Source organism: Anguilla anguilla, chromosome 9, assembly GCF_013347855.1.
Source record: "Anguilla anguilla isolate fAngAng1 chromosome 9, fAngAng1.pri, whole genome shotgun sequence".
NCBI lineage: Eukaryota > Metazoa > Chordata > Actinopteri > Anguilliformes > Anguillidae > Anguilla > Anguilla anguilla.
In genome coordinates, this window is record NC_049209.1 from 45173406 (window position 1) to 45238717 (window position 65312).

Below are 65312 nucleotides of genomic sequence, written 5' to 3' on the forward strand. Positions count from 1 at the left end.
ATACAGTACATATCTGTAAATAAATCAAGGGAATATTTTTATACATATTATGTATCTTTTGCGTTGACTTTGCAAGAATTCTGCATCAAGGCCTAAATGTACCGGAGCAGTCACCAAAAGTTCAGTGCAGTGCTTAAAAGAGTGTTAGAATTATTGTTACTAATGAATGTTTATTACTTTTGCATGATAAAAATCACGGTTCTCCACATTTTTATATATTGTATATGGATTACTTACTTGATGGGAGAATATAGCAGGCTTCATGGGTTTTATAATGTGATATAATCACACCAGCTTTCAGAACAGCTGTAAGGTTTTTTATATGAAAATAGCAATCACGATGAATTTCAAATCATTCAAATTGCACGTTCCAGCTCGTAAAAGGATATGCGATAGTAAAATGCAACAATGAACCAAATCTATACCAATAAAACACTGAGATAGCTGTATATTACATTTTGTGCCACAGAAGTCCTGAAGATATAGCTCTGGCTCCCTCTCCTGGTTGTAGTTTGGAAGCTCAGTGTTATGTTTTATTATATTGTATTTTGTTAGCGCACCAGAAGATGCAGCTTTGGCTCCCTCTCCTGGCTGTAGTATGGATTCTCACCTCAAGTCTCGGTGCGTCTATATCTGGTGTTTTAACGGTTCAGCTGGTCTGGGCCAACGTCAGCAGTTTAAAGATGAGTATATGAGACATCAAAAAAATATTTATTTCTTCAGCAGTCATATCAAAGTTTTTAAATGATCCCATTGATTAATCAAACGCGGCTTTAAAAAGAAGCTGCTCTACAAAGGTGTCCTACTCTCTTTTTATGCTAAGGGTAATAATGATGTCAGTAGGTTTTGACGACTGAAGCGTAGTTATTAAAATACAAGCCTACAAAGTCCTCAGGAGTGGTGACTGCTGCACTAATGCCTGACTGCAATATTTCATGAAGACATTTTTGGCAGACAGCCTTTGCCCCGGGGGAGGCGGTTAATTAAACACGGACAGATAACGTATGTCTTTCAGAACCGATAAGAAGAGTAGAAGAGAGGTGCAGGTCGGTTTCTTTACTCGTTAATGGATGCATGAAAGCTCTTTTATCCCGGCCTTTAAAGAGACATAATGGCAGAATAATGACACACTACTGAAAGCATTCAACGGTCTGAGACAGTCACACACCAGAAGACCTGCTTCAACCTCCCTTCTTGACAGTACATTGAGGATGTAAATCTATGCGAGATCCACTGGGCCACTTTTGAGGCAGTACTACATCATCATATTTCGTTTATTTTTTCAGACAGCAATCCAATATTACATGCAGCTGTAAGTTCTCGCGCTGACTTATTGAGGATAGTGGTTATGAATATGGAAGCGTGCGCGTGTGTGTTACCCACCACCTGGCTAAGATGGCAGAAGCATTTTGATTGATCACCTTAAGCAAATTCAGATGTCCTACTTTGCCGGAGAACTCTCATTCGAGCTGAGAATAGCTTTTTATATAAATATCCGCGTGACTTTGTGCCGTTACACCCCCGCTTCCATTTTTCATCCAAGGCGGTTTTTCTGCAGCGCTGGATGCGTTTTACACAGACGCTGCACGAACTTGATGTGACTCCTAACACCTCTCGTCTGTGGTGCTGTGCACAGCTTGAACTGAGAGACGAATGACGACTGAGGATTTAATACGGCTCTTCCACGTGCAGTCCACGTACTCACGTCAGATACCATTAAGCAGTGGAACATACACTTTGTGTGTCCATTCTAGCGTTCGACACCACGCGGAGGTGTAACAAGCACAACATCAGTGGATTTACTTCATGTATATTTTCACCTGCAATGCACTCCTGTGGGGACCAATGCTGAACATACCAACTAATAGCCTACTAATTCAGCAAGTGTGAAATACTGCTTATTGGAAATAGAAGGTGGACATAGGTGGTCTAAGTATTTATGAACACAGAAACGTGTGTTTGCCCTGCCTAGCAGTTGAGAAACTGGAAAGGTTTCACAATTTCTGTAACATGCGCACGGGCCTTCCAGAGCTCCTCTTTGTCCCCAAACGACCCGGGATAGTTGCGACACTCGTGCGATCCGCTGTTCTCCGAGCTGGGAGACGACAGCTGCACTCAGACGCGAGCTGCTTCCAGCTTTCCCACCTCTGTTTCCGGAGTAGGAAGTGACAAATGCAGAAGGGGAGGGCATAACCGCGGTGTCCCAGAGACCGGAGGATTTTATGGTTTATTATCCATGGAAGACAGGTTAGGAGGAGGACAGTTCATCTGACCGCATCACGTCAACCTCCCACAGCAATAAGGATATTTTTCTGAGGATGGCAGTGCACTGGAACATGTAGAAAGCACGTGGTGAAAGACCCACAGCTGGAAAACCCAAGTTCAGAAAATCAAAGCCCACCCTAGTATGTTGTTCCCAGGATCAACCAGGATTCTTCAACCAGGAGGACTCTTCTACCAGGAGGTAGAACTATTTAGTGAAATCAGCTGGCTGAGGTCATGGGGGGGAAGAAACACATGGCAGGACTTCTACTTTCTGACCCCTGGACTCTCCACCTCTGGTAAGAACCATCTTCACGCAGGCCCTGTGTTGGGAGAAGTGTCTGATCTGTCTGTATAACCCACACATAAGAGCCAGGGAATATTCTGGGTAATAGGGCTGACCCTGGTGGAAGTAAACTGGTGTAATGCCATAATCATGTGGGGTGAAGTAACAACAGACTGATGTAGTACAGCAGAGTCTTGTTCCAGGCACCTGGGTCTTATTGGTACAGCACCCAAACTGTAGTAATGAAGCCACTTCCTGCAGATGGTAGACTCCACACTGTAGGTAGTGCCAGAGCGACGGACTATGCCATCTCAGAGACAAGGACCAATACAGATACTGGGCCGGCTCTAAAACTGCCTCTGGGGCAAGAGGCATTACAATTTTGTATGAGAAACTGGCTCTATGTAGTCATCATTTTTAAAATACATGGCCTCATATGTTTCACTTTGAGCTCCCGATTGTGGACCAAGCTTGTGCTGCAATGGTGGAAGAATCATGTCATATGCACTCAGAGACACACTTTAATCAGAAACAAACAAACCACACACGCCAAAATTTGTGTTTGTATAAAAGATATTTACTTCAATTATCACACCTAGGGTGCTAGTGAATAATAATAATAATAATAATAATAATAATAATACAATGTGAGTTTCATACAGTGATATTGCTTCTCCATATTGAATAGGGACTGTTTTACAGTGCTGAGAACAGACTACACGATTTTAATGTTGGAAAAAAAAAAAAAAACGAAACAAAAAAACAAAAAAAAAACAAAAAAGGGGGAGGGGAAAAAGGACAACAATCATGCAGCCTCTTACCGTGTTGTACAAAAATAGAGTGGCTAAACGGGATCTGGCATAGTAAGGGTGTTTGTGCCGGGTGGATGGGAGGGTGATCTCTCTCTCTCTCTCTCTCTCTAATCAGTGGCAAGAGAGCAGGAGCGTGATGTCACCGTGAGTGTGGGACGGACTCAGAGCTTCTGCTAAAGAGTCATTTCCACCTGAGCTAAGAGAGACAAACGGCTGCATCAGCTGGTGACGACGGGAGTGAGGTTTCCACACGAAAAGCTGCGATGCAAGACAGAACACCGAAAATAAGAAAAAAAAAATAAGAAAAAAAATTAAAATAACGATAAAAACGACGCAGCCCCAACATGACAGGTGCTGTGCAAGGTTTCACACACACACACACACACACACACACACAAATTCAAATGGGACACAGCCTGACATGGGGTGGGGTGGGGTGGGGTGGGGGGCGGTCCAGCCCCCCATACAAATACACAACTATTCCAGGATGGAGTGACTGAGAAAAAAGAGAACTGCGATGTAACGGCTGCTTTCGCTGAGAAAGACACTTTTTGGTTGACTGGATTTTTTTTTTTTTCCTTTTCTTTTTTTTTCTGTAACATCAGGGTAACAAAACTTCAATGTGAAGTCTGGGAAAAGTATCACAATACCTTCACACACATACACACACACACGAAAAAAGACACCAAAAAAAAAAGAAAAAAAAAAAAAAGAAAAATTTAAATCCTATAGAAGCCACATCTGTACAACTGAGGTCTCCAGCCACACAAGCATGGCTGAACAATGGCAGTTCATTTAATAGGAGTTATTAGGAAAACAATGTAAAACAGTTCAAAGCTCTACAACAGTGGAATAAAAATTAAATATCATTATTATTTGGTATAAAATCGTGTTTTACCCCCTTCCGTTAAAAAACAAAATTAAAAAAGATTTACAAACGGGCGATAACGGTTTTTGGTTGGGGAGGGTTCCGATTTAATCAGAGGAGTGGACGAAACTGAAGATCTTTCTGTAATGTAACACGCATCGTACAAACCGTACAAAATGGCGGCAAAGTCTTTGATCGAGATTTTGTGTGCGCCCCCCATTCGTGATCAGTAACTTTTTGGAATATCACGTACAACGTTTTGTGACCATCGTAAAGTCTGCCTGTTCCAACACTGGATGGTTGGAGACCTCTGGCACTTAAAAAGTCGTGAGTGGGCGTGGCCAAATCCCCGCCCCACCCACAAAACTTTACCATAGATATCCCCCCCCACTGTTGATAAAATTAGTGTCCCTGTTTCCAAGACATCAGCAGAAAAATATTCTGGTAGAAAAAGACGGCTTATAAATCTGGTTAAGTAGTAAAGTGATAAACTGTATAGGGCCACGAAACTGGCAGCGAGTAAAGCTAGCTCTCTCTCTCTCTCTCTCTCTTTTTTTAAATACAATTTGTCAACGCGAATCTCTATACAACAGCCTCTTCCGGAGGTCTAAGACTCTGCAGCAGGATACGGCCTGACAAAAATAAATCAGATAACGACAGCGAGGACAAGAGAAAAAAAAAAAAGATAATTTATTGACAAACAGAGACACTTGCAGGGACAAGATGAACGGTAAATTCCCCAGCCTGGTGTAGCCTAGCCCTGGCCTCAGATAACAGCCTGAACGAGCAGCAAAGATTTGAAAGACAGGATCTTATTCGAGAACCGTTATTAAAAGGGCCACTGTGGAACCTCAGGCATGTGAAGGGAAGTCTCTGATTGCTACACTCGGAGAGGTGAAACGAATGCATATTATCTTACGACGTCGAGAGGGCTCTCCGCGGACTACAAAACAGCACCTCAGGTGACACTAGGTTAAAGCGGTAGCAAGGCACTGTGGGAAATGTAGTTTTTATTAAGCATCAACCCTAACTCATCCGTTCTGGGCAAAAGCTCAAAAATATCGAACGGTGCCTGGCTGGTACCTCAAATCCTCTCTTAGCCCAAGGCCCCCCCCCCCCCCAAAATGGGGTCAGAAAAAAATGTTCTGTGCATATTGTCCCTCATTTTCCGCGGGTGGGTACAGAAACAGAAAATGCTACTGTATGTATGGATGGAAAAGCGTTTTAGATCACAAAGTTAAACCCTCTCGCTGATGCTCCATTTCCCACAGAAGCTGGACAGAACTGTGCCTGCCTGAGGAGAGCTCCCACAGTGCGGACCGCACTGGCACGGACGTGGCCTCCCTGCCACAGACACAAACACAGGAATACGAGGTAAACAGCTTTGCCAAAACTGCGAGCTGTGACTCACGCTGTGACACGCTCCTGTGACACGCTCCTGCGAGGCGTTCCTCCACACACCCGAGGGGCTTAGCTACCTTTTTTCCCTGACCTTAATTTCTCGTTTCTCGGCCACACAATTAGCAAAAAAAAATCTCTGATGGAGTACTTAAAAATTAAGAAGGAAATACTTAATATATATATATATTTTTTAAAACCTTTCTTAACACAATAGAAGGCCTGGTCTCTGTTACTGTAAATGGCTAGCTTTACAGCGCTACTCTGGCTCCTACTCCAACGCAGCTAAATTACTGCTCACTGGCCCTTCCTCACTAACAAACAGATCTTAACCCTTTCAGCACCAGAGTGCACAGACCAGATCAAGCCAAACGTGTATGAATATAATAAATACAATTTGGACCACGGCTTAAAAAACTGAAAGACATACATCCTGGAAGGGACTTCGTATTGAATAAACCCACTCCGCTCTTTGAGAATTTCGGAACACCCCTACAAATGGCTCTGGTTATTGCCCAGGGCTTCGTACCAGGAGCCAGGGGAGGGCAGGGTAGGGGGGGAAAACCCCCTTCTGGAGTGTAAATACAATGGATGTGAATTCTGACTGCAGCTGGCCTTCCGTGATGGCAGGACTGCAACAGCAGTTATACTACGATAAAACCGTTTCCCTTCCATATGCCACTTCTCATTTCAATCAAGAAAATTAATTCAGATGCACAATATTTGCATACAAATTGGGGGGGGGGGGATTGTGGTGGTGGTCTGTTCATAAAATTATTTATACTGTGCAGAGGAACTCAATTAGAAAACCCTACTGGAAATTAACAGAGGTCAACAAATGGCGGCCTCAAGCCAGCATCTGTCTCATGTTCAACATCTTTTCCCGTTAATTATTTAACAGCTGCAGGAATCCGCTTCTTAAGATTTCACTGAAACAAATGAGCACAGACACATAAGACAAAGGAAAAAAGAGGAAAAATAAAATACGTCTGACGTTTCTTTGTCCTGATATGGAGACAGGAGTGGATAACGCAGTTTCTGCATTAGTCACTCACAAAAACTATTAATACTTCAAACAATGAAAACAAAAAACCAGCTACAGAAATGCGATACAGCTCGAGGAAACACTCTAAGGATATATATTCATTTATATGTACAATGTTATATGACAGTGTATAGAATATCTCTAACAATCTCAATTAGTTGTGTAGAAAAATATTTCCAAATGGCAAAATCCTGAATTTTGTCCAAAGGAATCGTGCCGATTCCACATAGTAACTGGTACAAAGAGACCGTGTACGAGAGCAGATGGTACTGAGGATTCAAATTCATCGTCGTGCGTATTCGCCGTGTCAAAATGGTGACCTACAGAGAATACTGTAATGACAAAATGCCCTTTGTATAAACCAGTGTTGCTTTGGGTCTGTGCTCCTGAATGCTACAGCCACCTCACTTTAGTGTGGGTATGGGTGTGGTGCCCCCTCCCCCCCTCCCAACCCCGCCACCACCCCCTAGAACTACATTTCCCAGCCGTAGCCTGTAGTCCAACCCTGACCCTGCTTCATGGCCACACTGTCTGTGTCTGAAATGAAACTTTACCCTCCCTATATTCTTCATAAGACTAAAAATCTGACCCGTTCTCTTGCAGGAAACCGTAGACGAGCGAACGACAGACAAACCCGGACGAGGACGCCTTCCCTGCTATTGGAGGAAATGCACAAAGTGACACACGAACACGCGGGAGGCTCCGCCCCCCGGTACAGCATTCAGACTGCGTGCGCGCGATGCTAACGGTAGCCCCGCCTCTCGCCGGGGCTTCAGAACGCTCTGCTCGCTCCTGTGAAATACTGGCACCGACTCGAAAAAAACGTTTGAACGGAGAGGAACAAAACCGCTGTTCCCGAGGCCCAGGACGGCTCAGGACCCAGACGCAGGCCATTCCTCATATTGCTTGTATGTTATATACGACCTGCTGTGTTTTTCTGTCCTCCTCTATCGCATCTCCGGTCTGCGTAGTTCAGGCCTCTCCGTACCAACACGGCCACACGTTCCTCCTGTGCGTCAGCAGCTTCTCTGTAGCCACGCCGGGCTCTCAATTTCACCCAAACTCTGGGGGATGCGTCTCGCTAATAAACCAACGGTCCAGCGCCTCTTCTGACCAACCGTGACCTTTTACAGGTTGGGGCTCGAGCTGAAGCCGCCACAACCACTGACCTATGACCTATAAGTACCGCTGGCTAAAACTGGACAGAGCGGCTGGTGAGGCTGTAACAGGAAGCGAAACTCGCAAGCTTTCCTTCCCACACCATGCAGGCAGAGAGAGGCCATCCGGGCTCCAGACCAGAGCCAGTAACAGACCTTAGAGTATACAGAGAGAGCCAGTCTGAACTGGGCCACAACGTGAACCCATACACAGCTCTCCGTTATCACGCTTGTCACCGGCAACTAACAAAGACAGACAACAAACCAGGGCTCTAAAGACAAGGAGAAACAGACCGAGTACGGACACAGGACACCGACGCAGGACCACGAAACGCTGCTTTATTCCGCCGGAGGTGAAGGGGCTGCTGTCGCTGATCTTGAGGGGTACGCCGGCCCAGCAGGCAGTGGGGAGAAGAGGGGGGTCCCCCCCCCCCAGCTTATGTCTCAAAAACACTACATAAAATTCGAAACTTGTAACAAATTACTGACCTTCAGAGACTTTAAAAAACGCAGACACACAAAATAAACCCGTTTGACCGCCGTTATTTGGTTTCCACTAGATCGCGTGAGGAGTTCATTTTCTTTTGTTTTCTGTTGTGCCCAGAGTGCACCGAAACGACAGAACATCAAACCGAAAACTGCTAATTCCCCGCGACGGACACAAAAAATGGAACGGCAGTTTGATAAAACTGTCGGGATGAACCCATGTGACGCGCTAATCGATGCGCGCTGCCTCGCATGAATCTTTTCCTCTCGTAAAAACGAGGCTGTTTTCACGCATCAAAAGGAAATGGCAGTTTCCAGCGGGTGAAGGAGACGACAGATCTGCTTTTAGAATGAGTTATGGGTGGAGCGGCTCTCTCTGGGGGAAAACACTATTCCCTGCAGAAGGTTCCGTCTATTTAAAATAAAAAGGACATTAGGGGGTTACTTCATTTTTTTTCCCCAAAATAATATATTCACAAATGATGGTGTTCAAAACCGTAAAACAGAAGACAAGTCCTGATGTGGTTAAATCAAAAATGACAGCTGAAGCTTCTGCGGATCTCAGTAATAACGCTCGGTCTGTGGAGATATTTCATCACTAGACCAGGACACCGTTCCTCCTGAGCTCAGTGCTTTTTAGGTCCGATCCATAAGAGCTGACAGTTTAACTGGCCCGTACCCAGCGGCCATAGTGATGAACAATGTGGACAGAGGCAGCAGTATGGGTATGGGTGTGGGTGTGGTGCCAAACCCTCTCCCCCAACCCCCCTACCACCCCCGAGATCCCACAGCCAAATGAAAAATGCGACGTGTAAAACTACATTTCCCAGCCGCAGCCTGTAGTCCAACCCAGGCCCTGCTTCATGGCCACACTGATAGAAATGACCCTTTGCTGCCCTCTTTTCTTTATGGACATGAGGCTCCGCTACTGACGTTCTCATGGAGACTGTGAATCCCCCCCTCCCCCCCAGCGCCACTGCTGTTACCCCACCCCACTGCAGCAGCTCTGCTATTCTGATGAAGGCCTGAGCGCTGAGCTCTGCTCTAACTGACACCTCGAACCCGCTAACGCTTCACAAACCCGCTAACGCTCCAACAAACCCGCTAACGCTTCACAAACCGCTCTAGCGCTCCCGGAGGCTTCAGGTTCACTCACCACGGCGGTACACAAACTGGAAGACGGGTAGCAGATTTTTTTTGGCCTCTGTCCGGCGGCCCGCCCGGGGTTCCACTGACCCGCCGCACCCGCCCGAGCGCTGCCGTATCTAACGACGACGACGACGACGCGGCGATGAGCGATTCAGCTTAAGGAAATTCCCCCGCCCGACGTCCCTGGAACACACAGGTCCTGCCTATAACGACGCTTTCCTCGTGAACAAATGAGCAAGACTGCTGCTCAAATGGGTGGGTGCTCACGGCCTTGTGATGACATCACACAGCCTGTGCTTTTGTCATTTCAGGTACAAAAAACAAAGAATTCAAAGAAGCGCACTGCAATGAATGAACTAGGAATACATACACAGCCAGCACACAATTCTCAAAACAAGATTTTTGAGTGTGCCTCAGAGTAAATAAAAAGCGTTATAATTTACGGGAGCGAAGACAGAAATACTACGCCTACATAAATAATGTCTACGCCCATTTTATTTCAGTAACCAAGGCGTAAATACTGATGGGACGTTAAGAAGACCGTGCTCCCTAACGAGGAGTGAGTATTCAGAAACACCGGCTCAAACAAAGACGCAGGAGTTCGGGTTGCCGTGGAGACGGTCCCACTTAACCTCAGCTGGAGCAGAAACACGACCATGGTGGGGTGCGAGTGGGGGGGGCGATGGGTGGGAGTGTTCACGATGGGGGGGTGGGGCGGGGTCAGTGGAAACCGCAGCAGGCACGTTGCTTGCGTGTAAAATATAAACGCTGAGGCAGTAACGATGTACAAGGGCAATGAAACGGACTCGGGTTTTCCTTTTGGAAAGGCAGCTGCACAAGGCTTGGCACAGAGCGAGATTCTAAGTGTTACTACGCGAGGTCTCTGACCCCTCAGAGCCCCTCTTACTGCATTAAAGAGCAATCCAGGAAATGTTAACACACTGCGCTGCGTCCGGATCGCTGGCAAGGCACGACGACATCACAACAGTTCGATGCTTGACGACAGTATTCCTCAGTGCGGTTTAGAAACCAAGGCTACTAGACTCAAAGAACATTTAGGCATCAAGAACAACACCAGAGCATCAGATGTAACCGTGATGACCCCAACCCTGAAATTTTATTGTGCTTTTTAAAGGAGAACTCAGCTGAACCGTTCTCCGGATATTTAAATGGCGTCGTAAATGCAGAGGACCGTACCCATGACCTACTCTCTCTCCGCCCGCTCGCCAAAAGGACGCGGAACAGAGGCCAATGGCGGCGGCGTCTCCACGGAAACGCGGCTTTGGGAGAGACCGCAGCCCAGCCCTCAGCAGGACTCGGTTTGGAACCGAGGGGGGAGAAGCGATGACTGCAAACGGAGGGGAGGGCTTCGTTTTGACGAGGCCGACGGGTAATTGCATTACTCCTTTCCCTCGCAGGTGGAGGTAAAAAAGATATAGCTGGTGAGGAGGGGGAAGGGGGGGGTCAGGCATTTATAACCACAAAGGGTTAAAGGCAGGAGCTGCTTTTGTAGGCTGGGCTGCAACAGGTCTCAAGTGTGTTCCAAGCATACATTTCCCATCATCCTCTATGTGCAGGGCCCAACTATTGCAGTGCTGAGGTTTAAAAAGACCACCTGTTATAGGATGAGATGCTTCTAAGTGCTTGGAAGTTGCTGCTACTGTCAGATATACATGCATACAAAAGGAACTTAGGGTTGCCCTACAAAAGATGTAAAAACCCAGGAAAAGAGATTGGTTGGACATAAAAAGAGCTCATAACCATGGCTTGTAAGGACAATTTAATTGGTCCGTGCTTATGTCCAGCAAAACTCTTTCCGTAGGGCATATTTTCAAAATACGGACACAAATTTAAACAGCAGATATGAAATTTAAACGATACAGAAAACTAGTGATACATCTTCAAAGAACAACCCTAGATGGCCCCATAATGTAGCCCTGCAAATGCAAAGACATAAAAGTTACTCACAACTAGCTAGAGTAAAAAAACGTGAACGGTATAATAATTCTTGAGATGAAACGTGAAATTTTGAATTCAAACTTTTGAAAAGTTAATTATGAGCTTAAGAAAATGTTTAGATACTTTAGAAACACATGAACTAAAATTTATAATGGATTTAAACTCTTTTTTAAGAGTGTCCTAGTGAGCAGCCCTTGTGCTTTATACACCATTAGCTGCAAGTGTTAAGGCTAACGTCTTGTAATTTTTAAATTGTTTAATCTCAATTTTCATTCGGCTAATATAAACATCAGAGACAATTCACAACATTAAGTACATAAAAATAAAGTAGAATAGTATATTACAAGGGCTATCCCAATATGTGCTGTATTAGGAGTACACACGTGTTCGTTTTTTTAAATTTTTTACAGTGACTAATATCTTAACGTGAACTAACCATAAGTCACTAATATACTGCATTTAAAATGGCAGTACGTCTACAAATAAAAACTGCCACTGCATTCAAAATTCTTATTTCGCTGTGCATGCTTATTTAGGCACGCTCAACAGGCTCATACTTCTAAAATACCAGACCAAAGGTTCCGCTATACGTCAACGTAGAGTCAAAACTCACCCCGATTAATTTGATTATTTAATCAATCTCATAAGTGCTTTACAGTATTGTACAAGTGCCGGTGTACCTGTGACTCTGGGTAAAAGCCTTGTGCAGTGCCACACACGTTAGCCAAACCGATGACATTGCCCCTGTACGCCCCTTACAGCCACAGCAGTACCAAAGGAAGAGGAGCTCAAAGCCGGTCCAGCTCTCTCACTGCAGAGACACCGCTCGCATTCTGTGATTCCTCACAGGCCTACACAGATGCTTCCCCCCCCCCCCCCCCTCTCCCCTCTCCCCACGGGACGTTATTCCCATAATTTGCCAGGACAGCCCCAAAATCACAGAAGAAAATGTGATTCGCTGACGCCGAACAGAAGGTGGTGACAACCTGAAGCCCCGAGGTGCTGCTCGAAAGTCCACTTAAGTACTGCCCCTCCACGGTTCTGAAGCCCAGAGACACTTCTGTCTAAGGCTCTGAAGCCCAAAGCCCTGCCCTCTATGGCTCTGAAGCCCAGTGATACTGCTCTCTAAGGCTCTGAAGCCCCAAGCTCCGGCTCCAAAAACCCTTTTGTCTCTCTCCTTGGCTTTGAAGCCGCTCCGTTGAGTTCGGTCCGGGTCTTGGCTTAGAAGCCGCTTAGAAGCCCCCCCCCCCCCCGCTCTGAAATCCTGTCCGCCGCCCTCCTCAGCCCACAAGCCGCTCGGCGCTGCTCTAGACCGACCGAAGACGATTAAGAAAACGTATAAATACACAAAATCAAAATGTCAAATGGATTTCATTCAAGTGCGCTGAGGTGTTCCGTACTCTGCTCACGCCCTCTCGAAACATCGCTTAAATGAACGGTGAAGATAAAATGCACTAAGAGGTGTAACATGAAATCATGAACTGCGAAAGCACCATACAATGCAATCACCTTAATCATAATTATTGGTTGCGTACTTATTTCTTTAAAAACAATATAAATGACACTCAAAATAATCTTCAGTTCATTAATATACATGTATGACAACTACATCTTGTAAGTATTACCCAATACTGCCGGCAGTCTATCAGTCTAAAAAATAAAACAAAAAATGTAACGTGCCCCCTTATAATCCCTTCGATAAAATACAAAACAATTCCATAAACTAACAAAAATCAAATCAAATAAGACATCAAAATGAAAAATACAGCACCTATAAATAAGCAGAACCAAGAAACCAAAAAAAAAAAAAAGAAAAAAACTTCTATATTGAAGTAATCTAAAAGTCTAAAGATATGGCAATAAGTGGAACCTAAAGGTGAGCTACATCATAAGTCATATAACTGATAAAACAGCTTATAAGGAAAGCAGGGGTGGCAGTTGTGCACTCTACGTGTGTGCAGGTATGTACAAATAAAAGCAACGCACACGGTTATAAAACACACTGGAGTGACGCGCACGAGCGTGCGCACACACACACACACACACACGCAAGGGCGGGACACGGCAGAACGGCCAGGCCGCAGCCATAACCCTACCCTCACACACACACAGACACACATACACACACACACACGAGGGGGAGGCAGTGGGCTGGCAGGCACTGGGAGCTTGTGGCATTGGGGGCGGGGGGGGGGGATGGGGGGGCGTGGGTAGAGGACTCGGGAGTAAGCTGAAATCGGACCTCCCGCACGCCGAGGGGGGGGGGGGGGAGGCGAGGTGCCTCCTTCCCCCAGCGCTGTTTGGGTAACCGAAGCCCGCTGGCGCCGCTGAACGTATTCACAAAGGGCGGCCGGAGTGTGGTGAGCGAGAAACGGAAGCCTGGAGCGCCGGCGGCAGAGACCGCGGAGACGGCTCCACATTCCTCAGAGCTGATCTAGAGCACACAGTCACATCACTCGCTCGGGCACGGGATCAGGCGTTATCTAGAACATTCTAGGAAGGGAAGTAGGCGGGGGGGGGGGGGGGGGGTGAAAACTCTGACTGGGTAATCTGTCAGAACTGCATTCTGTGCATGTGGAAAGGCCAGGGAGGGAGGGAGGTGGTGGTGGTGGTGGTGGGGGGGTATTTGAGAGGGGGTGTGTTTGGCAGTGAGACTCTGGCGAACCCTCTTTCGAGGACTCGGGCGGAGCGCGGGCCTGCACCTCTTCACGTGACCGGCTGCTTTGGTATCAAAGAAAACGCTCCTTCTGCGCCCCTCGCGGAACGGAAAGAGCAGAGGCTCAGACGGCCTTCCCAAGGTCGATTCTTTGAGTTTTCAGCTCCACGTTATTATTACTATCTGTACTACCCGAGAGGGAAACAGGAGCCAAAATGGCGCCCTTTGTGAATACGTATCAGAGGGAGAAACCGCCAGGAGGAACCGGTCGTACGGGTCAGTTACACGGGTCTCTCCCCTCTCCCTAAGACGCACCGTGCGCTGCGTGTGAAGGTAACACGTGACGTGGGGGGGGGGGGGGGGGTTTGGGGGGTTTACATGACACACACACGTACACAAACGGTGAGTTCAAAAAGGGGGGGGGGGGCACCGCGTCCTCCGCGCGTCCCCCTCCGAGCTCCGCGGGCACGTTGCGGGGGGGTTGCGAGTTCGCGGCCCGAGAGCTCGGGGGGGCACGTGGTAAAGCCAGCCGGGCGCTGCTCTCCTCGCGCCCGCCGGACGGAGGAGGAGAACGCGATCGATCCGCTTCGCCACGGCGCGGGCGAAACCCGCTTAGTGCTGCAGCCCCCAGGTCCAACTGCCTGCCCAAGTATGAGGTCTCAGGGGTGTGGTTTTGTGGTTATAGATTTAAAAAGCAGGTTCTTTTTTTTTTTGTCTTAAAAATATCTAGACTGAAATATTTCTCCATGTGTACATACGTTTTTTTTTCTTTTCTATTTAAGCTTTCCTGATATTTTTTTGGCCTAAAACGGAGTGTATTAAACAGACTCTCCTGATGGCCCGTGTACAGATCCAGATGTCAGTTAAAGCTATGAAATAAATGTGCACTACTTATCAAAGAGCTCTAGATCACTTACGAGAAATAACACTAAGTCAGCTACCACAAGATTTTTTCGGATTTTTTGTTTGTCCTGACATGACCTTTTTGTTTTTTAAGTTAAAAAATATGTGAATTAAAGTGATTCGTTCATTATTCCTTTTCAAAGTTTTAAAACAGCAAGTGTTCATTATTATTTTTTTGTCTTTTTTTTTTTGTTTGTTTCGCCTCCCATTATATCTAGGAATCCCAAACTAGGATCGTTTAGAGTCGGCAGACTGTGCAATCTCTTAGTGGCAACCAAATTGCTATAAAAAGGTGTTTTTTTCTTTCTTTCTTTCTTCCTCCTAGGAGAAAAAGAATTTGAAAAAAATGCTGATTCCTTCTAAAAGTAGTCCATAGTGTACTGGAGGTCCACGGCCATTATATGGCCAGCTTAATGGAGAGTACTGCAGAGACGAGCAGAAGGATGGACTCGGTCCTTCTCCCGTATTTCTAAGTGCTTGGCTTTTGTTCGCGATTTTTCTTCGTTTTACTCTTCTTGATGTGTAGCCAAACAAATGCACTGGAGAAATAAAAAAAAAACAAACAAAACAAAAAACGAAGAAACAAAAAAAACCGAAACGGAACCTCTAAGGAAAACACACAGAACAAAGAGGGAAAAAGGCGAACGCTGTAACAGTTATTCAGCTCGACAGTGCGAAAAAATATCGCTGAGAAGATGCCTTTGCCCAAACACTCCGAGGCGGCCAACGAACCTCTCCGAGGAAAAAAAAACAAAAACAAACGAATAAATTGCTTTTTTTTCCTGACAGTTTTCATCTCTGAAACTGCGAAAGAAAAAGAAAAAAATATATACGGGAATTAATGCTCCATAGTTCAGAGTCCGGTATCGTTTGTTTTTTTTCGCACCGATGGCCGATGGTGTTTGGGGCCCTGTGGCCAGCAGGGCTTTTAAGTGCTTTTTTTAAAGAAACTTTTCTTTATTTTCTTCTCTTTTTCAACTTTCCCCGTTTCTCCCTCTTAAGAAAAGACGATGTGAGAGAGGCCGGATGGCCTGGCCACAGCTGCGCAGCCCCGGTTGCCCCGGCGGGGGCAGGGGGAGGGGCTAAGGGAGTGGGGGGGGGGGGGGGGGGGGGGGGGGGTGTGTCATCAGAACTCCCACTCGGACGGCTCCTCGCGGCTGGCCGCCTTCTCCAGCCGGTGGATGATGTTGTTGAGGTTGGCGGCTTTCTTCTTGCGCAGGCTGCTGTCCCTGGGGTTCCTGGCGGCCGCGGGCGCCGCCTCGGGGAAGCTGAACAGGCCCCCGATGGCGCCGCCCTGGTGGCCGCTGGTGCCCGGCGCGCTGGAGGCCGAGGCGCCGGCGGCGGGGTCGTGCTGGGCCGGGGAGCGGGCCGCCGGCGTCCCCGGGCCCCCCTCCTCCTTGTGGTCGGCGGGCCCCTCGGACTCCGAGGCCGCCCCGTACTCCTCGGGCCCCGGGCCCCCGCCGGCGGACCGGCCCTCCACCGTGCCGTCCGACTCGGTGCCGTCGCAGCTGTCGCCCTCGCCCGCCTTGCCCACCCGCGCCGACGGGGAGCCGCCCTCCCCCGCCGCCGCCTGGATCTCCTCGATGAAGAGCTCGCGGCGGATCCTCGACCTGGGACGACATCCACCGCCATCAGCGTCACCATGACTACAGAGCATCAACACAGACTCAGGCTACGCTAACCTCACCGCAGCAGGGCTGATTTAGCACAGCGCAACACAGACAGAATGGGGACAGAAAGCCTGCTGAAGGGGAAAGAAAAGAAGAAGGAGAAAAACACACATAAGAATAATCCCCACACCTGTAATTGTGGAACCAGTTGATGACGGTGCTGGTCTTGAGGTTGAGCTGGCTGGCCAGCTCCTCGATGGTTTTGGGGGAGGGGTAGGGCTTCTGCTGGTAGGCGCGCTTCAGGGCCTCCTTCTCCTCGGGGGCCAGCACCACGCGGGGCTTCTTCAGGTGGTGCTGGTGGTGCTGCGGGCTGCTGCCCTGGCTGAAGTCCGAGCCGGTCGGGCCGCTCTCCGCCGGCTGGCTGTCGCTCACCGAGCTGTGGCGCCGCTTCATGTAGGCTGGAAAGAGACGCGCAAGGGAGCGTCAGACATGTGCGCACCGCAAACATACACGTAAGGGACCGTCAGACATGTGTTTTACCAGATTTCACCTTCTAGCTGGTCACCCTTCCCTTGAGAATAGAAGACAGTCTCTTAATGCATTTATCAATTACAATATCATAAAATACTGTTCAACTACTACCTAAAAAATCTCAGGTAGTAGTTGAACAGTCTCAAAAGATCGCATCAGGTGAAATGACTGGGCAATTATACAGAAGCTTTTTATTATAGGGGTGACATAGCTCAGGAGGTAACAGCGGCTGTCTGTCAGTCGGAGGGCTGCTGACTCGATCCCCCGCCCTGGGCGTGTCGAAGTGTCCCTGACATACAAGCAAGACACCTAACCCCCAATTGCTCCCAACGAGCTGATTGGTACCTTGCATGGCAGCCTTTCACCGTTGGTGTGTGAGTGTGAATGGGTGAATGAGAGGCATCAATTGTAAAGTGCTTTGGACAAAAGCGCTATATAAATGCAGTCCATTTACCATTTATTAGCCAGCTATCGCTCTTGATTAGAATTGAAAGTTCATTGCTACTGACAATGCTATCTTAATGTGGCAATTCAAATTGTCAATCATTTTTACCTAACCGACAGTAATTCAAAAAAGAACTACTAAAAAAGCTAATGCTGTTCCACCAAAGAATAATCACTCAAAACCCCAGTAATTCCTCAAATGTATATTTAAAATCTTCATAGGAACCATAGACCATTACATGAAAGGTAAGTAAACAAGACATTTCCACACTCGCTCCAAGCTGAAATTAAATGTATCACGGGCAGCCAAACTTGGTTTTCTATTTTAAACACATTCTAATGAGTGACCATAGCTGTAACTCAACCGCATGCACTGCTGTGCAGTTAAGGCTAGCGTGCAGGACCAGGTACTGACACCAGGGGGCAGCATCATCCTGCGTCTGGCTCACAGACACACCAGTTTTCGCTTCTCAGTGCGTTCCTAGTACATAATTTAACACCACTGAACCTAAATCTGCGCATTTTATCGTGTCATGGCATTCATTTTGATACATATCAAGTCTTGCAAGGCGTGGGTGTGTGTGGGCGTGTGGATGTGTGTGTGTGCCCACATACCCATAAGATAGATAGGAGGAATAATTATAAAGTAATTTAGACATGTAGAGGCATTTATTTCTTAATATTCAGGAAAATATTAATGACCTAATGTTTTAAATTTTTCTAAGAGATCTTTCCCAGACAATGAGATGCAGCAAATTAAATCGTGAGATTCTCAGTAAGTCAGGAGACGGGAGTGCAATTTGGGGAAAAAAAAAAAAAAAAAAACACAAGCCAATGCAGAAAAAAGTAATGAGTAAGTAAGTAAAGTGATTAAGTAGGTTAAATTAAATTACTCGCGGATTTTACCCCACAGAGAACAAAGATCACATGTTCAGACGTGCAGTGTTCTAACGGCTGTGTCTGCATTATGTGAAGATCAAAGACCTGGGTGGCCAACCGCAAAAAGACAACATTTGGGTCTTTATGTTTCATATTTAAGCTGCATAGAGAGACATTTTTCCTGACTGGCGTTCCTTGTAGTGACTTGAAAGGGACGCGCCACAATGGGTTCCATTTCACACAGAATTTCCGTGGAACTGTTTCCATGGGCGCATCACCGGTGTCTGGAAATGTATGTGTCATTTCAAAATTTTTGTTGTTGTTGCTTGTCCGTGTTTCACCTGCAATAGTTGCATTTTAAACACATTTGAGAGCCTTAAAAATTCAGGGGAGGATTTTGTGTGCATGTACCAAATGCGGAAAAACGGATTTAAAAATTTTGTTTAAAAATTAAATGTATTTCTTGTTGTGACTGCACAGTAAGTTATTCTGATGAAATCGGATGGTTTTTACGGAGGTCACGCAGGTCTGCCTCTCTTCAGGGGAAAAACCCGAAGGCAGAATCAGACCCGCGGGGCTGCGTGTAATTTCAGCGTCTCGCCCCCCACCCACCGAAGGGCCCGACAGCCAAACCGAACCCAGTCCCCTTCAATTCGCACCGTCGTCACGGCGATTTTCGTCCGGGTTTTATGGAAAGAGCAGCCGGCTGGTCCTGCGTGACCGGAGGTCCCAACCGCCAAAATCCGGCTGGAAAAGTGCATTCCAGGCCTCGGCGTCCTCCGTAAATAAATAAAAAATAAATAGAAATGAAGACACAGCCGCCGGGTGCAGCCCGTTTGACTCATAATGAGCAAACAGTGGTCTCCACCCGAAAGGACCAGTAATGTCATTCCTACCCCCGAGAGAAGTGTTAAACAGGCCTAATCACTCCAGGAATGTGCACTTAGCTTACCGCGGAGAGGGGGAGAGAGAGAGAGAGAGAGAGAGAGAGGGGGAGAGAGAGAGAGAGACAGAGAGAGACAGAGAGAGAGAGAGAGAGAGAGAGAGAGGGGGAAAACACGGCGGACGCACTGGACTTTAAATAAGCAGGCCCCGGAGACGCACCGGCCTGTCATATCTGATGAGAGCGCTGACATCTATCTCCCCGATCAATCCCGACAGCGGAGGGGGAGGGGGGGGGAACGGCGGGGAGCCCCGAGAAGAAGGCTCAGGTTTTTATTCGCCGCCCGGGGGACACGTCTGGACCATTAAGAGTAAAAAAAAAAAAAAAAGGAGCAATCAAAAGAGGGCCTGGTGTGATCCCTTCTGAGGCGGTGTGTGTGTGTGTGTGTGTGTGTGCGCCACTCGCGGTGGGGCTGGCCGACTGGAACGGGGCGCGCGGTCAGGGCGCAGTGTTTTCGGGAAGCAGGAGGACGACTACAGACACACGCACGCACATGCATGCTTGCCCACACGCAAGCATGCACAAACACACACACAGACGCATGAACTCATACGCGCGCACATACATGTACGCAGACATACACACACTCCCAGAATCAAGATGAGGAAAATTAAATGCGTAGAACACAAAAAATGTGGATATTGATTTGTTACTGAGGAGGCGTATATATATTTGCCACAATGGTTTCTTCGAAAAACCACACAAGTGGCATTAATTAAGCTATAAATCGCAGACTGGGAGGTACCACAGTGTCGAAATGCCCAGACATGTATATTAGCTGTCCCAGCCTTCTAACTTTTATACCCGCCATTGTTGTACAGTAGGCCTTTGTGTTCTGTTTTTATAATGTAGGTCCCGATTCAGCCACATGTATTAGTCATCTGTCATAATGCATACCAAGCGAAAATAACGTGTGTGTGTGTGTGTGTGTGCTGAACCTGTATGTGTGTCCATCTGTACATGTGCCTGTGTGTATATGCGTGCGTGTGTGTGTGCATGAGCATGTGTGCATGTGTGTGTACTGTATGTATATGTGTGTGTATACGTGTGCGTGCGTGCGTGTGTACGTGTGTGTGTGGGTGCGTGCGTATGTGTATGTGTGTGTGTGTGTATATGTGTGTGTGTGTATATGTGTTGAATGGGGCAGCAGGTACTAAGCCTGCTCTCATTACCCTTCTTCTCCATGCGCTTCATGTCCATCAGCTTGTCCACGTTGCGCGGGTCGCTGAGCCACAGCTGCATGCGCACGAACGGCTCCCGGCCCTTCAGGCTCAGCTTGTGCCAGGGCTTGGGCCGGGCCAGCAGGTCCGACACCGAGCCCTGCGTCAGGCCCAGGATGGTCTCCCCGAACAGCCGCTGCCCTGCAGGACGCAAGCACAAAGAGCCGCCACGTTAGCGCTCAAACAGCTAGCAAGTTAGCTCACAAACAGCTAGCACGTTAGCGCACCGAGCCCTGCATCAGGCCCAGGATGGTCTCCCCGAACAGCCGCTGCCCTGCAGGACGCAAGCACAAAGAGCCGCCACGTTAGCGCTCAAACAGCTAGCACGTTAGCTCACAAACAGCTAGCACGTTAGCGCACCGAGCCCTGCGTCAGGCCCAGGATGGTCTCCCCGAACAGCCGCTGCCCTGCAGGACACAGGCCTGGAGAAACCGCTAATGGTTAGCCAGCCTGACCCCTATACACAATCGCCAACACACAAACGGCCAAAACTGCACCACTGATCCTATAGTTTTTTAGCTGTTTTTTTTTTTTAGAAATTAAGTTTAATACAGATTTGTTTTAGGAGGAACACAGGCCCATTGCAGGGCTCTACACTAACATTTTTTCCAGAGAGCACCAGCTATTAAGATGAAAAATTTAGGAGCGCCACTAACGCAGCCCAATTAGGAGATGCGCTCCTAATTTATTCTTCCAGTTGGCACACATCAATTTTCAGGAGCAAGTGCTCCTAAAACAGGAGCTCTGTATTGCGTGTAATGTTTGCCTGCTGAATTCCTCACGCGATACTGGCCTTGCTGCAGGTGCCCTCGATTTGTCACAGCACTGCTGAGACTCGCCCGCGCGCAGATTTCACACCTCCGACGCATGTTTACGCTCCCATAAAAAACCCGTGTGCACCGACTAGCTGCTAACGCTACGCTCCCATAAAAAACCCTGTGTGCACGGACTAGCTGCTAACGCTACGCTCCCATAAAAAACCCTGTGTGCACCGACTAGCTGCTAACGCTACGCTCCCATAAAAAACCCTGTGTGCACGAACTAGCAGCTAACGCTACGCTCCCATAAAAACCCTGTGTGCACGGACTAGCTGCTAACGCTACGCTCCCATAAAAAGCCTGTGTGCACGGACTAGCTGCTAACGCTACGCTCCCATAAAAACCCTGTGTGCACGGACTAGCTGCTAACGCTACGCTCCCATAAAAACCCTGTGTGCACTGACTAGCTGCTAACGCTACGCTCCCATAAAAACCCTGTGTGCACCGACTAGCTGCTAACGCTACGCTCCCATAAAAAACCCTGTGTGCACTGACTAGCTGCTAACGCTACGCTCCCATAAAAACCCTGTGTGCACGGACTAGCTGCTAACGCTACGCTCCCATAAAAACCCTGTGTGCACGGACTAGCTGCTAACACCACAGATCAGTTCAGCGCGCTCGGCTTCTGAAACCGCGGCCTGGCTGCTGATGGTGCTAACGGTAAACGCTGGCAACCAGAGTGGGTAAAGCAAGGCAGGCTCTCTGGGACATGAGAAACTGCTGTCTGGAACCTAGGCCAGCCTCTTTTGGTTGTGTGGTGAAGAGGAACAGAGGAAAACACCCCACTTTTGGTTGAACACACATTGAAAGTACTAAATCTTAAATAAGTGCTTAATACTTAAACATTTAAAGAGTAAATGAATAATATTCTTGGCCAGCATTTAAAAAAAATGCCTTAAGTTAATGCTGATGGATTAATAGTTGGATGCAAATTTAAAGAAATGCATCAAGTGAAATGGCAAAAACAGACTCAAAGGTTCACATGCTAAAATATCTCCAGGTGTTAATCTGCAAAAGCACTGGAAGGGAAATCTTATTTAGGTGATTAAAAGTTAAGCTCACAAAAGGCACTTCTTTAAAACGGATGAACAGATATTAAAACCGCAATTACAGGTACCCCAGTTGGTTCCAACACTGGGAACCACAAGTGAAAATTTCATGAAATGCCTGAAAGCACTGCCCGTGCACTGAAGCCACACACACACACTGTGCGACGGCCATTTTCTCTTTAATCTGCACCGTTTCCCTGGAGAACTGCACGCACGGTTCAGAAATGGCCGCCCAGTCGGCGCTGCGCAGGTCAGCTTAACAGAGGAACCAGACAGGAGAGCAGAAAGGAATGAGACAGAGGTGAGAGCGGGGGGCGGGGCCTGGGGGAGGAACTGAGTCCGCCTGTGAAATGGCGATGGGCGGGGCCTCAGGAAAAGGGTCACACTCCTGCATACTGCAGCTGAGACCAGGCCCTGAGTCAGCACACTTGCCTACTACTGAGTATAGAGTTTACATACATACAGTTTACATACTTGCATGCAGAGTGTGCACTCAATAGTAGGCAAGTGTGCCGATTCAGACCGAGACCCGCTCTCAGCCTGATCGATTCGCTCATTATGCAGAGGCGGTCCCAGGACAGGCCAGTCCCCTTTTGGGCAGGGCAGCCACGGTGAAGGGCTGCAGATTGACAGCCTGGGCTCCCCTGCCTCTGATCTGGTCTTATAGGAAGGCCACGCTGCTTTTGGGAAGATTAAGCACGTCTCAATGCAGACGGCTGTTTTCCCCCAAAGCAAGCACAAGCACTAAAGAAACCTAACGGCTGGATATCGCGTTAAAGTGACTTTCACAGCCCCGACTCCTCCCCTTTCCCCTGGCTCTGATGTCACTGGTCAGAAGCGGCCGTGCTCGGTACCCGCGCTGCACTTTTTATCGCCGCTTGCAGACGCTGTATTTCCGAGACGAGCCAAAGCCTTTTTCCGCACCGCTCTTTGAACACTGTTCAAGAAGCGCAGCGCTTGCCAATCTGCCGGAAAGCCAATGAAATCAGTCCGGCCGGCCCTGCGGCGTGCGGAACGGGGGTGGGGGGGGGGGGGGGGGGGGGGGGGGGGGGGGGGGGGGGGGGGGGGGGGGGGGGGGGGGGGGGGGGGGGGGGGGGGGGGGGGGGGGGGGGGGGGGGGGGGGGGGGGGGGGGGGGGGGGGGGGGGGGGGGGGGGGGGGGGGTGAGGGGAGGGGGGTGATAAATCGAGGCCGAGCCCCTCGCTCTAACGCGAGCTTCGGCGCCGGCAGCGGGCGAGCGAGAGAGGAGGCGGCGGCGGCGGCTCCGTTCCGCATGAGAGTCGCCGCGGCGATGCCCGGTCAAAGCGCTTAAATGACAACATCCATCTTTGTGGCGGGAGAGGGGGCGGGGCGGAGCGGACGAGGGGGCCGCGATCGGCGGGCCGTGCCGGCGGCGTAATGCCGCTGCCGCGGCTCCCCGCTCCCTCTCGGCGGGACGGGCGAGCCCGGGAGGAGGAGGAGGAGGAGGAGGAGGAGGAAGAGGAAGGAGGCGCGAGGGGAAGTCTCATTACAGAGAGGCAGTGACGGAGTGGAGGGGCCGCAGTAATAGGAGATGCCTGCGGGGGCACTGGAGTGCACTGCCCATTACGGCTGAATGGGGCCCACCCCGCCGCCGCTGCCGCCGCGCGCCCAGGGAACCCATTAATCATTGCCGCCGCCGTCGCCACGGCGATCTCAGAGCCGCGGACGCACCCCGCCCGGGCGCTGTCTCCCGCTGCGCGCAGCCGCGGGTTACTCCAGTTCAGTCCTCTGGGGCCGACACCCCTCTCTCTACACGCAGGACAGGCCGACACCGCTGCCCTCTGCTGGAGAAAACGCTCCCTGCAGGCTTAGCGGTTTACAGCAGAGCTACTCAACTCCAGGTCCTGCAGGCCGCAAACCATGTGATCAAACCATGGGCTACACCACCTGATTTCACTAATAACTTCACCTCATTGGGTTGGGAAGTAAGCTCATTAATTAAATCAGGTGGTGTAGTGCATGGTTGGAGCAAGTACCCGCAGACTTGAGTAGTGCTGGTTTACAGAGTAGCCAAAGAACCAATCAGAGTTTACGGTCCTTAATACACTTAGAATACCTTCCTAAATACTGGCAGGTTCAAGAAAATTGTGTATAAAGGCACTGGACTGGATATTTAATGGCCACTTGCATCTGCTAGTGGAGACAGAGAGCTGTATTATTCATACTATTAATCTTTTATTATTTTTGATGGTCGATTAGTGAAAGCAATGACAGCTTTGAACTTTCTCTACGGGTACGCATATTATAGCATAATTTTATTAGCGGCACGATTGGTTATTGCTTTACCTCACAACCAAATGACTGTGACCTTATAGGTGCCAACCACATAATAGAGGGGTGCTGGGGGGGGGGGGGTGGATTTTTAGGGAGGCACAGAGGGCGGTTTGGTGGTCCCGCACTCACCGAGGTTGTTGTCGGTCAGCACCTCCTTGACCTTCTTGGTGATGACGTAGGTGTCCAGCTCGGGGGACATGGCCACCATCTCCTGAATGCTGAGGCTGGGGTGTCCCGGGACGGGCAGGGGCGTGCCGGGCTGCGACTCGGACGGCTCGCTGGGGTCCGGGGCGGGCGGCTGGCTGGCCGACTCCCCCAGGCTCTTGACCGACTCCTCTGCCGAGCTGAGGGGCGACTCGGGGGCCGGGCTGCAGCTGGCCGAGGTCTTGGGGGTGTTCTCTGCGGGCGGGACGGGCGAGACGAGAGCGGGGTCAGAACCGGGGGGGGGGGTCCCGCGGCGGGACGGCCAGCGCTGTGCGCCGCGGCTCCAAACAGCCTCGGCGCATTCAGACTGAGGCTTCGCTCCCATTCCTCCAATTACACACTAATACGTTCAGCATGGCAGACGTCTGGCCAGCTCTCCAGTAATGCGGCAGCGGCAGCTGTTTCTGCAAGCATGTGGGGAACAGCGCCGAGCTCAAATCGTCTGAGTCTGCGTTCTAGAGTTCCGCTGCGTTCAAACCAGCGGCGACTGTGACATCAGCACTGGAACGTTCAGTAAAGAACATCCTAACGACACGTTTGTGACCTCACACCTTTAAGGAAGTGAGAACCAATTTGCTGATGCAGGGAGTCCTCCCGAGCGCAGCTCTGAAATAAAGAGGTAAAACCATTTCCGTGCAGGTGCTGTTTCAACAGCCGTCGCGGCGAAGGAGAAGTCTTCCTGCGGTAAAAATGTGGGGATAGCTTCAAAATGAGGAGCCAGGAAGGGGGGAAGAGGGGAGAGGAGAGAGGGGATGGGGGAAGGGGGGAAGAGGGGAGAGGAGAGAGGGGACGGGGGAAGGGGGGAAGAGGGGAGAGGGGAAGGGGGGAAGACGCGAGGCGTTCGAAGCGGCTCGGAGTTGGCGGGAGAGAGGCGGAGGGAGCCGGAGAGAGGGGTGATGGATAGGGCGGACGAGCGCATGCGGCCGCGTTTACCACTCAAACACCGCCGCTGTCGTGTAATGGCGGTAAACCCCCCACCTAATGCGCAGAGATAAATATTCCTGCTGCGGGGGGGGGGGGGGGGGGGGCGGCCGTGAGGCAGAGAGCCCCCCGGCGCGGAGCCTGACAGTGACGAATATGCGGCCATTACGCTCCAGCGCATGTCTGCTCGCGCTTAAAGTCGCCCCCTCGCCCCGCGCGGGCGTGGCGGGACGGCCTGGTCTCTGAGGCGGGGTTCGGCGCTCGCACACGCAGGGCTCAAAGGGCCCGGCGATGGCGGCTCGCCTTCTCCCGCGAACCACCACATCGCGATTACCGCCGCGAATGAGCATTCCTGAAGAGACGCGTCGGTCGCTGCGAACACAACGCGAGGCTTCGCTCTGGTCTCCTCCGTCAGATAGCAAGCATTCTGACAGACGGGTGCTCTGGTACCGCAGAATTTCGAGGCAGGTTTCCGAGGTTTATTCCCACCACTCCCCCCTCACTCCTGTGCCGTCTGGGGAGAGAGCAGCGGGAGTGATCCGAATCATCGCCTCGTTCAGCGAATTGGTCATTTTCCCCGGCTCCCTCCGCATGGCTGCGTGATGCCCCATCGCACGCCCAATCAACTCCCCTTCAAGCTGGACCCCAGTCAGTCAGGGAGGGCCTGGGAGAGGGGGGCTGCCCGCGCACCAGCCGAAATAAGAGTCCAATCATACACCAAACCAGAGAGGGAGAGGGCCTGGGGAAGGCAGCCTGATCAGCTACAAATAACAGCAGGGTCAACCCCGAATACGTCGGCCATTTCACACCGAGGGACAAATTTCAGACCCGCTATTTAACGGAGAGAGGAGAGAACGGCCGTCTGGAACCCGTGACAGACCGAATCTGTGAGCGTTGAAAAAGCCGGCTGCAGCACTCTCCCCTATCTACACCCTCAGCTACACCCTCGTAGCGCTACGGCACGCAGCTCTCAGAAGAATCACGCTCTGTCTGACCGCAAGCCCAGCGTTTCAGAGGCTGTTTACTCCCGAAGCGTTCGCGACCGCTCTGAGCCACCGGCCGCGTTCGCACGCGAGCAGAGAGAATCGAGAACGCCTTTTAAAAACGAGTTCCGACTTCACACTCGCACGGAGCCGATCGCACGCACGCGAACTCAGTGTCCCGCGAGCACGGTTTTACGAGCAGCCCGAAGCGCGTAGCGCGCTACGACGCTAGCGCCCGCGTTCGGGCTCAATGAGCCTGCAGCTGCTGAGACGGATAGCGGGAAGAGCTAGCGCACGCATTCGGGGAGAGAACAGAGGCCGGGAAGGCGTCCAAGGCAGATGCCTGCGCCGTTACCCGCAAACCCTATTTTAAAAAAAAAAAGCCCTCGCTATTATCCGCCAAATCTGCTGGCTTGTTACCGGGACAAAGGATAGCGAGATGCGCTTGTGTACGCGGCTGCAAACACGGCGGCGACGAACTGAACGGATTCAGAATAACTCAGGCGCTGTTTACACAGCTAATAATTTGTTACAATTAGGAAAATCACCGGGATAATCATTCGCACCACCTTATTTGGAATACAATGTGAATATGATTTGTCGCAGGAGTTTCTGGTGCTACACGACAGCAGTGAATGTCGATTGGCACAGTACTGCATTTGGGTCATGCTTCTGTTGAATTTACAAAACATGCAAATTGGGCAATTTCAATAATATAAAGCAAAGAATCTGGTTGTTCTATAGAACTCTCTTAATATTGTGAGGTCATAAAAGGAATTCTTGAAAACCTGACTATTAACATTTTAGAAGGGTAACAGATGTGATTAGAATGTTCTTAACTGAACATTCTAATGCTGATGCAACAAATCACAAATGGTAACTGAAAGCAATGTTCTAGAACATACAACTTTGAAAGAACATTCCAGAAAATCTACTCTTCCAAGGGTCTACAGAGTCTCAGGGTCCATGTAAACATGGCCAGTGAAGAGACTCCGTCAGAGACTCCAGTGAGCGGTGAGAACAGCAGCGCAGTGGTCTCTGGTGGCAAACCGGTGTCGGAGGAAGGTGCCTGGGGGTCAGTGCGGCAGGAATTTGGCTGCTTTTCTTTCCTGATATATCTTACAGGATTAAGCAGGCCCCACAAAATAAAATAAAAAAAGTAAAAATTTGATGTCTAGCAATGCACGTGACAGAAATGTCTATTTCCTTTTTGACGTCTGGTTGTTAAGAAGTAACAACCTGCTTTCAGGAAAATATTTGAAATTTTAATCAGTGCCTCACAAAGTGGGCTCTCTCTCCCTCCCTCATTCCTTCCACCCCCCTCTCCCTCTCCCTCCCTCCCTCCCTCCCTCAGCCCGAGCACTCCGCTCTGCTCCGCTCGGCTTGGCGAGGCGAGGCTGGCTGGCTGGCTGGGGCTGGCCGCGGCCCTGAAGTGAGCAGCCAGGGGAGCAGTCAGATGCGATCATCTTCGCGGCGCGCCGGGGGACGCGGCTGGGAGGGAGCCAGTCAGCTTGCATCTCCAGCTGGGCCCGCTCGCCGGCTGGTGACATTTTAACTGGCGGCGCGAGGAGCGAGCGGGGAGGGGGGGGGGGGGGGGCGAGCGGGGAGGGGGGGGGGGGGGGGCGTACAGAGGGGACCAGGGAGGACGGGTCGTCCTGTGACACTGCCAGCAACGCACGGCGAAGCAAAGCGCAACACCCAGGGGGCGGAGCCACAGGGAGTGGGGGTGGGGGGGGGTTACACTGGTGGAGAAAGAGAGAGTTGGTGGAAGACGCTGAGAGGAAAAACAGAAAGAGAGGGAGATGGATAGAGAAAGAAAAGAGGGACACAGAGACACTGGGAGAGAGAGGGTTGGGGGGACAAAGGAAGAGAAAGAGTGGGGGGGGGGTAGACAGAGAAAACAAGACAGAAAAAGTAGGAGAGCAGTTGGGCTCTGGGCCACAGAAGTTACAGAAGTTGTTTTTTAGAATTTTTTAGAAATTAGTTTCTTCTCAAGAATCTGAACAAGCCACTCCCTAAAATTCTAAGCTCATGGAGACACAGAACTGCACGTCCTTCAGGAGAGCCGGAGGCCGCCGTCGCTCCGCCAACCCTCAACCGTGCCGCATCGCTGGGGAGATTCGGCGAAGCGGCCGCAGACACCGGGCCGGAGGGGGGCCGGGGGAATGTGCTGTACGAGCACGCCCTCACCGGGGAACGCCGGGGAGGGAACGGGCCGCAGCGTCCCAAATTAGAGCCGGTATCTCACGCGAAGCAACACCTCCAATCCGGAAGGGCAAACGGGCATTCAGGGGAGAGGATGCGTTGTGACAGATGTGGAGGCAGAGCGTGCGGTACCTGCGGCAGCGGGGGAGTTCGGTGGGGTGGGGGGCGGGGGGGGCAGCAGCTCTGTGCGCTAACCCCAGGGAGGGATGCTTTTAGCCTGGTTAACCATCGCCATCTAATGAGGGTCACAGAGGACGGACACCGGCCGGGCGCTCGCCGCCCGAGCCAATCACCGGAGGGGAGGGGGGCGGAGCCTGTGCGAGACGCTCAGCAGGATGTGGGAAAGAGAAACTTTAGTGGCAAGAGCGCAGGAAAAGCCCCCGATACACTGCACTTAAAATGGCACGCGACTCACAATCCCCATCGCACCCCCCCCCCCGGACCCCACCCCTGTCAATCCCCCATCTGTGCCACCGCATTTCCTGTGTATCGGCTGGAGCGTTAGCGTAGCGCAGGCTAAGAGAGAGAGAGAGGCATTACCCAGCCTCCTAAAGCCGTCCCCATTACCTCAGCCCCTCAGATAATCTGCCAATCGGGTCACGCCCCGCCCCGTTACTCTAAACAACAGCCCGCGCTGGCGTGAGGGCGCGCTAATGTGCCTTTTGCTTAATTTTTTTTTTTTTTTAAATGGGACGCTCTTCAAAAAGCCGTTCCCGGGAAGACCCGGCCGCTATCCGCCGAGTCCTCTAACAAGTGGCACATTAAAACCATCACGGTAACATAATGTCCTTTTAAATTCCCCCTCTCTCCCCCACGGCCCGGGCTTAAGCCGAAGAGGCCAGCTGACATTTACGTTTCTTTTTAAGCTACGGGCCCATTTTAAAAGCCATTAATTTCCTATCCTCTTTTTTTTCCCCTCTCTCTCTCTCTCTTTTTCTTTTTTTTTTTCGGTTAAAGTCATCACTGTAATCTATATATTGCCCTGCCTAATTTGCGGTAAAAATGATTGAGAAAGGGTGCTTAATGTGGGACAGGCAGTAAATGCGATTCATCATGCTCGCGCTTCGCGGCTCCCGCTGAAGCCCCCTCCTCCAAACCCCCCCCCCCCATCCCTCCACCCCCCCATCGCCCCCTCGCTCCTATTCATCATGCGATCGGCTGATTATTTGCATATTAATCAGCCGCTGGAGCGTGAGCGCGGAGTGATGTGGCTGAACGCGCCGCTGTCTAAGGGGGAGGGGGGGTGGGGGGGGGGGGGGCAGTAATTATCATACATCAGCGTTCTGATGGGGTAATTGATTACTACAGCTTTGGGAGGCCCTGGGGGGGCCCCCCGTTCTGTACGTACCCCAGACTCCGCCCCCTAGCCTCCCTCCTTCATAACACAGGCCAAGCCTGAAAACATCACAGCCTGCCGCCATTACTCAGAGACCACACGCACTGCGCTACACCCAAAACCCACTCTACACACGCACTGCGCTACACCCAAACCCACTCCACACACGCACCGCGCTACACCCAAACCCACTCCACACACGCACCGCGCTACAGCAAAACCCACTCTACACACGCACTGCGCTACACCCAAACCCACTCCACACACGCACTGTGCTACACCCAAACCCACTCCACACACGCACTGCGCTACACCCAAACCCACTCCACACACGCACCGCGCTACACCCAAACCCACTCCACACACGCACCGCGCTACACCCAAACCCACTCTACACATGCACTGCGCTACACCCAAACCCACTCCACACACGCACCGCGCTACACCCAAACCCACTCTACACACGCACTGCGCTACACCCAAACCCACTCCACACACGCACCGCGCTACACCCAAACCCACTCCACACACGCACTGCGCTACACCCAAACCCACTCCACACACGCACTGCGCCACACCCAAACCCACTCTACACACGCACCGCGCTACACCCAAACCCACTCCACACACGCACCGGGCTACACCCAAACCCACTCCACACACGCACTGCGCTACACCCAAACCCACTCCACACACGCACTGCGCCACACCCAAACCCACTCTACACACGCACCGCGCTACACCCAAACCCACTCCACACACGCACCGCGCTACACCCAAACCCACTCCACACGCACTGCGCTACACCCAAACCCACTCCACACCCGCACTGCGCTACACCCAAACCCACTCTACACACGCACCGCGCTACACCCAAACCCACTCTACACATGCTACACCCAAACCCACTCCACACACGCACTGCGCTACACCCAAACCCACTCCACACATGCACCGCGCTACACCCAAACCCATTCTACACACACACTGCGCTACACCCAAACCGACTCTACACACGCACCGCGCTACACCCAAACCCACTCTACACACACTGCGCTACACCCAAACCCACTCTACACATGCTACACCCAAACCCACTCCACACATGCACTGCGCTACACCCAAACCCACTCCACACAAGCACTGCGCTACACCCAAACCCACTCCACACATGCACCGCGCTACACCCAAACCCACTCTACACACGCACCGCGCTACACCCAAACCCACTCTACACACGCACTGCGCTACACCCAAACCCACTCTACACACGCACCGCGCTACACCCAAACCCACTCTACACACGCACTGCGCTACACCCAAACCCACGCCACACACGCACTGCGCTACACCCAAACCCACTCTACACACGCACCGCGCTACACCCAAACCCACTCTACACACGCACTGCGCTACACCCAAACCCACTCCACACACGCACTGCGCTACACCCAAACCCACTCTACACACGCACTGCGGTACACCCAAACCCACTCCACACATGCACCGCGCTACACCCAAACCCACTCTACACACGCACTGCGCTACACCCAAACCCACTCTACACACGCACCACGCTACACCCAAACCCACTCTACACACGCACCGCGCTACACCCAAACCCACTGTACACATGCACTGCGCTACACCCAAACCCACTCCACACACGCACTGCGCTACACCCAAACCCACTCTACACATGCTACACCCAAACCCACTCTACACACGCAGTGCACTACACCCAAACCCACTCTACACACGCACTGCGCTACACCCAAACCCACTCCACACACGCACTGCGCTACACCCAAACCCACTCCACACACGCACTGCGCTACACCCAAACCCACTCCACACACGCACCGCGCTACACCCAAACCCACTCTACACACGCACTGCGCTACACCCAAACCCACCCTATCAGCGTCTCCGATACCAGCGCTGAAATACTGAGATTTAAATCTGTAATATTCTAGAGAGCTGAAAGCACAGCTGCACCCTCAGTGTTGTGGGGAAAGGTACGGGGCGTCCTCTGGCGATAGGTCAGGTTTCATTGTGAGCAATCAAGAGATCTCCAACACGGTCCAAAAAACATCCAGTGCTGCAGTGTTCACAGACTGTACCAGACAGATATGCCCTGTCATTCTTTGTGTTATACCGCCCTATCGCATTTCACCATTCAGGGAGGCGAAATAGAAGTTGTTGCACGTCCCACTGATTCATCAGTGCACTTTGAGGTTCATCTCGAGCGACGATAATTAAATCTCATCGGCCTTCGCTGCCCAGTAAGGAGACTGCTCGTGTGGCCGTGAGGCACATGACAGCAGGGCAGGAGCGACTCCGTTTCATGGAGTTTTTTGGGTGCCCCTCCAAGCCTGAACGGATCTATTATTCGGCTCCATCCACTACCATTGCTAATGCTAAACCTCAAATGCCTTATTTATAGTTTTAGAGTCTTTTTAGATGCCTGGATAAGCTCAAACTTTCTAAATGCTTTGAGTCTTATGGAAATCACAGAGTGCTCCATGTCTGACTTTTCATACTGCAACATTCAGCTGCTGTATTTTGTTGTTTTTATGAGGTTCCCCCTTCAGGGACAAAATGACACCAACATTTTTAAAAAGCAATATATGGACAGAATACTCATTTTCTTCCAAGATTTGAACTCATTTGAAGAGTAGAAAGAACGTGCTGTTATGGTTACGTTTGAATATCAGATCAAACGCAAAGATGGTCTAAAAATGCACAAAGCTCCCTCGCGCTCTGTTTAAGTAAAAGGCACGGGAAGGGCCGCTTCCTTTAAAGTCTGTTTGACAAGACTGTCGCTACACTTTCAAAGAAATGTTACTCAGAAGCCTTGCTTACCGGTCCTGCAGTGGCACGGAAGGTGTCTTTCCAAAATGTCTAAGAGGGAGTGATTTTAGCTGCTTAATCCTCTGGTGCACCAGCTGTTTATTTTCCGTGTGAGAATCGATTTCGTGTTTTCGGACGATGTGGGACGCACGCCTCGCGAACCCCATCTGTCAGCGGAACGCGTCGACAGCGTCAGAGACCGCGCAGAATCGTGCCGGCGCTCGGACTGTAGGCCCGACTAACGGCTCTGCTTTGATTGGGCGCCAAGCAATTAAAATGCCCGCGCCTTGCGCCAGGGCGAGGTCCGGCCCATGGGGGGTCTGCATCTGGCTCGGGTTCCAGCGCGACCCGTGAAGACCCAGGGGTTCCACGTGACCCGCCGAAACAAACGCCGAGCTGGACGTGGCTGCAATGAGCTCGGTTGCCCGGGAAACACTTGCTGTACCCAAACGCTCCCATTCCAAACGCTCCTTCACATCTCCACCCGTCCAGTGGACCGTTGCCACGGGAACACTGGTCGGGTTCCGCTCCTTCACCCCGTGAGCCCTGGATGGCCCTCCCTGCTTTTAGCATGGTGCTATAGTTAGCGTCCGGGCCAGGGGCGGCCGGCAGCAGGTCTAACCCGGGCCAGCCGGGACAGGACGACGCAAAGGAACAGGAGGGTCCAAGCGCACCAAGATCTACTGCAGAGCTACCGCACACCTTAACAGAACCCTCCCACGCCACCCCACATCCAACCGTCCTGAAAACCACCCTGCTCTAACCGGCACAGGTTCAACCCCAGAACATCCTTTTAAGCAGTAATCAGAAGAATGAGAATCAGGTAAGGAAGAGGAGGAGGAGGAAGAGGAGGGAGGAATACAGGCCAACCGCAGCCCCCGGGGAGTTGGTGATGATGCGAGCGGCCCCAAAACAGCAGGAGGAAGGCTTGCCGCCAAACCGCTTCTCTCCTGGGGCAGGGCGGGAACACCTGGCACCTGCACACCAGCTGAACCCCGTATCAAACGAACCTTACCGAGAGTTTAGCCTCATCAGCCTCGCTGCTCTCCACTAGGAGTGGGAGTTTCTGTGGTGTAGGACACCTTATAAATACTTAAATAAATAAATAAAAACACGGTTCACTGCGACAAACAGGGACGTGTCTGTGGCTGTTCATATAAGGTGGCTCTGGTTGTGGCGTTGGGTGTGAGAGGGCGGTTGGCAGCAGTTGAGAATGGTTGAGATGTGGTGTGTTTGAGGTGATTTTTTTTTTTGCTTGAAGTGCGCATTTGGTTGAGATGCAGAGAATGAAGAGGATGTGGGTGACAGCTGGGCATGTCTGAGGTGTGGTTCAAGGGGGATGTCGGTTGAACAGGGCTGAGGTGCGGTTTGACTGAGGTGTGGTTTAAGAGGACGTTGGAGGTTGAGCACAGTTGTTTGCTGATGAGGTGTTCTGCGGTCGAGGTTAGAATGGTTGAGGTGTGGTGCGGGGGCAGGCGTGGCACGGGTGTGGGGGCACGGCAGCAGGCGTGGCACGGCGGGCGCGGCCGGGCGGGTACCTTGCGGCTGGCCCTGCAGCGGCAGCACGCTCTGCCCCAGCTCCCCGTTCAGCCACAGCTGCATGCGGATGAAGGGCTCCCGGCCCTTCTGGGTCAGCTTGCTCCAGGGCTTGGGCCGGGACAGCATGTCACTCACACTCCCCTGAGACAGGCCCAGCACCTGCAACAAAGCACACAGAACCCGGCCGGTTATTCACACAGAACCAGGCCGGTTATTCACACAGAACCAAGCAGGTCATCCACACAGAACCAGGCCAGTCAGTCACAGAGTAACCAGGCCCGTCAGTCACACAGAACCAGGCCAGTCAGTCACACAGAACCAGGCAGATCAGTCACACAGAACCAGGCAGATCAGTCACACAGAACCAGGAATATCAGTCACACAGAACCAGGCAGATCAGTCACACAGAACCAGGAATATCAGTCACACAGAACCAGGAAGATCAGTCGCACAGAACCAGGCAGGTCATTCACACACAACCTAGCAGGTCAGTCATTCAATAAGCAGAAAGGTAAACACTGTGGCAACATGTGTAGTGATGGAACATGCACATCTTCAAGGTTCCCAACGGCATACAAATTAATGGGAAGACTCTCTCTCTCTCCCTGACACAAAATCACACACACAAACACACAGCTGCTTTAAAGCCACTGAGATTTGAAACTCCATATAGTCAAGCCAGCAAAAGAACGCCTTGGCAGTTCTTTCAAATATGGGCAAAGAGAGCAGATCAGTCTCTTAGAGAAATCTCCAGGGGGGGGTATAAATAAAAGATTGACCAATTAGATCATTTACCAATAGAATAAAAGGCCAGTTTGTACATAATTTCACTCGATTCTCTCCAAAAAAACGAGTATCCTGCTTTTTCTCCTCCCCGCCTAATGTGTTTATGCGGCTGGCAAATCTTTACAAAAACGATTTGCTCGAGCGCTCACAGAATTTTTTTTAAAAAGAGGCTGTTTGTGGTTGAAATCGTATTCCCGCTGCCCGAACGCTACGCAAGGCGTGATGGAATTAACCAGCACGGCACTGACAGGAGACTGCTCTTATTTGGCCGACGTGAAAGATTCGAACTGACAACGGAAAGCCCGTAAAACCGAAGTTGGGGGGGCGACGCAGGCCCGTCGATCTGATTTTACTGGGGTTGAGGACGGACGCCTAATGGGGGAGGGGCGGCGAAACATTTGGGGCAGGGGCCGCAGAGATGGGCACCCAGTCCTCCAGCGGCCCTGTGCAGATGGGACTGAGGCGCTCATCTTGCCAAGAGACCAGAAGAAGAAGACGGGTACCTCATCTGAGAGGGGCTAGAGGGGTGGGAAACTGCTTTGGCGTCTCCCCAAAAGCCCAGGGTGGAACGTCCCAGAAAAAAAAGGAACAAGAAAACAGCCAAGCCGAAAAAAACCACCCCCCCCCCACCAAAAAAAAAATCAAGGAGACAAAATGCCTCTCGAGGGTCTAACGGAAGCGGCACACAAACGCTTATTTGTTTGACACTGACGGCTTATGCTGCAGCGCCATCTACACAAGAGCCTGAGCCTGATTTCTGTTTTTTTGGGAGTGGCGGAGAAGGGATAAGGGCGGAGTCTAGAACGGTGCGGTGTGTGGGGGGGGGGACTTTGAAAGCGGGGTTTGGGGGGTTTGGGGGGGGGTGAAGCCGCACACCTTTTCTCCGAAGACGCGCTGGCAGATGCCGTTTTTGGCCAGCTTGTCCTTGACCTGCTGGGTGAGCTCGACCGTGTCCACGTCCTGGTACATGTAGACCTCGTACTGCTCGGGCGTGAGCGGGGCCACCGCCGCCTTGGCGGGCTTGCCCAGGGGCAGCAGCAGGGCGGGCGAGGAGGGCAGGGGGCTGCTGTGGGGGGTCTCGCCGCCCCCGCCGGGGGGGCCGGGCAGGCTCAGCTCCGAGCCCTGAGAGCAGGGCGACTCGGCGCTGGGCCAGTCCTTCCAGTAGTCCAGCGAGGAGGAGGAGGAGGAAGGGCCGGCCGCCGAGCCGGACAGCCGGGCGGGCTTCTAAGCAGAGACACAGAGAGGCACAGTCAGTCAGGGCCGGCCAGACGGCCCGCCGTGGGACGGGGTGCGAGCGCACTCCCGCGGGGGGATGGGGGGGGTGGGGGGGTGACCCTACACGACCCGAGCCGGGCGTGACAGAACGGGACGCGACGGGAGCCAAGGACGCGGTGTTCGCGGTCGCCATGCCGATGGCGTTCGCTGGCTCCGCGCGCTGATAAGCTCAGGTATGCGCTGGCCAGGTTATCTGATGCAGACGCGAGCGCGGGTCGTCTCCGCCGCCGGTGTCTGAGGCGGCAGGCATTCCGACCTCGCGCGGCGGGCGCGCCGTCGCTTCGGAAATCTGATCTGGCGGCCGGAGAAACCAGAACGGTTTCTGCACGTTAAAAAAAAAAACAACCCAACAAAAAAAAAAAACCTCTGAGTGAGAGGTGAGCAGGTTCTTCAGCGTAGCGACGCCCGCAGAATTACCCCCACTCCTTTTTGAAAAACAAACTTTTGCTACCAAATACACACTCAATATCAAATTCGATATCAAGTTACCCAACCATTCATCATTTTGAGTTAGGGATCTGAAAGAGATGTGTGTGCTCACTATATGAATAGTGACAAAAACTCCTGTACAGGAATTCAAATCTCAGTACTTTAAACTGCAATACAGACTCACAGAAAAATTCAATAAAAATAACATTGGCATGCAAGCACCCAGAGGGCAATTACAGTCTTGTGTGCAACCCTCCACATATTTTGGTGAAATCATTTTTTTTTTTAAACATTAACATCAACAGCCTAATGTGCCCCACCCAAACAACCCCCCCATATCAACCCAAGCCATCCGAACTCCACCCCAATGCCCCCTACCCACACCACTGGGATTCTAACACACTGACGGGGCACCAGGGCCCTAGAAATGGGGGGAGAGTGAGAGGGAGGGGGGGTAGAGCTGTACCTCCTTGGTGTCCTCCAGGCTGCGGCTCTCCTCGGCCATGGGCTGCGGGACGGGGCGCCGGTCCGGGTGCGAGTGCACGGTGCTCCACCACTGGTCCCTCCAGGAGCTCGCCGCGCGGGCCCCGTCGGCGTTTCGGCCCTGCTTGTGGCCCCCGCCCCCGCCCTCGGCCTCGCGGACGGGCGACTCCCCGGCCTCCTTCTTGACGGCGGCCTGGTGGAAGTCCAGGAGGGGCGAGGCGGAGGAGGCGGAGGAGGGGGTCAGGGGCAGCTTCTTCAGGGACAGGGCCAGCGGGGAGTAGGCCGGGGAGCCCAGCAGCTTGGGCGACAGCAGCGGCAGGTCGGCCGCGGACATGGAGGAGGCCTTCAGCATGGGCTCCAGCGCCGCCTGCTGCGCCTCCATCTCCCGCCGCGCCTGCTCCAGGATGGAGCGGATGGTGTCGTCCGAGCTGCTGCCGCCGCCGCCGCCACCCCCGCCCCCGCTGGAGGTGGGAGGGGCCTGGGGGGGCTCCGCTGCAGGGGGAAGGAGAGAAGCACCACACCCTCAGATTCTGTTAAAAACCCTGGGTGTGTGTCAGACCTGGGTCAGTTCCTTCATTTGAGATACTCAAGACCCCCGTAAACTCCAGGAGTAAACTACTGACCATTTCAAAAGGAACATTCACATTGATATTCAGAAATAATACGATTTCAAACGATTGTACGGTTTTTGTGAGTAGTAGCTGAATTACGAATTCTCAGGCATCTCCACAGGGGTGTTATCAACTGTGACCGACTCAGATGCTCGCAAGACCAAAAGAACACGCAATGGCCAGTTGCTACGGTCTACGGTCTAATTCTCCCTGGGTGTGCTGCACCACTGCGTGAACACGTGCAACTCCTCGCTATCGCTGTGCTGTTCTTTTTTCAGCTTAGCACAGCTTATCATGCTCAGGAATGATAGATGATTTGGGGATAAAATTTTTTTAGATTTTTCTCAGAAAAATGACAACCCCTAGATTCCAGTACTGTATTTGCAGAATAATGGGTTCGAGAAACCTAGACTTAAAAATTCCGTGGGCAACACATTTTACCACTAAGCAAAAGCTCCCCACTACATTCAGAGATGCAGGGACACTAGTCTGAGCTGCTTCGCATATTTCCTGTTTTGAACTCCTGTGTTTTTGCAAATTGAAAATTTATATTGTCCGAAACCTCACCTGCATGGTTCAAAAGCATTATTTATGGCTAGTTCACTCCCTGTGGGTTAGGACAATGTCTCCACTTCACACACCAACATCTCCCTTGTCTCTAGGCTGTATGAATACCATCTCCTTCATGCAAACGATGTCAGCACAACAGCTTTTACGTCCTTCAGTGGCCGTTGTGCAAAAATCTGTACTGATTAATGATGCCATTGGTTACCAAAACCTTATTTTTCTTTCAAGTCCAGTCATTAAAAATACTCATGAACCTTGGACCGGAGACAAACAAGGCTATAACAAGGTTGCACGAACCCCAGTACTGTAACAATACTAGGTACTTATGTAATACACAGTAAATGGACAATAGTCAATTCGCAGTAAGCAGTCTGAAATAGAAACAAAACAAAAACCTGCCTGCGTTGCACTGTTTCTGGTACTAAAGCGGGTTGTCATGGCGCGCGCTACAACGTGCGCGGCTGTGCTCCAGCATCGCCGCGGCAGTACGAAACCGCACAGCACCACAGAACTGTCACGTTTCTTTATTGTAATGCGGCTCAACAGCCGTTAAGACAAAAGGAAAATAAAAAAAGCACATCAAAGAACCCTATTTTCCTTTGAATTGTAATTCACTTGGCTCGGTATAGGCTTTCAGGTACCAAAGCTTAACACTTGGGTATCAGTGCTTTCCCCGGGGAAAGATGTCCAAGTCTCCTGTCTTCATGTGATCTGTGAAACAGTCAATTCCTGTCAAATCCCTTCTTTTTTTCTAAAGATTTTATCTGCACGTAGGTAAATAGCAGTACAGTATATATATTCCTTTCTTCTTCTGTGATCTGTGATACACTTTTGAAAACGCTGAACTGAACCTGGACCGGTGGAGCGATAAGCGATAAGTTTTATCAGCAGTGGGAGGGACAGGTCTGGTGAAGTCCCCAATCACCAGCAGTCCACTGCCACCTGCCCCAGAACATAATCACAGTTAACAATAATGGCCACAATTACAATCACCATTGCCTTAAAAAAAACCTCATCATAGTCAACAGAGAACACACACTGGCGTGTATATGAGTTCGCTGAGGACTGTGTTAGTCATAAACTGTTCATCAGACATGAACATTCTTCCCCAAAAGCGACATCCTGTAGTGTTATCAGGCACAAAGGAGAGAGTCCTTATCCAGTGTTAATGAACCTGGCTTCACTTCACTGAACATTTCTTATTATCCTCAGTTAATACTGTACGAAGAAGCAGCTGTACACAGCTGGTTTTATCCCGTCAGGGAGAGGTGAGAAGGGATCCATCAGGTCACTGATGCGACAGCCACACACTACCAATCAGGTGCCAACAGGGGACCAGTTGTCACCAGCGAGAAACGAGTCTCCCAGTCAATGCGCACTAGCTCTCCTGTAGTACACTGCATAGCTTCAAGTGTGGAACATATAGCCACTGGCCAGTGAGTGAGTGTATCAGAGCAACGATATGCATCTCTAATGATAGCCCAGTACTAATAATGACTTCAGAAAGGAGATAACACATAAAAAACTGACTTGCATATGATAAGAGAATCAGTATCTTAACACATTCATTTTACAGTGATGAAAATGACATTTCAGTTGTAGGAAGCCTCCACAGAGGGAGCTGGAAGGTCCATGACTGAACTCTATGGTGTAGACAGGAGGGCAGGAGTACCATAGAGTGCTTTGCTACTCACCGGCTTTCTGAACCTGCAGCTCCCTCTTGGCCTGCTCCAGGATGGACTTAATGGCCTCGTCCGAGCCGCTCTCAGGAGTGCGGATTCGGGTGGTGATGTTACCTGCAGATGGGGGTGGGGGTAAGGGCAGGGGTTTAGGGTGAGGGTGGGGATGAGAGCTGGTGTGGGTGGCTGAGCCCCTCCACACTAGACTGATAAAAACGGCGTCACACATTTCAAAAACTGTCAAATGTTGGATCTTCGGAGCACCCAGAACACAGAAAATGCCAGCCAATAGATTCCCGCTCATACACTGCTTTTCTTACACATAAAAATCACTGACAGCTGCTTCCTGTCCTTTGTGCAGGCATATTGATTTTGCTTTACTTAATCTTTGCAGTGGTAAAATATTTAGCAGCTGAGGGCTGAGGGCAGCTAGGGGCTTTAATGTGGTCTTCTTTCAGTGCCAGCGATTCACAGGTTTAAAGCCACAACCTGAACTTCCGCCTTTCTGAACAGACGCTAATAGGAAGCACTGTAGCTGAACTGCACTTGAACCAAAGCAGGCTTTGCTATTTCGAGCCGAGCCGAGACGCACGGAATGACGACTGCTTACAACAGCGAAGGCAAAACCACAACAAGTAACGTAATTTACAACACAATCCGTCGCAGCTGATCCCTTTGAGATTTGAGAGAGAGGGAGAGATGGCTGCCGATGTATCTCAATACGAAATACATAAACATACTCTCATGAACAACAGGAAACTATAAATGATGAATAAAAACGGACGTCCATTAAACAGAAAAAATGTATGTGTATTCTGAGTAAAACAGCAACTCTACCTGCAGCTCCATACAGGACCCCACTGTACCAGCAGCACCATACAGGACCCCACTCTACCTGCAGCTCCATACAGGACCCCACTCTACCTGCAGCTCCATACAGGAGCCCACTCTACCTGCAGCTCCATACAGGACCCCACTCTACCTGCAGCTCCATACAGGACCCCACTCTACCTGCAGCACCATAAAGGACCATACTCTACCTGCAGCTCCATACAGGACCCCACTCTACCAGCAGCTCCATACAGGACCCCACTCTACCTGCAGCTCCATACAGGACCCCACTCTACCAGCAGCTCCATACAGGACCCCACTCTACCTGCAGCTCCATACAGGACCCCACTCCACCTGCAGCTCCATACAGGACCCCACTCTACCTGCAGCACCATACAGGACCCCACTCCACCTGCAGCTCCATACAGGACCCCACTCTACCTGCAGCTCCATACAGGACCCCACTCTACCTGCAGCACCATACAGGACCATACTCTACCTGCAGCTCCATACAGGACCCCACTCTACCTGCAGCTCCATACATGACCCCACTCTACCTGCAGCTCCATACAGGACCCCACTCTACCTGCAGCTCCATACAGGACCCCACTCTACCAGCAGCTCCATACAGGACCCCACTCTACCTGCAGCTCCATACAGGACCCCACTCCACCTGCAGCTCCATACAGGACCCCACTCCACCTGCAGTTCCATACAGGACCCCACTCTACCTGCAACTCCATACAGGACCCCACTGTACCAGCAGCACCATACAGGACCCCACTCTACCTGCAGCTCCATACAGGACCCCACTCTACCTGCAGCACCATACAGGACCCCACTCTACCTGCAGCACCATACAGGACCCCACTCCACCTGCAGCTCCATACAGGACCCCACTCTACCAGCAGCTCTATACAGGACCCCACTCAACCTGCAGCTCCATACAGGACCCCACTCCTCCTGCAGTTCCATACAGGACCACACTCTACCTGCAGGCCCATACAGGACCCCAGGCTTTAGGGCAGAGACGCGTGTCCACTCAATTACAACAGGACACAGCTGCGTTACACACAGTCATCCTAATTTTGGGTAACTTCCTTACTGTTGCACGGAAACTTCTGGAATTGGTCACTCATCAGAGAAGCGATAAGTCGTAAGTTAAGTCTCCCTGAATTTGGAAATGGAGAAAAACATGTATGAAAAGCCTGGCAACTCTGTCGGTCAACAAAAGGCGCATTACCTGACCGACACACACAGGTCTGTCACACCACGCCACTGACGAAACATGACACAGGCACGTTTAGAACCTCACGCTCCTCCCAACCCCCATAACTACCACCCACCCGCCACCCCCACCCCCCACCCCCCACCCCCCACCCCCAATCCCAGTTTTTCAACAGACTCCGGGCCAGAAGGAGAGCAGAGGAGCAAGGCAAGCTCAGACAACATGGACACAACCCCGCTAGTCACACTCCAACCACGATAGTGAGGGCAGGGAACAGACCTGGCCGCGCGGTGCCGTCCGAGCCGGTTCTCCGCTTCGGAACCTCCTGAAACACTCTGTTCAGGTTCTGGCCCGGGTTCTCTGTTGAAAAACAAGCGGCGACAGATAAAAGAGAGGCGTCAGGCGCTGGGGAGGCCGGGGGGGGGCGCGGGGCGGAGCCCCTCACTTTCAGCACTGCATTCGATCACAGCCGCCCGTCCGCCGATCGCGGATCGGGCCCCGGCCGCCGGGACGCGCGGGTACGCGGCCCTCCCCCCCCCCCACCGCGGGGAGGCACCCGCTGCGTCTTTAAAGAGCGTAACGGCTAACCGGAAACAAAGCGCGCTTCGCCATCTTCAAGGCGGTTCAGAAAATGGGGTCCCTGTCTTCACCCGGGTGCAAACAAAATGGCCGACGGAACAACGACTGCACCATTTTGAAAAAAAAAAAACGACCGGGTCTACCTGACACACAGAGGTGGAGAGAGAGGGAAAAGGAGTCTGAATTCTCTTTTCTGCCTGCTCCAAGGGTGCCATCAAAACGAATACGCCGTGGCACCGGCGAAGACGGATTTAGTACCTTTGTGATTCACGGCACGGAAGCTCCTGGAGGCAATGCAAATCCACCCAGAAAACACGGCGCTCGGTGTGAAACGCTGCCAAACAGTCACGGCAAAACCCGTAGCCCCGGGACACGCCCTTCCCGGCCTACTGCTGGCTGATAACCGGCACAAGCCTCAACTGCCATTCGACGAAATTCACTCTGAGATGTGTTAAAACAGTTCGCGTCGGCTGGACACACACCTGCACATGCACTTGGCAGTGAACCCCAGGCTGGTGTCTTCTGGAAGCGGTACAAAAATGAGCTAGCTGATATTTCTAGTCTTTATAAATGAGCTCAAGCTAGCCAGTTAGAAAGAGGTTGACTACGAAAGGAAAGAAACGTTCATTATTTACTTAAGATATGTGGACCTCCAATTTTCTATGGCGTTTCAGGGCAAACCTTCTAGATTTAAGGACTTTTAATCACTTTTGGGAACCATGTATGTAGCCATAACAATTTCCTTCATCTTTTAGCCTTAAAAAAGCAGTCATTCATGTGTTTTTCAGAAACACGAATAACTGCCATAGCTGAGACATCCGTACAGCACAGTGTTCCGATTCGGCCCCGTTTCGCCTTAGGAATCCTGAGGACACGAGGGCCTTGGGGCACCCTGCCGACCCCAGACTGCTGGAGGCCGTTACGAAGCGAACGCAACGGACAGGAGCATCATGGGAGAACCGGCGTCCCTCCGCTCGTCTCCGCTATTAGCGCCGCTTAACTCAATTCCTTTCAGCGGCCGAGTCGGGCTCGGTCGCGTGATTGAGACGGACGAGACCATGGAGGTCACCACCTCACCCCCCCCTCCCCCACACGTCGCCCTCGTTCTCGTCCATCAGGGCGGCGGTGGGACCGTGAGGGTCCCGCCCGCCCAAATCAGAGACCCTGCGTTCGACAGCCCAGCGCGTACTTCCACATCGGTTTCAAATTCCACACGACGGCCAGTGGAAGCGCTTCCGCTGGTCACGCAAACCCTTATGGGGAAAACACGCTACCGAAGAGGACGCCTTCAATGTGCGCATCTACTGCAGAACAGAATGTGAGGTCAGAGAAAATCTTCTACATTTAGATTTCTCTCTCTCTCTCTATCTGCTACAAACCACAGTCATCGGCTGACATTAAACGTGTAGGCAGAGGAGTTGGTAGAAAGCAGAGCACAGGTAACAGAAGAAATGTCTGACAGAAATAGGTGTTGCTAAATTATGCACGCACTGTACAATACTTCAGAGTTACTCCACATTTTGTATGCGCATCTCAGCACCGACGGCAGTTTTTTTTCTGTACGCCAACAGGAAACACAAACACAGCCTGTAAAAGCGACCGGGACGCTAACTGTCCCGCTAACGCAGAGCCGGCCGCTTCCGATTCGGAGCTGCTCCCCCGGTGTCGTTTTTCATTCCCGCTCGTTCGAGGCAATAGCCGACCGTCCGTGTCGATCTCCCGGCCTCGGCGCTGAACAAGACGACAAACAAACTCATTTTCGGGGGCCCCGTCCGTTCGCCAGCGCGAAGGTCCGCGGAGAGACGCACCCGCCAGGGCGCACTCGCCGCGGCGGCCCGTCGAATCCCACGGGCGCACTCGCCGCGGCGGCCCGTCGAATCCCACCGGCGCACTCGCCGTATCGATTATCGGAGAACAGACAAAAGGGCGCTGGAGACAGATAGATCACGGCCAGAGCTAAAGCGATCGCCCACCCCGCTGAAACTTTCACCGCTCCACCATGCGCTTCAGCCGGCACGAAGCGGGGCAAAAAAAACGGCCACCGCAAATCAATACTTACCGTGACACGCGCGTCTGTGTGTCACTTCCACTGCCGTGTGGGGTGCAGGGTCAAGCTTACATGCTCTACGACTCAGTCACTACTGTATGTGTACACTTACAGTCACATGACCCCCTCAGTCACTACTGTATGCGTATACTTACGGTCACATGACCCCCTCAGTCACTACTGTATGTGTGTACTTACGGTCACATGACCCCCTCAGTCACTACTGTGTGTGTACACTTACGGTCACATGACCCCCTCAGTCACTACTGTATGTGTACACTTACGGTCACATGACCCCCTCAGTCACTACTGTATGTGTATACTTACGGTCACATGACCCCCTCAGTCACTACTGTATGTGTGTACTTACGGTCACATGACCCCCTCAGTCACTACTGTATGTGTATACTTACGGTCACATGACCCCCTCAGTCACTACTGTATGTGTACACTTACGGTCACATGACCCCCTCAGTCACTACTGTATGTGTACACTTACGGTCACATGACCCCCTCAGTCACTGCTGTATGTGTACACTTACGGTCACATGACCCCCTCAGTAACTACTGTGTGTGTTTACTGATGGTCACATGACCCCCTCAGTCACTACTCTATGTGTATACTTACAGTCACATGACCCCCTCAGTCACTGCTGTATGTGTACACTTACGGTCACATGACCCCCTCAGTAACTACTGTGTGTGTTTACTGATGGTCACATGACCCCCTCAGTCACTACTCTATGTGTATACTTACAGTCACATGACCTCCTCAGTCACTACTGTATGTGTATACTTACGGTCACATGACCCCCTCAGTCACTACTGTATGTGTATACTTACGGTCACATGACCCCCTCAGTCACTACTGTATGTGTATACTTACGGTCACATGACCCCCTCAGTCACTACTGTATGTGTATACTTACTGTCACATGACCCCTTCAGTCACTACTGTATGTGTTTACTGATGGTCACATGACCCCTTCAGTCACTACTGTATGTGTTTACTGATGGTCACATGACCCCTTCAGTCACTACTGTATGTGTATACTTACGGTCACATGACCCCCTCAGTCACTACTGTATGTGTTTACTGATGGTCACACGACCCTCTCAATCACTACTGTGTGTGCTTACATGACCACCTCAGTCATTACTGCAGGTGTTTACTGATGGTCACATGACCCCCTTAGCCACTACTGAATGTTTTTACTGATGGCCACATGACCCCCTTAGCCACTACTGTATGTGTATACTGATGGTCACATGACCCCTTCAGTCAATACTGTGTTCACCGATGGTCACATGACCCCCTCAGTCACTACTGTGTTCACCGATGGTCACATGACTCCCCTAGTCACTACTGTTTGTGTTTACTTATGGTCACATGACCCCTTCCGTCACGACTGTGTTCACCGATGGTCACATGACCCCCTCAGTCACTACTGTATGTGTATACTTACGGTCACATGACCCCCTCAGTCACTACTGTATGTGTATACTTACGGTCACATGACCCCCTCAGTCACTACTGTATGTGTATACTTACTGTCACATGACCCCTTCAGTCACTACTGTATGTGTTCACTGATGGTCACATGACCCCTTCAGTCACTACTGTATGTGTATACTTACGGTCACATGACCCCCTCAGTCACTACTGTATGTGTTTACTGATGGTCACACGACCCTCTCAATCACTACTGTGTGTGTTCACAGTAACTGTACTGGCACTGGGAGTGACTGGTTCACAGAATGTTCTGGATGCTACCGAGAGGAGACTCATTAGTGGACTAAACCTCGGCAGTTCTGGCTTCGATTAGCGCCAAACACGGGCGCCGTGCCCGGCGCGGCCGCGTGAGGCATGCTGGGAGCGCGCGGGGCTCGCTCACCTCGCTGGCGTCCCTGAATGCTGCGCAGCGCCAGGATGTTCTGCTCGTCGGACAGGAACTGGCGCATCTTGTGGAAGGGCTCCTTGCCGCGGATGGTGAGCTTGTTCCAGGGCTTGGGCCGGGCCAGGATCTCGCTGACGGAGCCCTGCGACAGGCCCAGCACGTAGTGGCCGAAGATGCGCTGGCCGATGTTGTGCTTGATCAGCTGCTCCTTCACCTGCCGGGCGATCTCGGCCGTGTCCATGTCCTCGCCCTCCGAGGCGCTGCCCGCGCCCTCCGACTGGCTGGGCGAGGGCGCCATGCCGTTGACGTCGGGGCTGCCGGCGGGCTGGGGCAGGGGCTGCGGGAGGGGGCTGGCCGACAGGGAGGGGGCGGCGTAGTGGCCCGGGGCAAAAAGCATGGCGCCGGGCGCGTCCTGCAGCGCTTTGGAGTAGAAGGTCTGCATCAGCTGCCGGTGGAGGAGGGAGTTGAGCGCCACCTTGCCCGCGAGCGGGTAGGCCCCGCCTCCGCCGCCGCCGCCCGCCATGCCCGTGCCGAAGAAGTCCTGCCCGATGCCCGTGGGCGAGAACTGGTGCGTCCCGTTGGCGCCCGAGGTGGGCTCGGAGGCGGCGCCTGGCCCCGCCCGCAGGAGGAGCTGGGAGGAGGGCGGGGGAGGGGAGCCCTGCAGGTTGGCGGCGTTGGCGGTGGCGGGAAGGCGCTGCTGGCTGTCCGCCGACGCCTCTTTCCCCTTCCGCACGGCTGAGCCTACGACAGGTCAAAAGCAAAGCATTATGGGACACCAACAACACAGCATATATATATATATAATGCATAAAAACACAGCATATGTATAATACATAAACTGCAAGTTGGAGGGAAACAAGGATAACTGACAAACCCAAACTGAATTTATTTCAGTTTTTCCCATTTCCATGGCAACCTTTCTTATGCCCTTTCTTTTTCTTCTTTCTTTGTAAGCAGTACTTGGAAGAAGTATAAAAATAATAATAATAATAAAATATAAAAAAAACTCTAAATTTCACTGGTCCTTTTCCAGCCATCTAACCATCTAACCAGCACACAATTCAGCAGGACTCTCAGAACAGCCCTCTGCGGAAGGTTCTGGAGAAGCAGGGGGGTTGACGTTATTATCAATGACGTGTTTTAATTACTCCAGTGTCAAAAATCAGAAAATAACTTACAATGAGGGGCAAACATAAGGACAAAAACAGTCCAGGCAAACTTCTCTGACTCATGCAACTGCAGGGGAAAAATTCACCAGTAAAAAAAACTGCAAAAACTAAAAGGGCAGCAGACATTAGCCTGATTTTTGGGCTTTGGGCCAATCCAGCCCTTTACCGTCCCCTTCTGCACCGCCCCTCTCTGCCGGCGGTACCCAGATGAGGAGGAGGAGGGTTATCGTCCTGCTGATCGGCCTTCTCTCTCTCTTGCTCTCAGGGTCTAAAGGCTGGCTGGGGAGAGCTCCGTGCGCTGTGTGTGTCAAATGAGCCTCTGCTCCCCCTCCGTAGGCTTTCAGGCTAACCCCAATTTTAAGGATTCGCAGGGGGGACCCGACATCATCTATACTACGCTCATGCACCCGGTCGTGAGTCACACTGGCGCACCAACAGTGGTCCTCTTCAGAGAAAAAACAAATCAGTCATTTTACAAACCACAGTCTAAGGGATTCTTATACTTCATACCGCTGCACAAAATGACCTGCTAAAGTCCGTGAGGGCAGGCTGTGTTCCGCTCGTCTGAACAGCACAGAGGAGCTCACGAGAGCCTTCGTCCTATTTGGTACAACTCAGAGAGCGAAACGGGAAGATACCTCAGGCGCACTCTCCAAGTCCAATCCATGTTAATGCGTCCATACGCCAGCAACGATGCCCGGGTTTTTCATCTCCACGCCACGTGCACAAGCGCGTCGTGGGCCCAAATGCCCGTTTCCTGAGGGGGAGCGTCACGGCGACCGCAACGCCAGCGCTACGGCGCGGTTAGCATCGCGCTAACCGCTCGCGCAAAGTTCCAGTTTTGCATACGCGGGGATAATGAATTCCGCAAAGTAGGACAAAGACACGCGAAACCGGCGGAAAGCAGCCGGCGTGCCTTCAGGTCCGCTGAACGCCTGATAAGGTTAGGCCAACGGGGGGATACCATTAAAAATACAAATTACTCGCTCGAGTTTTCGGTACATCCCCGCAGCAAAGCTTACGTGACATTTTCAGAAACCTGAGCGGCCCAGACTGCGGAAAGGGCAGCGGGGGGCGGGGGGTGGGGGGCGAGGGGGGGGGGGGGATAGCTCGGCTTTTCACGCCGCGTCGCCCAAAGGTGTCCCGCGCGGCGCCAGTCACGCCACGCCACGGTAGCGGTCGGGTCGGCGTCGCCCGGAGAAAGACGCGGTTCTGACCTTCACGTGCAGACGGCTCGCCCCGGCAAAGCTTCGCCGCTGCCGTCGGTTTTTTGGGCCGAATTTAAACTCGGGGAACTTTTGGGGAGCTGTTTCTTTGTCTTCTTTACCTTTTGAAAACATTCTTTTTTTTAAAAACTCCAAACAAAGAGAAATCCAACCGCCTCGCCGCGTGTCAGGGAGGGCTGTCAGAAGAGGCAGCCGCGGTGAATGTCGCACCCCTGACAGGAACGCAAGCCGCGCAGCTAAACGCGGAAAAACGATAGCATCTCTGAGCGCTCGCGAGCCTGACGCGCACCCGATGAATCTGAAGTGTCTTGAAGTGCGATTTTGCAGGGGGGGGGGGGGGGGGGGGGGGGGGGTGGTGGGGTGGTGGTGTTGGGGGGGGGAATAAAAAAAGAGCGAAGCTGAGCGACAGACAGCCGAGCTCAAAAGCGGCGCTTCAAGTCTCGACGATCAAAGCGAATCTCCCCGAATCAACCGTTAGACCTGTTTCCATTACAGATCGCTGTCGAGGTGTGTTGTGCGTCAAACACGGAAAACGCAAACAGCAGGCAGCAGTCAAGATCGTCTACGCACCCCCCACCCCCCCACGCACTCCAAAAGTACCTTTTTCTTTTCAAAGTGATAACTGTCCCTTCCTGTTTAAGCACTTTTCGCCTGGACAAGGATGTAGCTGGCTCTTACTTCCTGTTTAACAACTGGACTTCCTGTGCATGAAGGTGCATTAAGCAGCGAGCAGACACGGGCAGAGAGCACGACGTGACTGATGGACGTGCACTGTCCCTGACCCCCTGCAGGGCCTGCACTGATACAGCCCCATGCTTTGATCCTGACTCTGACAGCTCATGCTTCTCGGCTCTGTTCTGCCAGCACTGATTGGACCTGGCCTGGTTCCCACTGCACACCAGTGCAAGAACACCGGTGGGGAGGGTCTACGGATGACACCCTCGATGAAGTAAGTGAAGAAACTGCCAGGAATGTCACATCTCTCTGGCTATGGGCGTTCGTTTGTGTCAGTCTGTATGCACACGTGCGGGTGTGCATTTGTCTGCATGAGCATCTTTTTTTGTGTGTGTTTGCATTTGTGCGTGTGTTCACGTGCGTGCGTGTGTGTGCGTGTACATGTAACAATGCGAGCATGTGCGTGCGTGTGTGTGTGTATGTGTGTGTGTGTGTGAGTGCGTGCGCGTGTGTCCCCCCCGGCCCCGCCCCTATCCAGGACCCGCCCTGACCCCGCCCCTTTCCCGCTCCTGGCCCCGCCCGCGCCCAGCGCTCACCGCTCAGCTCGCTGTTGCCGATGCGCAGGGGGGCGCCGTCCGCCTGCAGGGCGCGGCTCTTCTCCTGCAGCAGCGCCTCCAGGGGCTTCGACGACTCCTGGGGGAGCTGGGGGAGGGGGGGGGGGGGGGTTGGGGGAGAGGGGTACGGGTGGGTCATCAGCGGTGCATTCAAATCCACTTCCATTCAAACTCAGCCACAGCACAAACGTTCGGCGGGGATTTTTCAACAGACTAACTTAAATTTAATTTAAACTAACCAAATTAATTTTCCTGAAACGACTACTGACCCAAACCCTGGTAGGAATACGCCCGCTTTCTTGCATGCAATTATGCATCATTCTTCCACGACCTTTCCATGCGAACAAGGGCTAAATTATACAGAAAGGGTAACATTCTGCCTCTGACAGCTGATCGGGGATCAGTGAACCAAACCTGTGAACCCAACACCAATCATTATAATTAAAAAAAGCAGAAATCTGGATCTTGGGTTAGACTGTAGAAGAACCAACACCAGCAATACATCTGGCATGAATAAAACCAGTGGCCTGGAACTGTTGAACCTGAAACAGCTGACTAAACTAAAGCCAACCGAATGACTGGTATCCTATCAACCAAACCCGACTGATTCAGGCTCCTCCCCCAAACCCCCGCCCCCCCCCCCCACCCCACGCACCAACACCATCCCGTTTCGCTTTGCATGCAAGTCAAAGCTTAACTAGAGACGTGATCTGAAATCACATTACACAAACAAGCGCATTTGTCTCAGGCTGTACGGGTTATCTGCCGTGCCCTGGGACAGAGCCGGCGTGCTCAATCACGTCTGACACCAGAACACGCAGTTCCATCACCAGCCAGGCGGAGCAGCCTCACCTGCGCTGTGGAGCCGTCAGACGACCCAAACTCCATGGACTTCAGGACACTGTGAACAAGAGACATTTATTAGGCTAAAGACCCATGCACACGCACGCGAACACACGCACGCGCATACAAGCAAATGCATACACACACACGCACATGCATACACGCACACATACGCACAATACTGCATGTGCACGCACACAAACACACACACACACGCACACAAACAAACATTGTGCCAGGCAATGGATTCAAAGTCACAAGTCGGAAAGATGTCACCTCAATTCTAACACCTCAAATGTATTTAAAAAGGCAACTTGCATATGTGTTGTTTACCCTCATACGACAATGAGCTTGAATACTGACAGAACTGTTGAATCAATTTACTATAATTAGTAAGTCCCGCTACATCCAAAACCATTTAAAGTGGATCCTAGTGGGAACCCCAACAGAGGTCACAGGAAATTAAAAAGATTTGCGTAAAAACCAGTGTCCATTACAGAGGACAGCAGGCTATCAATTCAAACCCAGCAAACAACAGTTTGCCTGATAATCAGAAGTGCTTCAGCTGCACTTAGAAAATTCAGGGGGAAAAAAAAAACAAAAAACTCTCTGTTCACTCTGTTATTACCGTTATAGATTTCAGACAAAGTATGGCTTCTAGAAATCCACTTACGGAATTAATGTCCAGACATGCTTCAGTTTAAAGTCGTTACAGAGATCGGGGGAGAGCCGGCAGCGAGCAGAGCGGCGGAGAATGAGCCCAACGCTGGCTGATTAGCCCCTGCGCTATCTTAACTTCGTTAGCCTTTTCATTATGCCCCCGCGCACAGATAAGTAACACAATAACGCCGGGTAATTAAGTCCGCTGTTTAAAAGTGACAAGTGCGGTCTGTTTCTGAGCTGTGCTGCACAAAGGGCACACAGCAAAAACCCCCCCACAGAACAGGCTGTCCCCAGGAACGAACCCCAGGAATGAACCCCAGGAACAAATCTGACCCCAGGAACAAACCCCAGGAACAAATCTGACCCCAGGAACAAACCCCAGGAACAAATCTGACCCCAGGAACAAACCCCAGGAACGAACCCCAGGAGCGAACCCCAGGAACAAACTCCAGGAACAAACCCCAGGAACAAACCCCAGGAACAAATCTGACCCCAGGAACAAACCCCAGGAATAAATCTGACCCCAGGAACAAACCCCAGGAACAAATCTGACCTGGGTCTGCACACAGAACCGTATACAGCTTAGATACTTAACATAAACAAATCAATAAAAACCCCAGGAACAAACCCCAGGAACAAATCTGACCTGGGTCTGCACACAGAACCGTATACAGCTTAGATACTTAACATAAACAAATCAATAAAAACCCCAGGAACAAATCTGACCTGGGTCTGCGCACAGAACCGTATACAGCTTAGATACTTAACATAAACGAATCAAAAACTTGCTTTAATAATAAATACTTTCAGAAAAACTAAGACAGTAAGTAAGACACACCACACACATTTTTTTTGAGTTCATGTTTTTAAACCAAAATTGTCAAAATCAGTCAGTCTTGATCCCACCCCTTCTCCCGAATCCTGACTTCAGACTTGCAAAAGCTACGACCGATAAGACTAAGCAGCTTATTGGCTGCTGTCACAGAGAAGCATGCACGTACCCTGTCACAGTGTCTACGGCGTACCCATCCTAAAGCGCCCAGCTCGTCCTAATTGAGATCGGGAAGTTAAGCACCGGAGAGGTCTGGAGCGGTGACACGTCCCGTGTGAAAAGCTGCTCAGGAGGACCGCGCTGGCGGGCGACCGGGGCAGCGGGAGAACTGTGGCTGGGCCAATGGGAACGCGGGCCAATGGGAATGAGAGCCAAAAGAAAATGGGCCAATGGGAATGCAGGCCAATTGGAATGCGAGCCAATAGCAATGCGGGCCGGGCCGAATGCCCAGCCCACTGGTAAAGGTCAATGGTAGCTCGCGTGATGTCAGGGCCTGACTCTCAAATCAAGGCCACTCCTCAGTCATGTGACACAGGACTGGCTTCCTCCCCAGCGAGCTCATCGCCAAGAAATAAACGGGGAAAATGAAGAACAGGAGGGGGGGGGAAAAGGCAATCTAACTTTCATGGGAAGCAAACGGCTCCATGATTAAGTAAAGACGGGGGAGGGTTTACGAGCCCCTGCTGTAATGCCCACTGACATTTAAGGTGTTTAGCAGACGCTCTGAAGTGCATAGACTCAGGGTAAGGCAACAAACACTGCTGAAGCTAAACCGTCAGGATCACAAGCAACAGTGGTAGTCAACACAAAACCTTCCAACATAAAGTTAGACACCATAGTAGGTGAAAGACTGAAATTGGGTATGTAGTTTATTAAGAGGCAAATCGGGTCTGGGGTGTAGGTATGGTCAGTAGGTATGGTCAGTAAACCCATGTGAAATTTTCAGAATTAGGCGAGACTCTGAGTGACTGGAACATATGACAGAACAAAGAAATCACCCAGGATTTCATTACAGACTTGCATGTTCTTTCCCCGAGAACAAGGTTCAATCACAAACACACACACACACACACACACACACACACACACAGAAATACATTCAGGGATAACTATCAAGTGTACTCTGGGGCACAGATGGCTCTTCTCAGCCGGAGGTGGCTGTGGAGCTCTATCGCTTAAGATGGCCGCCGCGTTTGGGCGGTGGGAGGGGCTTGCCACCGGAGCTCGTTTGACAGCAGGCCGCGGCCGCGGCGGTGGAGCCAGACCCGCCAGCCCCGGGAGACTTACTTCAGTTCCTTCTTGACCTCTTCGTAGTCCGCCCGCTCCTGCAGCTTCTCCTCCAGTTGCTGTGGCGAGAGAGAGAGAGAGAGGGAGGGAAGGGAGGGGGAGAGGGAGGGAGAGAGGAGGACGAGCGTGTCACTGTCGCGCTACAGGGGCGTTTCACGGCTCCCAGGAGGAGGGGTTCAGGGCGGGGAGAGGGGCGCACGCGTCCAGAGCTAGCGTAGCGGCGAGAGACCAGGTGCGCCGCGGTCACAACCTCCCGGCGGCCCGCGGGATCAACACCCGCCAAGACGCCGCCCGTCTCTGGCGCGGAAACGAGCGGCTTACGCAGCCACCCTGTCTGACCGGGCTTCAATCTCGCTGCACACAAAGAGCTGCCAATCAAGACAAACCGCCAGACGCTCAAAGTGAGAGGCGACCACAGACTGAGCCTGCCAGGACTAATGCAGCCAAAAGCGCACCTAGCAATTAGGTACAGGGACACAGCTAACATAATCGCTTAATATACTGCGAATGATTTTTAAAGAAATTTAAAAAATCGCTTTGTAAAGGTTGAGACTACTTGAGACAACCATTAGCAGTGAACAGAATAGATTCTAAGTAACCACATACTTGTTTAAAATGCCTTGTGTAATAATTATGCGAAGCAATATGGATTTGAAGAGTCGTTGGTTTGCTTATGTAACCGTTCTGTCCTTCATGAAAGTCATTGTTAAACTGGGTACAAACGCAGAGAAATACATCCTGCACTTTACAGCAGTCGAGGGTCGGAGGAAGAGTGTATGGAGGGTCGAGTGAAAAGCGGTGTCAAAGTGCTACGCAGCCCTGAAAGTCCCTGAGCTTGAGTAAAAGCTGGAAAATGAAAACGGAGAAAGGCTCATACTTGATCCAAGGACATGCAGCCATCAAATACGGCCCAGCGAGCTGCCGCCAGCTTCAGCTCAAGCCGGGTAAATGTAGTCATTATTTTCCACAACTGCTCCCAGTGAAGTAAGAATGCTGTGCTGTACCCTATCTAATGAGTGTAGCCACGTCAGAGTGAGAGATTCGACTGGGGACTTTGCATTGTTCTTAGCACGTTAGCCACTTTAGCACGTTAGCTGCTTTAGCACGTTAGCGGTTTTAGCACGTTAGCATTAGCACAACGCCCCCTCGCTCGACAGGGCCTGACCTTGAGTGTGGAGTTCCTGGCGCTGAGCTGCTGCTCCAGCTGGCTGATCTGGCTGGCGGAGTTCTCCCGCAGTTTGCTGAGGCTCGCCTGCAGCCTCTGCACGTCCTCCACCAGCTGCACGATCTCCCGCTCCTTAGCGCTCAGCTCCACCTCCAGGCTGGAGCGCGACAGCACCTCCAGGGCCTGTTCCTGCAGGGTAAATCAAACACGCGTGCACACACACACGCGCGCACACACACGCACACATACACGTCATCAGAGGTGTGGGAGGTCGCATGTGTAGACAGGCTTACACACACACTTTTACAGACATTTAATTTTTTTATTTTAAATTTAATGAAATATGTGTAACATGGTCTACCAGTGGTGGCTGTGCAATGAGGACAGACCGATGCACACAGACTCCGCCCACAGGGGGGGAGGGGCTGTGAGTAAGTTGCCGTGCCTACCATGTCGGGGGCTTTCTGGATCTGCGTGGCCAGCTGCAGGGACTTGTTGGCGGATGATAGCTGCCCCCGTAGGCTCTCCGCCTCCCTCTCCGCGGCCTCCGCCCGCTGCGCAGAGGAAGAGCATCCGAACACAATGAGGAGAAGAGGCCAGTCAGCCCACAGAGGGCCCGCAATTACCTACAGTGGGCAGCAGGGGTCCCCAAACCGCACCCTGGAGAACTAAACGGTCTGCTGGGTTTGTCTTTTCACCTTAAAATCAACAACCAGCACAGACTCAAAAAAACATACATGAAAGAAGGCCAGGTGAATTAACCGTGCAATCGACCACTTTAATCGATCAATTAAGTGCTGATTAACAACAAAAACCAACATATCCTACCCCTTGGACCTTTAGGACCAGGGTTGGTAGTGCCCGCAGACTTCTGTACATGAAAACTTCCTAATATCAGTGCGGAATTAACCTTTCTAATAAAGAACCACAGACAGCCCAGAAGGACAGGGTCAGCGAAAGCAACCTTATTATACCTCTTATCTTAAAACCGCACAATCTTCGAAGAGAGACTGCTTCCTAGAGCCACTTTGGAGATTTGTTGATATTTTCAAAAAATGTCCACAGCCGACTTCTCGGTACGTTTATAATCGAGGTGAACCCAGTGTGTACTCCTGGAAACCAGGGCCACAGTTTCCATTTGGTTACTGCCCAAATTAGTTCAGCTTAAATAAACCGAATCAAGCCCTGAATACAGAGAAGGAAAGAGCGAGATTAATTCAGACTCACCCCCAGAGCGCACACAGCACAAATGGAAGAGCGCACAGACATTTAAATAATCCATTATATTTTAAAGGCAGTTAAATATTCAACCTTTAGTTGTATCGGGAGTTAAGAACCACGCATTTAGGACAGCCTATTTTTTTAAAAAGGAATTATGGAAATGCAGCATTTTCAGATGCTAAGCAGTTACTTAAGCATGGTTGATGAATGTGTTATTTTAGATAATGACAAAATGGTAGCGAACAGTTTTGTTATTACTTTAATAACAGGGTTTCATTGCATTTCACCAAAGTACTTTTTCAAAACTTTTTTTAATGAGGTTAAAAAAACGGGAGGGGTAGGGACGTGTCCTAACGACTGCCCCGTAAGAACAGGACGGGGACGGGGGGGGGGGGCACCCTAAAGACCGCACTGTAAGAACAAACAAGAGGAGGGGTGGGGGGCTTTATCCTTTCTTCACAGCTACTGTCCGTGTCTCACTGAGGCTTTCCAGTGAAAGCCGCTGTCTTTCAGGCCTGCGACGGGGCGACTCAGGGAGCGCACGACTGCGCAAGGCACGTCAGAGACGACCGCTGGGTCCTCCTGCCAGACCGCGGGGGACTGGGGGGGACGGGGAGGGACTGGGGGGGCGGCTGGAGAGTCATTTTACGGCGGTGCAGAAAGCAGCCATGGGCAAAGTTAATTCACTGGCCTCTCTCTATCCCTCTCCCTCCGCTCCCTCTCTCTCTCTCTCACTCTCTCTCTCCCTCTCTCCCTCGCCCCGCTCCCTGGCTGTCAGGCTGGGACTGAGCAGTCTGAGCGGAGCTGATGGAGGGAGCCGTAATCATGAGAACAGACTGAGTGCAGAGAATCGCAGGAGGCGGACAGAGACCAGAGACGAGAAGTAATGTGAGAGGAGAGAGTCCAGAAACTGTGTGTGTGTGTGTCTACGTGGACGTGTACGTTCATGCATGCGTGTGTGTGTTTGTGTGTGGACGTGTACATTCATGTGTGCGTGTTTGAGTGTGTGTATGTGTGAACAGGGTCAGACAGTCGATATAACATGAGGCGTTCCGGAGTATTCCGACTGACGGCACACTGGTCACGTGTTGGTGGGAGTGTGTGTGTGTGTGTGTGTGTGTGTGTGTGTGTTAGTGTGTGTATGTGTGAACAGGGTCAGACAGTCGATATAACATGAGGCGTTCTGGAGTATTCAGACTGACGGCACACTGGTCACGTGGGAGTGGGTGTGCGAGAGTGTGTGTGTGTGTGTGTGTTAGTGTGTGTATGTGTATGTGTGTGTGTGTGTGTTAGTGTGTGTATGTGTGCCTGCGCGCATGATGTCCCGATGGCTGATATCACTAGGCGTTCCGGAGTATTCCGAGCGACAGCAGCACACTGGCTGCTCGCTGGCAGGTGCGGGTGTGTGTGTGTGTGTGTGTGTGTGTGGGGGATGGCGGGTTGCACGAGTCTCACCGCGGCGTCTGTCTGGAAGCTCAGGCTCCGCAGACGCAGCGTGAGCCTCACCTGCTGTGACGGGCGTGGCCGGCTCTGCCCGAAGCGGCTCTGCCGCCATTTCGCCAAGATCCGCCGTTAATATTTAAAGAAGGGCCGCCTCGCAATTAGCTTCTCCCTTACAGTGATAAATGAGCTGTTTTGATTGGGTGGCGAAGCACGAATCAAACCTTCAGACCTGTGGAAACTAGAATCCTCTCTCATAGGACAACCTAAGGAGCGTCTGGGACAGGGAACCATTACCCACAAGCAAATATGGCCGACTTGTTACAGCGCATCACAAAAATGACAAAAATACTGTACAGACTAAATGAACGTTAGTGAACATTATCCCAGCTGGTATATAAAGTTTGCTTTGAAGCTGATGTGACCTCATACTGCACTGTTCAGCTGCTGGGTTCCAAGGGAAAGGCCAAATGCAAAACCATGAAAGCAGCGCGATACATGCATCTGAACTGTCCCCACAATGCTTCAGGGGATTTTCCTCACGAACACGTACGGCCAATGGTGTTCTCACTGAACTTTACGCGAGCGAAAAACGTATAAATTAAAGCGAGGGGCCTGAAACTAAGAGGATTGCCTTAAAGGTCACGAACAGAAAAAGGCCACGAGGCCTCGGGCCCGGTCTACACCAGGAGCCACCTCTCGCAGATTCACTCCGCAGCCCAGCACGGAGGCAAGGAAGCCGAAGAGCACAGATTCCATTTTAACCCTTCGAAGAGCAGGCTTTAGAATGTTTTTTTTTTTTCAAAATTCCGAGTCAGTGTTCTAGAACTCCATTGCTTTCGATCACCAGTAGTGATTGTGACATCAGCATTAGAATGTTCGGGTAAGAACATTCTAATCACGTGATCTGTGAACTCGCACCTTTAAAGGGTTAACGACCAATTCTGCACGGGTAAAGCCATTTGGATAAAAATGCTCAATGTTTGGTAAGGAACAATGCCATCATTCCTAATCCTGATTACAAACGTTAACACTGGGGGAAAAAAATAAAACGAATCGTTAGTCAGTTTTCCCACCGAGCCAGACAAGTGTGAAAGTCACTGAAGCGCATTAAACTGGATGACATAGTGTTCCAAAGGTAAAAACATGATGTCATTTTCTTTTGTATAACTGAAAGGCAGGAAGGGAAAAAGGGATTTTAATGTGCTGGGGTTGGCCATCTATAAAATGAGTGAAGCTGCAGTGAATTTCCATAGAGAGAAATCGTACCCCTGCAACACACCACTCCCAAATTCTCTTCATCCGTTCTGATGGACGGAGTGAAATTCACCCTTCCCTTTCGGTGGACTGCAGGGTGTGCGGGTTTTTGTTGTTGCTCAGCACCGTGTTGATCGATTAAAGTGTCTGATTACGCAGTTAACTCAGCACACCTGGGAGCTCGGGTCCGAACCGGGCGCTGAGTTTTAAAGAGTTCCGCCGTGGCGGATTGGCATCTGAAAACCGGGGACTCGCCCGATTGGCCAAGAGCGGCAGGCGGGGGACTCACCTGATTGGCCTTCTCCAGATCAGTCATCACTATCTCAATCTCATCGACCCTAGGAGGAGACAGGAGAAACAGCGCACATTTAATACTGAAACCCTTTGAGAGGTTAGTCAAAAAATGGCCATCCATCAACCGACAGCCCAGAAGATTTCATAGCCTATACAATCTATAAACTGCTGCATAATTTGTGGGAGAACGGTTGGCCCGAATGTGACCAGACTACAAGCAGCATGCAAAACAGTACTGTAGTCTGAGCAGAGCGCCCCCTAATGGTGTGAGAGCTACTGCACCCTTTAAGTACATGATAAGTATACAGAAAATGCTAAATTAAAATTTTGAAAAACATCAAAGAAGAACAAAGGACTAAATAGCAAGCAAGCAGCAGGCTGAAATATTGAGGAATACACTGATTTCCAACGGGAAAACCCCAGTGAGAATAAACTGGAGCTCTCTCCTTACAGCAGGAAGAACTGGCAGGGTGCTTCAACACCACACACCGTATTTCAATTAAACCAAACGCGCTATTGTGTCGTAAACATACGGCACTGACTAGGCACTGATTCAGGAATTACGTCCAAACGACGTGTGAATTTTTGGAGAGGTTTGCCTTCTCCCACTGGTTTGGCGAGTGAACAGCACTGACTGGAGTCAGGAATTTACACCAGAACAACAGGTGCGGCTCTTTGGAGACGTTGCCGCCTCCTACCGGCTGAAGGCCTACAAAGCGAACCCTTTAAGAGATGCTTCTGTGGCAACATATGAACGGGTTCTGTTTCACACGACACACAACAGACGGCTCCTACATGCAGAGGGGGCGGGGGCCAGACTCAATAACACACAGTGATTGGTTAAACCGACACCAGACGCCGCCTCGCTCTTCCTCTGATGGAAGCAGTAACGCGGGCGCGTGGGGGGTGGAGTCGTCCCCCAGCGCGCTCACAGAGATTATTTGCGTAATTAATTTGAAGGAGGCCTTTATGTCTGGAGGGAGCCGGGGGGGAGCCGGGGGGGAGACGGGTTTTAGGCTGTTTAACGCGGGCGGCGCGGTACAGTAAGCTACCCACACGGATGCCAAAACGCCAGGACAGCCGATTATCCATCGTTCGCGGGCAGCAGGAGACGTCCAGAGCGGGAAATAAACACAGGCTGCGGCTCCGAGAGAAGCCAGCACTTCTGTTTGAGTCACGTCTCAGCAGAATGTCAGGCTGGAGCAAACGGCAGGCGGGAGACGTCCACAGCAGCCAGTGTAACAGGCCCGCGCTTATTCATGTATTTCTGTGCACAGAACACAGCGTACAGGCTGCGTGTGATTTCGGTGCATCTGCTAAGTGTTCTGATGGGGAAATGACAGGGAATGTGTGCGCACAGGTCAGTGTGAGGCTCACAATGACGGCTGCCCCACAGGGCCCAGGACAGGCCCAGACTCCAGCGGCGTGCTCTGCACACAGCACGGACATGCTAACAGCACTGTATATGTGCATGTGTGTGTGTGTGTGCGCGTGTGCGTGTGTGTGTGTGTGTGTGCGTGTGCCTGTGAGTGTGTGCCTGTGTGTGTGTGTATCTGTACATGTGAGTGTATGTGTGCATGTGAGTCCATGTGTGTTAGTGTGTTAGTTTTGTGCGTGTGTGAGTGTGCGTGCGTGTGTACAGGAGTGAGTGTGTGTGTGTTAGTTTTGTGCGTGTGAGTGAATGTGTGCGTGTGTGTTTATGCGTGCGTGTGAGTGTGTGTTAGTTTTGTGCATGCGTCTGTGTGCGTGCGTGTGTACAGGAGTGCGTGTGAGTGTATGTGTGCGTGTGTGTTAGTTTTGTGCGTGTGAGTGAGTGAGTGCACTGAGTGCTGGTCTCTCCTGCACACACAGCCCAGGCCATTAAGCGTCTCAGTTTCACTGTAATCCCGCGGCGGGGCGGCGGGGCGCTGCTGTGGGCGCTGCAGCCAGCCGGCCAGGCCGCCACTCAAACAGAGGGATTACACTAATATAGTCTTTAGGCTCCCTTAATACACTCTAATCTGATATAATATTTTCAATTCTGTTAGCGCCAAGCTGGAACCTACAAATGGCCTGGCAGAGGCCTGCGTTCACAGCTCACCTGGGGGGGGTGGGGGGGGGGTGGCCTCTGCCAAATAGTATACGCCAAATACAGTGCTTGACCCCTTTGAACACCAGTGAATACGTCCTTCAAATCGCTGACAATTTTTAAAAGAAACCACAATTTCCAGCAATATTGAGAACAAAGCTGCTCTTCTGCATGATTGTACGTTTTGGTGAGTCACGTCAGGGATCTGCGGGAGTGTTTTCAAAGCATTATCGCCCCCCAGAGAGCTGAAGTACAGTACATCAAATACGCATTAGCAGCCACAACCAGGGGGGTATTTCACAAAGCACCATTATTCAGTTAGCTGGGTAACCGCACTGAGTAAAACCTGGAACCTCCTCCCACATCTGGAACATGGACTGGAGTAAAAAAGATCTGTTCCAGGTTTTACTCCACGCAGTTATCAGCCAGATCAGTAATCCTGTTCCGTGAAACACCCACCAGGTCCGGTTGGAACCCAAGTGTATCCGGCCTCTGCTCAGAAGAAATAAAGGCCACACCCTTTTTTTTCCACCCGCCAAAAAGGAAGTGATGTCACAAGGGCTGCCCCTCCACAGAGCGGCTGTGATCCAGGGCCCCGAAGCCGGGCTTCGAATTAGGCGGGAAAAACCCTTGCGGCCCTCACCGGCCTCGCACCGCTTCCGCCAAGAAAAACCGCCACTCAGCCCTCCGTGACGCCGCGAGCGTTTCTAACGAGGGGAGAGACGGCGCGCCTCGGCCGCCAAAGAGCCCCCCGTTCAAAGCCGCCGCCACCACGCAGAGCGTCGCCCCCGACGCGACTCTCGCTCGTTCGCGCCGGGCGAAGGGCTTGGATAACGCTGGAGTAAGCAGACACTTGGAGCCCGTGGATAACGCACGCCGTTAAGCTGACAGGACGAGCTGAACACCCTGGAAAAGAACGCAATTTATTTCTCAGTTTCTGCAGGAGGAATCACAACTCAAAGCGCCTAACGGCCGCCTTTTAAACCTCCGTCAAAAATGAGCAGTTGAGACTTAAAACTAAACGGCTATTATAGCCATTATAAAAAATAAGGCAGTGGAAAGTGCACACCCTGACTGCAGAGCCTTCAGATTGCCGCCTGACTCTCTCACACACAGTCAGCTTTCCTCCTGTCGATTAGACCAGGCACCGCCATCTCACACTCACCCCGCCATAGCGGTCAGTGTGCATGCATGCGTGCATGTTCGCATAGGAGCGAGTGTGTGTGTGTATCTGTGTGTGTATGTGTGAGTACACGTGCACAGGAGGGTGTGTGAGCATGAATGTGTGTGTTTGTGTATATGTGTGTATGTGTGTGTGTGCGTGTGCACAGGAGTGTATGTGAGTGTGTGTGTGTGAGTATGCAAGAGTGTGTGTGTGAGCGCGTGTGCACAGGAGCACGTGTGTGTGTGCATGTGCAAGTATGCAAGTGGATGTGTGTGCGCGTGTGCACAGGAGCATGTGTGTGTGTGCAAGTGTGTGTGTGCGTGCGTATGTGTGAGCAAGCATGTGTGTGTGTGTGTGAGTATGAGTATGAGTGTGCGTATGTGTGTGCATGTGTGCGCGCGTATGAGTGAGCGAGCGTATGTGTGTGTGTGTGTGAGAGAGTGTGTGTGTGTGTGTGTGCGTATGTGTGTGTGAGAGAGTGTGCGTATGAGTGAGCGAGTGTATGTGTGCATGTGTGTGTGAGAGTGTGTGTGTGTGCGCGCGTGTGTATGTGTGTGGGCTCCATTTGCACATTTGGCAGCGCTCCTGTAGCATTCACGCTGAGAACAGCCAAATGGGCGTTAATTAATTTGCTGGCAACATCTAATTATAGGTGATTTTGTTTAATGTGTTTAATGATGTTAATTGGGTTTTATTTTTTATTTTAAGCGCGAGGCACTTTCAAATGACTGTTTTAGTGCTCAGACTGGGCTCAGACGGTTATCGTTTACGTTATTTACGATATCAATAATGCAGGAAGCCAGAGCGGTTCGGCCCCGCATCAAATATGGCTCAGAGACGCATAAAGATAATTGAGGTATCAGTGTAAACAAACAGTAAATATTCTGAGGTCAGGCCAGCGCCGAAGCTAACGTCTCTCTTCTCTTTTAAATACACAAACGGCTAAAAGCATCCGCGCATCTGGGCAACACAATGCAATTTTCATGAGAATGACGGAAAAGCTTCCCTCCATCTCTCTCTTTATTTTTTCTTCTTCTTGTTTTTTTTTTTTTTTGAAACAGCGCTGTACCTAATGCTTGTCATTAACCAGCTGGTAACAAACGGGCATTAACGGTAAGTGTTCCCGGAATAATCCGGCCCAAATAGGGTAAAGCGTCGACTCTTGATCGTTTAATCAAGGTACAGATGCAAAGTATTTCTAAATACCTTGGGATTTGCCTGGATTTAGGCATTAGAAAGGAAATGCGCCTCTGTGCTGAAAGGAGATGGGCGATTATGGGGTTTTTTTTCCAGCTGTATTATTATTAACCGGCGCGAGAGCGAGCTGCGGTCATGGCGACCAGCACGCGATCCGACAGCGCGGGGGACCCGACCCGCGGTGACACGGGGCCCGGAGAGCAGCCAATCCCGCGCCAGGGCCTCGGTCACGTGACGCGGCAGACCCCCGTCCGTTTAGCCTTCGAAGCATCTGATAGGTCTCAGCACCGGCTCGGGCCGGGAGCACGCAGGCTACTGCCAATCGCCTTTCCCGAACACGAGCCAATCAGCTTTCCCCTTACGTCCGCGCTGCTTAAGACTGAAAGGGTCAGAGGGAATGAAACGACTACTGAAGGATATTCCCCACACGACAAACTGCTAAATATAAGCCAAAAAAAGCAGAGAGTTTTTGGAAGGTTAGGTTTTCCTTTTTTAAAAAAAAAGAGAGGAGGTGGAATGATTGGATGACGACACGAGGCTGGACGAAGGGGTTGTCGCAGAGGGGCTCGACGCCAACGCTCCGGAAACTATCCCTCTAACCGGGGGCCAAATCGAACGGCCGGTTCTCTGGCGCGGCGGAGCGAAAACAGCGCCGGTGCCAGCCGAACGAAGCGCCAAGGAGGAGGGAGGAGGAAGTTTACTCGACCCAGAGTCTCCAAACTAAACAAAGAGGCGGAGCGGGCCCCTCGCAAACTTTCCGTCCCCCGAGTGGCTCCGAGGGCCGCCCCTCATCGCCAGAGAGGCGCGCGTGGGGCTTATTACTCTCTCTGAAAAACACACGCTAAAAAAAAACTAAAAATAAAAATAAAGTGATGGAGTAGCTCCCGCCGACTGCAACGTCTGCATTCTTTCAAGAGCGCCCGCTCTCTCTCTCTCTGTCTCTCCCTCTCTCTCTCTCTCTGTCTCTCCCTCTC

The 65312-nt window shown here is 51.5% G+C and overlaps 1 protein-coding gene across 1 annotated transcript; it reads right to left on the reverse strand.

The window, feature by feature from the left end:
* Positions 1-16094: 16094 nt before the first annotated feature.
* On the reverse strand, positions 16095-60212 carry cux1a (cut-like homeobox 1a). The gene is made up of 16 exons (XM_035435221.1): positions 59904-60212; positions 56146-56250; positions 55697-55885; positions 54532-54590; positions 51759-51807; positions 50889-50994; positions 47220-47963; positions 42978-43058; positions 40655-40756; positions 37766-38274; positions 36472-36819; positions 34809-34968; positions 24898-25167; positions 20561-20749; positions 16782-17049; positions 16095-16591 (listed from the first exon to the last, which is right to left on the reverse strand). Exons 1-16 carry the CDS (start codon positions 60027-60029, stop codon positions 16108-16110), a joined length of 3789 nt encoding a protein of 1262 aa, XP_035291112.1. The 5' UTR covers positions 60030-60212; the 3' UTR covers positions 16095-16107.
* Positions 60213-65312: the final 5100 nt, after the last annotated feature.

What these genes read in the sequence shown, in the direction of transcription:
- cux1a (XM_035435221.1), bottom strand. Translation starts at nt 60,029, where the DNA reads ATGGATGGCCATTTTTTGACTAACCTCTCAAAGGGTTTCAGTATTAAA. An exon ending in GAGGTCAAGAAGGAACTGAA is followed by an intron (nt 51,808 to 54,531) that starts GTAAGTCTCCCG and finishes TCTTGTTCACAG; the next exon opens with TGTCCTGAAGTCCATGGAGT. An exon ending in GCTGCAGGGCCAGCCGCAAG is followed by an intron (nt 25,168 to 34,808) that starts GTACCCGCCCGG and finishes TCCCGCCCGCAG; the next exon opens with AGAACACCCCCAAGACCTCG.